At 36.3% G+C, this 60948-nt stretch overlaps 2 protein-coding genes across 3 annotated transcripts; one reads left to right on the top strand and one right to left on the bottom strand.

Moving 5' to 3' along the window:
- Positions 1 to 482: 482 nt before the first annotated feature.
- On the bottom strand, positions 483 to 17207 carry LOC122276234 (importin subunit alpha-9). Of its 2 annotated transcripts, XM_043085804.1 has the most exons (11): positions 16824 to 17206; positions 16086 to 16305; positions 14935 to 15088; positions 14594 to 14696; positions 6433 to 6617; positions 6024 to 6103; positions 2862 to 3012; positions 1960 to 2041; positions 1803 to 1861; positions 1416 to 1721; positions 483 to 940 (listed from the first exon to the last, which is right to left on the bottom strand). In XM_043085804.1, the coding sequence occupies exons 1-11, from the start codon at positions 16873 to 16875 to the stop codon at positions 776 to 778; spliced, it is 1557 nt and encodes a 518-aa protein (XP_042941738.1). In that variant the 5' UTR covers positions 16876 to 17206; the 3' UTR covers positions 483 to 775. The 2 variants fall into 2 exon arrangements, with proteins under 2 accessions (XP_042941738.1, XP_042941739.1); XM_043085805.1 differs by lacking the exons at positions 1803 to 1861; positions 1960 to 2041 and having other exon boundaries at positions 16824 to 17207.
- Positions 17208 to 50379: 33172 nt separating this feature from the next.
- LOC122277296 (lipid phosphate phosphatase gamma) lies at positions 50380 to 53955 on the top strand. Its single transcript, XM_043087248.1, has 2 exons — positions 50380 to 51336; positions 53671 to 53955. The coding sequence occupies exon 1, from the start codon at positions 50656 to 50658 to the stop codon at positions 51316 to 51318; it is 663 nt and encodes a 220-aa protein (XP_042943182.1). The 5' UTR covers positions 50380 to 50655; the 3' UTR covers positions 51319 to 51336; positions 53671 to 53955.
- The last annotated feature ends 6993 nt before the right edge of the window (positions 53956 to 60948 follow it).

Raw genomic sequence — 60948 nt, 5'->3', positions numbered from 1 at the left:
ACTCATTATTATAGATAGCTAAAATAGTAACAATAATAAATTATTGAAACAGTTTAACCCTTTGTGTTTTTGTTTATTTATATTACCATCTTAATATTGATAGGCACAAATTCATGGGCTAGTCAAATTTTACACTTTCTGGGAATGATATTAATTATGACAAATAACAGTGTTCAATTGATGTCACTTGTATCGTATCAATTATCATTATCATGTCATACAATTAAATTTACCTTTTTTCTAAGATAGAAGAGGAGGGCAATCGGATGCAACCACCTCTCTATTTGAGCATGACCATAGTCTGAATCCTATCTACTGAAAATTGAATAGGAGGGACCTAAATGGCTGGAAGCCATAGGCACTCACTCAAGTTGGATTTGAGTGTTAATCATGCTTATTGGCATGATTAGTCACATGACCTTCAACGACTTTCTCTTTAACAAACATAAACCTATTTTGGAGAGATGACACTTGCACCCGGGTTGAACAATAATTAGCTTTACTCTGCCTATCCACAATACTTTTCCTACACAAGTAAAACAGAAAAACACTTCGAAAAAAAATAATAAAAAACTTACAACAGTGCTCAACTGAGGCCATACAGCTGACACCCCATATGTTATATGTTCAAACCAAACCTGCTCAGATCTTACTCCATTCACCACGGACGGTGAATTATTGTTGTACAGAGGATTGGCAAAGGAAATGCAAAGGAGATGTCTCATGCAAGGATGGAGATAGTGGGGAATCACTAGAGATGCTTGCATTACTTGCCCTAGTCATCAAGCCCATAGTCTTCCCCAAAGTATGTGTCAACTAGACCATTTGCCATATTTCTCAAGTCTTCATTTTCATGAAACTGAAACCTTTCCATAGCATCAATTCCATCCTCACGTTCAACGAGCTTTGGACCTTCACCATGCGGCATGCCCCTTAAAACCTGCTTGCAAGATAAATAAAAACCACAACTATTTAGCTGTCAAAGAACTTGTATAATTCATGGAAGTGTCAAATATATCATAAAACACTCCACAATTCATATCCAAGGACACGGCCAAATAAATGTTATAGAACAATAATCCAATACATCCAACGAGAAATTAGTAAGATCAACCAAAACAACATAGCAGGGAAGATTGTGGGACATGTGGCTAAACATGCCAATAAGCATCCCTATTAACTCAAATCACTCATCTTGGAACTCCGAAAAGGAATTTCCCATAGATTTAACATTCAAGTTGTTCGAGGAAAATGGAGAAACTTCCTCATGTCAAGCCACTTATCTTGGAGCTCCAAATTAAGTCCCAGGAGCATCATTGTATGTGACTCAGACCTAAGTCCTAAAAACTCTATGCCAGACCCACGCTAATAACGATCATGTTGACTTACAATCTTGCACCATCAGAATTGCTTACCAGCTCCATAAACTGAAGTCCTACTCTTGCAGCCTCAGTATCAGCAGATCTAACCAAATCAATAAATCCAGGCAGGCATCCTCTACCAACAAGCGAAACCAAGTGCTCACAGATCAGATTTGGTTTTCCATCACCTTCTGTGGGGGCGACACAGAGGTTTCCCAGTACATATGCTACCTCCTTTCTTAAGTCAAATGGTGCCGTAGAAAGAAGGCGCAATAGCAATGGCACCGCCTCGCTAGAGTATATCAACTGCTTGTGTTCCACAGAACCAGCAGCTATGTTAGATAGCACCCATGCTGCTTCCTACAAAAAATTAGAAGACTTATAATGAGAACTGGTGATTTAAGGTAAAACCACACAGACCACTAATGGAGATTGTCATACCTTCTTCAAAACCCGGTTTTCACTATTCAAACATTTCACAAGGACTTCTATGACATGATCTGTAGATATGGTAAATAGATTTTAAACACAAGCATTTTACATAAAACGTGTTTATTGCCATTTTTATCTTAGCAAGCAGGCGACATGATTTGCCCACCTGTAATTTCACGTCCAGGAACAAGAACAGCATGAGTTGTGTTGGGATCACCAGCCACAAGATTACCTAAACTTCGCAACACCTAAATGGAAAACCATTTTCAATTTGAATCCATAGACAAGACACTCACAAAAATCTAGAAAAAAAAATGTTTCAATTCAATTTAGCAGCCTCTAATAACTAAAGCAGCTTTCCTATCAATACACAAAATGTAGAAATTGTAGATGGGAATTGGTGCATCATTATTTAACAGCAACTTCTGACTAATTTACCTTTTTTCTCTAAAAGAGTAAAAGTAACTTCTGACTAATTTACGTTGAAGTAGCATGAACTGTTTTTCTTATTTTGTAATTACAAGTCCTTGAAGTATAAAGATGGGAGAAATAGTTGGAAAATTTTTTTACAGAGTTCAATAATGGAACCATGCCATCGGTCTTAACATGCTCTGGGGGATTCCAGATCATGAAAATTGAATAACATAGTGACGTTAGAAGATTCTCGCTTTCATTTTGAGAACTCAAGTTGCCAAATATTAGTCAAGTGAAAAATATTACAGCATCAATAGAAGTTGAGAACAGAACAAATAGAACCTGAATTCAGGTGAACACTTTTCATGGGCAACTAGCACAAGAAACATTTTATTCCCGAGTAACTAGCACAAAAAACTAAAAGATCGTATACCAGTACTAATAATGCACTAATGCTTGTAAACTCACAATATGTACCATACTGAAAAGACACAAGAAAAGTCAGCATAAGAAAATATGGATGTAAAATGCCAAGTAAAATGCTAACCATCTTAACCTTCATGAAGTGAACATTTATAATCCGCTCCACAAAGACATTTGATCACATTTTCACAAAAGGAAACAATCAAGCAAAAAGGCCAACTATATTACTACCGGAATGAGCAACTGTAAGCTATTTGATGTTGCCAGTCTTTCCACGAGAAGTTGAAGGACATCAGTCTTCACCAGCATACCAGTAGCAACATTTGAAAGGGCTGAGAGATAAACTACTACCCATGCTACTTCAGTTGTCAACTCATCGTCTCTGGATTTCAGAAAGTGGATAATACTTAGATATCTGTCCTTGTCAACATAAACCTATCAAACATTACTTCTCAATGAGTTGACAAATTAGTGCATTATAAATCTTTTAACGTGGTATAATGACACATTATAAATCTTTTATATAAAAGTTGGCAGGATAGTTACTATGGTAATATCATGAAGATGAATGGAACCTTAAAGTTAACTCTTTTCTCCATAAAAATTTTCCCTACAGTTATTTCCCAAAAATAATAAGAATAATAATGTCTTACAGTTATAACATTGCTGTGCATTATAACTGCATCTAAATTCTAAATGGAAAGAAACAACACCAGCAAGCAGGTAGCGGCAATCTGAAGTCAAATTTTAAAGTTAAAAATAGTCAATGAACATAATCTAATGCTAAGAAGTTTTTATTGTATGGCTTTCCCAACTACATACGTGAATTGAAAGGAAGGAAGGGAAAAAGATTAAAAAAAGGTGAAATACATGAGCAATCATTGAATATACTGGAGCAAGAAGCAGAAGATATTTATACACTTCTCTTCAATTATTAGTGCAACTACATATACCAACAAGCAAGAAGAAGGCTATTAAGAACAGATATGAAATTAATCGTATATGGCCAGCAACCAGAACAATTTGCATATAGTATAAGGTATAATACTGAAATGAACCAATTGAGCTCATCTAGAGCCTTGGTGGCATTTTAAATCATCTTTGAGGTAAACAATATGTGATGACCCGCTTTTAAGTGTATTTTCGCTTAAATGGTTGTTTTTATTTTAATTAATATATTAGTTTATTATTTTAATTTATTTGCGTTTTAAAATTGATTTTTAATTTAATTTAATTTATTTGATGTTGTGTTTTATTTCTTTTAGTTGTTTTGTGGTTTTTAATCTCTTTTTGGCGGTTTAGTTTTGTTTTCCGGATGAGGATTAGATCTCCTCTTTTCCCTACATCTCTTTTCTTTTTTTTTCCTTTCTTTTTCTTTTTCCTCTTTCTTTTTCCTTCTTCTTTTCTTTTTCCTTTCTTTTTCTTTTTTTTCTTTTTCTTTTTTCTCTCTTCTCTCTCCCCGATCGGTCCCCCCCCCGAGCTCTCTCTCTCTCCTCCCTCTCCCTCACGCCGAACCCCTTCTCTCTACCGGCCCACCGCCGTCCGGCCACCACTCGGCCCCCCACCGGTCCCATTCTCTTCCCCTCCCTCCGGCGCACCACCCCTCCAAAGCCCACCCCCAACCGGCCGGCCGTTTGGCCGGAAAAGCTCCAAGAAGGGCGCACGGATTTTGCTCCGATCCGCCGCTGTCGATCCGCCGCCGTCGCTCCACCACTTCTTCACCACTTCATCACCGACTCCTTGCCGTCCTAACCCACCCATTTCCGGCCTCCAACGACCACCGGAACAGCTCCTATGAGCTTAGTTTCCGATTTGCACTTTCCGGCCATTTCCGGCGATTCCGCCGCCACCCACGGCCATTCATCACTTCCAATAGCTTCACAACCATCCCTAGACCATTCCCTATCAATCTCATGTCCTAGTTTGTCCCCGTTCAAAAGTGAGTTTTTCAAACCCACGGCCACAGTGAATTTTCACTGTGACGTTGCTGTTTTTCCGCCGTTTGCAACGCTGCTTGTTTTCTAAAATTGCTATATAGCGCTGTAAGTATTTTCCAAACCCTATTTTCAGATTTAAATATATATCGCTCATTCAATTTATTTATTGTTGTTGGTTGTTGATTCCGGACTGAGTCCGAGGAGTTTCGGGGTCGGATGGATGGAGGACGGAGTTACCTGTTTATTTGATTTATGATTGTTGGATTATTTTGTTATGCATTGTTATGGCATTACATGGTGCATGCACGTGTGTTTGTGGATTTATGTGAAAAGCCTGTGTATTGGCGTAAGTGTATTGCGGGTGCGTGTGTATCACGAGCCCAAGCCGGGATGGGTTATTATCTCGGTGGAGCTCCTCTGGTCACTTGGGAGCGGAATAAACTGAGTGATGTCCCCTGAGTTGTCGAGAGCGATGACGGGAGCGGGGCTAGGGGTTGCTTGGCTACGAACGCGCCGGGCGCGGAACCGGGCATCGCCCTACGCACTGACTCCGTGGCCCTTCGCTGGTGAGGGCCAGAGGATGCTTGGCTACGCACGCGCGGGGCGCGGAACTGGGCATCGCTTGTTAGGTGTCACACGCGCGGTGGTACTCTGCGGTGTGGCACTGGAGCCAGGGTGTGCGGATGATCCCTATGGGAGGTCATGGTGCACGCGGTTAATTGGATAATGGTTTGAGAGGCCAAATGGGACTTTTGGCGTGGTATTGGGCCAAATGGACTTTTGGCGAGATATTGGGCCAAATGTGACTTTTGGCGTGTTAGTTAGAAAGGTTGTGTGTTTTTGGGCCAAATGGGTTTTTGGCGTGTGTGGAAAACTTGTGTTTTATGGGCTTTGTGCATTGGGCATGTTTCATGCATCTTGCTTGAGTTTTATGTGTTTTTATCTGGTAGTGTTTGGGTTTTACTTACCTGCGGTACCATTTTTGGTTCCGTAGCTTTTGGTGCAGAGTTAGAGGACGAAGAGGAGGAGGCTGAGCCCGAGGATGCGGCTCCGCCGGGCTGCTGATGCTGTGTTTTATATTTGTTTAAAACTGTATTTGTGTTTTGTAATATTTTATCTATATACGTTTTAAACAGCTTGTATTACGTTAAGAAAAATTCTGGTACTTAGTTATGACTTTCGTTATCCGCTGCGTGTTCTTTCGTGCACATTTGCTGCCTTTGCACACACTTGGCACCCGTCGATGGGATGGTGACCCGGGTTGTCACCATCCGGACGTCTCGATTTCCCCGTATTCGGGCGTGGGGATTTGGGGGCGTCACACAATACACTCTTACAACACTTATCTAGAAATTAGTCTTTGGTATGCAACAACGTTCTAGTAAAGGACAAATTGAGATTTCATTACATCATGCCCTGAAGACAAAATTGACCAAAGGGATAAAACTCCTCTTACGCTTTTTTCAAGTGCCGAACAATTGCATCCAATAACCCGTCAACTCTGATGAGTTCTGTGGCAGCTTTAGGATCTGGTCCCTACACCCAAAGCAAACTGAAGTCATGCTATAAATGAAATTTGAGGAAAAAAAACGTAAATGTCTGGCACTTACCCCCCCCCCCCCCCCCCCCAAAAAAAAAAACCCCACATCTGAGTGACAGATTCAATACAAAAACAAAAACATAATACCAAAGCTACTGTCAAACTTTTAATAAGGATGATCAAGAAGAGGCATTGTTTTTAAGAAAGCCAATTACTTTGGTACGTCTTTACCAGTTTGTGTAAAAATTGGTTCTCTAGAGAATGATTTAAAACCTAATATTACTAGTGTGTGTAAAAATTGGCTCTCTAGAGAATGATTTAAAACCTTTATTAGATTTGACAATGCCCAAGCAGCTGTTCTCACAGTTGAACCCTTGTTTGGCAGCATCATTCTTGCAAGAGGTAGTAAGGCCCCTTGGGATAACAAAACATTTCTTAGCTTCTCCCCTTCACCAGCAACATTTCCTAATGCCCATGCACACTGCTCGGAAACAGACAAGGAACTCCTTTCTGCATCATAATTGCATTATAAATGCAAAGCCAAATGCAACATTACAATATAAAACGATTTCAATTTTCAAGCACATACATATACCTAACTTGATAAACAATACTTACACATGTATATTGTAAATAACCAAGAGACTACTGTTGTATTTTACTGATAAAAAAAAATAACCAAGAGAAGCATGTGTTTTAATAATATGGGTCCCTATTTGGAACAAGGATTGGCTACCAACAATGTCAATTAATTTGATTGCTCAATTAGTAATGGATTCAATTAAAATAAGCATTAACAAGAAACAAAGACGCATACTTCTTTTTTTTGATAAGTAAGAAACTTTATTGAATTGAATGAAACTAGGCAAAGCCCATGTACACATGAAGTATAGAAAATGAAACAAAGACGCATACTTATAGTCCTAAATTCCATAACATCAAAACTTGGGATGAAACGGTTGTGATTCATTTAGCATCATTGTTCTTTAAAACAACATAGATCATATTTTTCAGGGTGGTGTTGTTTTCCTGTGCTCCAAGGGTCATTAGCTAGTTTCGTGGCTCTGATAAGGCAATATCAACAACATGAGATTACTCATATTTCAACATTTTCAATCTTCAACAAAAAGAGAATCATCATCCCTATAAGTTAACAGCACCAACCAATACTGAGTGCTGCTAATTTTTTTATATGTAATGAAGGATTTTATTGTTGAAGAATAATAGGTATGGCCCAAGTACAAAAGGACACATACAAGAGATACACCTATGCTAGATGAATAACCATTACATGAATCTTATGGACACTTAGTCCAACAAAATCTATCACTATTGACCACTGAAACAAAATGCTGAAAAAGAAAGCTCTAATTTCATCTGTTCTCCACTTGTGGTCTTCAAAACTCCTGTAATTTCTTTCCCTCCAAAGGCACCACAATAAACAAGGAAAAATGAACAACTTACAAGTGTTCTACAACTATTTTACAACTCTTTCAAATGTAAGGTAGTTTATGTAAATTTGAAATTTATTTATAGTAGCGTAGCATGATTGCATTGATTGGTTGTAAAATGAATAGTAAAATAGTTATGAAAGAGTTGTAGATGTATCATTACTCTTCCCCACTCCTTTTGCATGTATAGCACCAATCCATTACAATAAACCAACACTTCCTTAGATGATCAATTATGAATATATTCCCTAAAGAAGCTATCCATACAAAAGAAAGTTTCGTTTAGAGGTGCCTTAGTCTTCCAGATACTCCTCCAAGAAAAATAATTCATATCTTGAATAGTAAGAGCCTGATAGTATGAACTGAGGTGAATTTCCATTCCTTGACGATGTCCAAAAAACCTAGTCTACTGCTAACAGTTATTAATAGGGGTGCTGGGCGGGGCCTCGTATCTGGTCTGCCCAGCACCACTAGGGGATGGCTTTGGGTGTGGGGGTGGGCGGGGTTGAGGTGCTTTTAAAACATACAAGCAGGTGGATTGCCTGCTACACTATATAAACATATAAAATAAAAAAATAAAAACAAATGGCATTTGAGCCATTCCTTATCTAGAAGTGTGTGACAAAAACCAAACTGATATTCCTGTTTTACCTCTATGATTTTCTCTCCGTACAACTAAGAGAAATCCATGGTTTCTTTTCGCTGGTTTCACATTCATGTCATTGATGATGGTGGTGATTAGTGGTGCTTAGTCCAGTTTGTTTTTTTCTAGAAGTAGTTAAGTTGGGATGGGGATATCGAGAAATGTTTTGGTTGAACAGAAGTGTTTTGAGTTTGAAAAGTTAAATGAGAAATGGTGGAGATGCACGGAGAGTAGTTGTCGTACAGTGAATCACATCTTCATAGCTCAAGCTTCCATGGGTTGGCTGGCTGCCTCAGTGCAGGAAGTTTTAGGCTATGGGGGTTCTTCTGAGTTCATCAGATCTAGACGCAATGGTTCTCAGGTATTGGTCTTACAGCGGCAGCGTAACTCTCATGGGAGGTTCTTATCTTTATCAGAGTTTGGTCAAGGGAAGAGAAGTGGTATGCTAGTGATGCCAGAAGGGAGAAGGGGGGTAGGGTAGAGGAACTTTGGAGATTTATTGAAGGAAATTGCTGCATCATCCTCTATCGTGGAAGGGAAAAACAGAGGAAAATCACAGTGGTGGTCTTCATTGTCCCAGCCCTTCCCTCCGTCGTACGGTCCCTCTCCTTCGTACAGAGAGGTGTTGTCTCGAGCCCCAAAACATGTAGAGAGGACAGGTGAGCCATCCCCTACAGTGATAGCTCAGACTTGTGGAAAAATGGACAGGAGGGTGTCGGGGCTTAATATGGCAAGCGTACTGCATGCACTGGCTGAAATGGAGAAACAAATGGGGACTTTGCATATGAATATGGGAGTGCTATAACGCTATGTTGAGGAGATAAGTATCCTTGCTGAGCTGGGCCATGAACAAGAGTCTCATTTGGTTACTAAAAATCCAGTAGATGTTGGGTTTCACACTAAGGGGAAGGGCTTGGTGACAGTTGGGCCACAAGGGCCAAAGGAAGGACCTTATGTAGGCCATCTTTTTTACAGTCACTCTACTCAGGGTGAGGGCCCTTCTATTCGACCAAATATTGATAGGCCATAGGCCCAAACAAGTCACCCTGCCCAGGCCCAGGTCCAGCCTCGATTTATAACTTGGACCCAGCCGTTACAGTCACCGATTCCAGCCCAGGCCCAGTTGCAATCCTTCACTCGGATCCAGCCGATATAGACCTAGGCCCAGGCCCAGGTCCAACACGTAGCCCATCACGTAATCCAACCTGGTATGACGTCGTCGAGTACCGTAACTCCTTCGACAACCCAACCATTGGTGATGGGTCAGGGGTCAACGCCAGAGGTGGGGGGTTTGCCGACGAGGTCAGAGGGGTCGGAAGGTTTGCCGGAGAGGCCAGAGGTGCCGGAGGGTGCGCCGGCAAGGACAGAGACTAGATTTGTCGTTGTGCGAAGTGACGAGAGGCTAGCGAGTGGACCTTGGGTGGCCAATCTGGCACCGAAAAGTGCACAAACTAGGTCGACTGAGATGGAGGGAGGCCTCGCCGTCCCTTTGACGTCGGCCGGAAAACGAGTGAGTCTCTTGGGGCCTCCGACAGATGTTTTTTCTCGTGAAATAGAGGGGAATGATGGTATTAGGCTGGAGGAGAGCAATACTCTTGATGTAGTGAAGCCTTCTTAAGTCGTTGAGGAAGCCAGGGATGAGTTTATTTGAAGCTGTGATGCAGATTCAGAATCAGGGTCCCTACAATTGACACTAGTTGATAAAGACTGCTCTGGTGGGGAAGGGGCTGTGTTAACCCCTTTATGCACAATCCCACCTAGTTTTAAATCTGATAAATGTCCTTCTAACTGGGTGGAGGAGATACAAGCTATTATTGGGATTACGTATGAAGGAGATGAAGATAAATTTATGGCCCTTCTTATGGCAATTGAAGAGAGGCGGTCGAAGTCAGAGACTAAGCAGAACAGGGAACTTAAAAGGCTAACTTGTTCCATTAATTATGATGTGAAGGAGGGAAGCGGTGGTAGGGATAGAGTGAAAGGGAGGGGCAATCTCGGTTTACATGCGGCCTAAGATCATTTCTTGGAACGTGCGGGGGCTTAATGATCACAATAAACGCCTCCGTATCAAATCTTTATTGCGGATGTGGAAGGGGGATGTGGTGTGTTTTCAAGAAACTAAACTTAGTTTTATTGATAGAAAAATTGTGCGGAGTTTATAGGGATGCTCGTATGTGGGATGGGCCCACCTGGCCTCATTGGGAGCTTCAGGCGGAGTATTATTAATGTGGGATAGAAGAGTGGTTGAGGCGATTGAGGAGTGTATCGGGAAGTACTCGGTAGCGACACATTTCAAAAATGTGGTTGAAGGGTGGGTATGGGCTTTTGCAGGGTCTTATGGGCCGAATGTGCACAGGGAAAGGAGGAGGCTTTGGGAAGAGTTGGCAGGTCTGCACTCTATGTGGGATGTACCGTGGTGCAGGGGGGGATTTCAACATTACTCGCTTCCCTAGTGAGAGATCAGGGCATTACAGGAATTCTACGGCCATGGAGGAGAATCTCCCCCTACAGGGGGCGAGTTCACTTGGTCAAACAGTCGGGTTTGGTCAAAACTAGATAGATTCCTTGTTTCTCCTGCGTGGGAAGCACACTATCCGAAGGTTTGTCAGAAACGGCTAGCCAGAATAAGTTCAGACCACTTTGCTATTCTATTAGATTGTGGGGGTATTCATAGTGGTTGTCGGTACTTCAAGTTTGAAAACATGTGACTTGTAACGGATGGGTTTTTAGAGATGGTTCGTACTTGGTGGGCCTCGTATCAGTTCATTGGCACCCCAAGCTTTATTCTTGTAGGTAAGTTGAAGGCATTGAAACAAGATCTGAAGAAGTGGAACTTGGAAGTATTTGGCCACATTGACAATCAGAAGTATACACTCCTGGAGAAATTGCAGGAACTAGAGAGGAGGGAGCTTTTGGGAGAGACCTCAGAGGAGGTGCTTATGAGGAAGGGCACGGTTTTGGCAAATCTGGAGAGGGTCTTGTTGTTAGAGGAGATTTCCCGACGCCAAAAATCTAGAACTTTTTGGTTGAAAGAATGTGACAAGTGCACAAAGTACTTTCACAAAGTGGCCAATTCACACCGGCGCAGTAACTCCATTGAGTCATACACTCGGATAACCAGGTGCTATCTTCTACTTCTGATCTAGAAAACCATATTGGGAATTATTATGAGTGCCTTCTTTCAGAATCGGCTAGTTGGAGGCCAAAGCTGGATGCTCTGTCCTTTAAAACAATCAATCCTCAGAGAGTGATTGTCTTGGAGAGACCGTTTGAGGAAGATGAGATTTACAATGTCATCTCTAGTATGGCCAAGGAAAAAGCACCGAGGCCGGATGGTTTCTCAATGGGGTTCTTTCAAACTTGTTGGGACATCGTTAAAGGTGATGTTTTGCAAGTCTTTAGTGAATTTCATTTGTTTCAAAAGTTTGAAAAAATCTCTTAATGCGATGTTCATTGCTCTCATCCCTAAGAGACACGGGGCTTCGGTTGTTGAGGATTTCCGCCCTATAAGTTTGATTAGTGGTGTATACAAGATTATCTCGAAGGTCCTTGCCAACCGTTTAAGTCCGGTGTTGGAACAGATTATTTCCAAGCCCCAGAACGCTTTTATTTGTGGAAGACAAATTCTTGACCGGGTGCTCATTGCAAATGAGTGCTTGGATCATAGACTGAGGGAGGGTGAACAGGTATTTTATGCAAGTTTGACATGGAGAAGGCTTATGATCATGTGAATTGGGAGTTCCTTTTGTATATGATTAGGAGGAGTGGTTTTGGCATAGATGGATTGCTTGGATGCGTCACTGCATTTCAACATCTTGGTTTTCAGTTTTAGTTAATGGTACACCGGCTGGTTTCTTTGATAGTTCTTGTGGTTTAAGGCAAGGATACCCTTTATCTCCCCTCTTGTTTGTTATAGGTATGGAGGCTCTTAACCAAATGGTTCAGGCAGCTGCTAGCGGAGGTTTCTTATCTAGCTTCAAGGTGGGTAACGGCATGGTTATGATCTCTTATCTATTATTTGTAGACGATACCCTACTCTTTTGTGAAGCAAATAAGAACCAGATCCAAACTCTACGAGCATTGTTACTTTGCTTTGAAGCAGTGTCGAGACTCAAGGTGAATCTTGGCAAGTCTGAGATGGTTCCAGTGGGTGCGGCTTCAAATATACGCAGCTCAGCAAGTTTTTTGGACTGCCAGGTGTCTTTGTTGCCTTTGAAATACCTCGGCCTTCCTCTGGGAGCTACTTTTAAGGCTAGAGCAATTTGGGCTGGGGTAGTGGAGAAGATAGAGAAAAAGCTGGCTGGCTGGAAACGGATGTACTTATCGAAAGGGGGGTCGACTCACTCTTATTAAGAGCACCCTTAGGAACCTTCCCACTTATTTTCTATCTTTATTCCCTTTTCCAGCAGGGGTGGGAAATAGAATTGAGAAACTCTTTAGGGCGTTCCTATGGGGGGGCATGGGGGAGGAGAAGAAATTCCATCTGGTTAGATGGAAGATAGTTTGTGCTCCAATCGTACAGGGGGGTGGGAGTGTGTAACTTGAGAACTTTTAATAAAACTCTATTGGGGAAATGGTTATGGAGATACCAATCGGAGGGGGATGCATTGTGGAAGGAAATCATTGTCGCTCGCTATGGAGCTACCTGGGGCGGCTGGTGTTCCAACGAAGGGAGAGAGGGGTATGGTGTGGGTTTATGGAAGTTTATAAGAACGGGGTGGTCTTGTTTCGAGAAACATATTCAATTCGTTGTGGGAGAAGGCAATAGAATCAATTTTTGGCAGGACGTGTAGTGTGGAGATCATGCATTGGAAAAAGCTTTTCCGAATCTTTATCGTATTGCTGCTAATAGAGAGGCTTCAGTTGCGGATATGCGGTCCCTCTATCATGGCACTATTAAGTGGGATGTTATTTTCAACAGGGACTTTCATGATTGAGAATTATCTTCTGTATCAGATCTTTTCAGCCTTCTATACTCCATGGGGACTCCTATGGCACAGTGTGACCGTGTGAAGTGGACGTCTAATAATCATAAGAAATTTCCAGTAAAGGCGTATTACAAAATTTTGACCACACAAAATCATCCTCCGTTCCCTTGGAAGAATATTTGGCGGTCGCGTGTGCCCTCCAAAGTAGCCTTCTTTGTTTGGAACGTGGCACTTGGGAAGATCTTGACCACGGATAATTTGAGGAAGAGGGGGTGTGTAGTGATGGATTGGTGCTATATGTGCAAAAAGAATGGAGAATCTATAGATCACCTTCTATTACATTGTGAGATTACAAGGGAGATATGGGATGAGATTTTCCAAAGGGTGTTGCTTGCGTTATGCCTTTAAGGGTAGTAGACCTGCTGGGGTGTTGGAGGAAGATACAAGGTTGCCAGCAAGTGGCAGCAGTATGGAAGATAATCCCGCTATGTATCATGTGGTGTATCTGGTCGGAAAGAAATGCGCGTTGCTTTAAAGACAAGGAACGCACAATAGAGGAGCTAAAGAACTTTTTTTTCAAACTTTATTGCTTTGGTTTTCTGCTATTGTACTAAATGGGGACAATGTCCATGATTTCTTGTCTTTGATTCCTTGCTCATAGAATGTATTTAGGTGCCTGATGTATACTTCCTATATACAGGGGCCATGCCTGTTATTTTCTGATCAATAATATTTATCTTTTACTTATAAAAAAAATAAATAAAAAAACATAAAAAAACCCCTAGATTCTATCTCATCTCTCATATTCTCATTTCCGCCACATAGACCTCTCCTCCTTCCCTTCTCCTCCTCCTCTCTCTCTCTCTCTCTCTCTCTCTCTCTCTCTCTCTCTCTCTCAAAGTCTAGAGATCGAGAGACCATGCTGTGGGTTCCAAGGCCAACCCTGGGGGTCTCGAATTGGGTCCCTCTGATGCTTATTTGGGATGATTTTGTTTATTATTTGGGCTAGTTTTTTTATAAGTGATTCCTTATTTGTTTGATTTTGAGTTGTTTTGGTTTGGATGGGTAGGATCTGGGCAATGGGCAGGGTAATCCCTCTGATCCTTATGAGTGGGATACGGGTGGATAGAAGCTAAGGACAAAGACGGGGTAAGAGTTGAAATTTGTCAAACTAGGAGGGGTGTGGGGAAGGTGGCTACCCGCCCTAAAGCAGCCTTGGTTATCAATCATCAACCTAAAGAATCAACTATCAGCATTCTTAGAAGCAATGTGGATGAGGGTGACAAAGTTTTTCATAATTTAAAACCATGGTTTAAATATTCAAAGTTGTAATGGTACTTTGTAATCACTTTGAGACCACCTTACAATCTTGCAAACTATGGACTCAAAAAGTTACTTTCGTTTATCAAGAAAAGAGAATATTTTCGGCATTTAAAACAAAAGAATGCATGGGTACTCGCCAACCTCCAAGATGAGCAATAAGCAATGGTAATGCAGGCAATAAAGCTTCTGTTTCTTCAGGTTTTCCTGCAGCAATGTTTGTGAGGCACCAAGCTGCCTCAAGCAACTGAAATATAACAAACACAAAAAAAAAAAAATTCAGTATCTAGGCAAGCATCATGCCTACTTTTTTTTCTTATATCATGTCTACTCGAAACCACAAATCACCATTGCAATGCATATCGTAATTTAAAAGGGTCCATTAATGGGTAATTAGAACTTAATGGAAAGCGAGATGGGAGGTTCCCCCCCCCCCCCCCCCCCCCCCCCCCCCTTTTTTCCTATGAACTGAGTAAAATGAGTACCTGTTCATCTGGAGAGCCAAATGAAAGACATTGTACAAGTATGGGTATTGCCCCAGCTTTAAGAGAAGCTTCAACGGGAGGGAATTCAGATCTTGATAACAAACGCCTTAGTTCACGAAGTGCATTCACTCTCTTCTGCATTGCACCTTTTCCCCTAATAGTAATACAGGAAATTGTCATTTGCTAAAATAAGTTGGACCTTGCCATAATCTTGAACTTCGGCATCCTTGTAGACAAAGAAACTAAGTTCTAGTAAAAAACTTGTGAAGATATGTAATGACTTAACGAAGGCCCAAACCACATCGAAGCCCATACTCCAAAAGGATTAGTCAAGGTTACAATTGGAGGTCATTATATTTTTTAACCGGTAAACAACAATTGGAGTTCATTATAAAGGTTAAGAACTTCTCTCTCTACAGTAATGTACCAATATGGGTTCTCATTCACCACCTTTCCTTCCTGTACAAAATCTAGGGGTATTACAATCTGCCCCCTTAAATTCCTGAGATCTTCGTCAGGCCATTCTACCATAGGTGGCACAATTCAGATCCCCCACTTCTGGTTGGTTTTGGCTTTAATACCCTTTGTAACAACCCAAGGAAGGCCCAAGCCACATTTAGTTCTAAAGGATAGTCAAGGTTATAATTGGAGTCCCTTGAATTTATTGTAAAGGGCAAGAACTTCTCCTTATAAAACAATATGAAATCTCATTTACCATCACAATTCGAAGATTTTTCATACCCCTAATTGAGTATGAGAATGTTGCAAATGGGATCTTACATTACTTGGGAGGGGAAAATTCTTACCCTATATAATGAATTTCAAGGGCTTCAATTGACTAGTCTTTTAGGAGTATAGGCCTAGATGTGATTTCAGCCCTCCTTGACTCGTTACAAGATAGATCTAGGGTATGAGAAGAAATGAAGTAGAGTGGAGAAATTATAAAGAACGCCCATACTTTATAGAGTTCAAATCACCTTTATAATATCAGGAAACAGAATATCATTGATGTCCAAAAATCTCCAAGACTATTCCTACCCGCACAAAAGTCATTTCTCATTAAGGAATTAGCTCATAAGTAAGCCAAAACTTAGCTCTACCTGTATAATCAAACTATGAAATACTAAGAGAAAAAGGTAAAATTGACATACTGATATGCCACAGTGGATTTCAACCCTTCAACTGCAGAAGAAGTTTGAGCTTCCAAAATTGATTGCTCTTCATCAATCATCATGTCATTTTCAAGAAAAACATCAGTATCACCACTAATACCCACCCTACACAGGCGCTTTGCCCGCACCAATGATTCTCTCCTTTCTTTTCCCACAGTAGCTGCATTTTTCCGTCTACGATGTGCCGCAACATTTGAAACTAATCACAAGATGCATAATTAGAATTTTTCACACGCACAGCACCAAAATAGATGCTTTAAGGTTAGAGGAAACAGATAAAGCACGCACGAGAGTAAGTATTAGACAAATATTACATTTATACAAATCAATCAAAGCCAGTTCGTAACACTTTGTCCTCAATAAATATTTTCAAGCAAAAGTCTTTTGTAAAATTATGGAACTAAATGAATCTACTTTGTTTTCCTATTTTCTCCGAGGATAAAATTGATTAATACGCAGTTCAAATACAAGACAGAATATTGTAAGTACGAAAACTAAAATACCGGAGGTACAATTTCGTTGTTGCTAACCCCGAGAATGCAAAAACGTCAATCGACTTAATTGAGGCAAGTCCTTCAGCCTCCCGGATTCTTTTTATTTTCAATCTTTTGCTTTTCTCTTGGTTTCATTTCCCCAGATTTCTCGGCGAACCAGACATAGATAGAATACTGAATTTAACTAGAACATAACTATACCTGAAGTTGAAAAGTCACGCACCTGAAGACTTAATAGGTTCTCTTCTATGAGCAGCCAAACCTTCATCGGCCATTGGTGAGAAAGCTCCGAGAGTGAGTACCTTCGAGCAGAGAAAACGTAGTATTGGGAAGTTGGGAATGCGACTAAACTTGGGTTAGGAGCGTAACGATCAGTGTCTGACGCGACCGAGGGCTAAAAGAAAAAATAAAAGAGAAAACTGATCCAAATAGGGTATAATCGCAATCACTAAAGGGAGATTGAAATCTCACGGGAAGTAATTCACTCTCTCAGGGCGCTTGTAGCCTGCTACGCTTTCGTTCAAAAAACACAAAAAACCCAAAACAAGAAGGTCCGAACCAGCGGCGGAACCAGGATATGCACTGTTGGGGGTCAAAATTATAAAAGGTATTACTTTAGGGGGGGCAGAATTGATTTTTATCGAGTTTTTTCGGTAGAAACTATGTGTGTATATATATATATAAATTGCATATTTTGAAAAGAGTAATACTAGTATAAATTGTGTAAACATTGTACATTCTTTTTGAAAAATAGTAATATATTATTAAAAAATTAATTTTTTCATGTAGGGATTGTTTAGATAGTAAGATGAGATGAGATGAGATGATTTTATATTAAAGTTGAAAATTGAATAAAATATTATTAAAATATTATTTTTATTTTGAGATTTGAAAATGTTGAATTGTTTATTATATTTTGTGTGAAAATTTTAAAAAGTTATAATAATGAGATAAAATGAGATAAAATGGTTTCTGAATCTAAATAGCCTTGTAGGTCTTATATTCACTTACTTTTTCAAAAAGAATATGCAGTGCTTACATACTATATGACTACAAATATCATTTTTCTATTAAAAATTTTGGAAAACTTCAACGTGGAACCTTCCATGGTGGTGTCGCAAAGTTGGTGCACCGTGCACGGTTTTTTTTGAGCTTTTTGAGTGAGTGAAAATACGATACATAATAGTCCAGTGCATTTCATACTAGGGATGGTGGGACCGTCCACAGAAGCATGCTGCTGGTGCTCTTTCTCTAGTTTTGGCATATGTGCTACAAAATTAGCATATTTAATATTGTGGAGGGTCTTGTGTACGGTGGCGATGGTCTCGAGTCATCTGAGTTAGCATCGTGTTTTTGGTTGGTGGTGCAGCGGAGGTGCCTAGTCGTGTTGTAGTGTGGTGGTCCTATGCACTGCAGCATCAAGTTACAGCCTAGGGATACAGGTGGGCAACGGGGCATTTTCCCCCACCACCCAGCTTCCACTAACCCAGTCCTACCTAGGCAGCATGGGCAACCCCACGTGTAGGCAAAACACCATGTGGGGCAGAGGGCAGTATGGGCACCAAACCCCCTCCCCCAACAACAAGACCTAGAAATATATAATTATATATACACATAAACAAAGCATTACAAAATGACATTGTTTTGATAACAAATATTTTTTCAAAAGGAACGACGAAATGGCGTCATTCTGTGAAGTGTTAAGTTAAACCTAACCCCCTCCCCCCACCCTTCCAACAGGCTCTCCTAGCCCTCTCTCTCTCTCTCTTCCCTCTCTCATAGTTCTTCTCTCACTCTAAGAGCCTCTCTCCCTCTTGCCTCCTCTTCTCCTCAACTTCTTCTCATCCTCCTTCTTGGTGTCTCCTCCTCCTCTTCTTCTAGGACCTCTCTCTCTCTCTCTCTCTCTCTCTCTCTCTCTCTCCGATGGACCAACTTGTTCTTTGCGAAGGATTTTTTTTGTTTATGGATTTGTTGTGAATTACTATTTTTTTTTCTGGTTGTGTCACATCCATGGATGGAGGTAGACAGACTAATGGTTGGTTATTGCCCCGACACTAGGACGAGGGTGTCAAACCCACTGCCCAGGACCACACCTCGACATAGCTCTTTGAGGGTTAGGACAGTCACATGGCTAGCTTGCTAGCATGCCTTAGCTCATGCCCTGACAGCAGGCGGCCATGGAGGCTACTGGCCGCACGCAGACCATGCATGCAAGCTTGCGCATTTCCTTGAGCGTGCACCTGCGCGCATGCATGCATGCCTTAGCACCACTCAACAAGGTTAGTGGCGTACCCTCATAGGCACGCCATCTAGCACACAGGTCCAGCCAGTACCTTGCAGGCAAGGCCAGTGGCATGCCCACCAGGCATGCAATCCAGCACACGGCTCCAACTTGTGCCTTGTAGCTCCAGTGCCCAGACCATCAGCTTGGGCCATGCATGCTCATCACCCAGGCCACCAGCCAAGGCCATGCAGGACCAACCCCCAAGCCACTTGACTGGGCCTCACAGCAACAGCAACACGGCACCATCCTGTGCCCACCATCAGACCTAGGCTTGGCACCATGTCATGCCCACCATCAGTAGGCAACACACAGCGCTATGTCGTGCCCACCACCAGACCAACACATGGCACCATGCATACCATGCAGCCAGCCACCAGACTGGACCAGGACTTGCCCAGCTATGTGTGTGTGTATTACTTTAGGGGGACAGAATTGATTTTCATCAAGTTTTTTCCATAGAAACTATGTGTGTGTGTGTGTGTATATATAAAAGGTATTACTTTAGGGGGGCAGAATTGATTTTCATCAAGTTTTTTCCATGGAAACTATGTGTGTGTGTGTGTGTATATATATAAATTGCATATTTTGAAAAGAGTAATACTGGTATAAATTGTGAAAACATTGCACACTCTTTTTGAAAAATAGTAATATATTATTAAAAAATTAATTTTTTCATATAGGGATTGTTTGGATAGTAAGATAAGATGAGATGATTTTAGATTAAAGTTGAAAATTGAATAAAATATTGTTAAAATATTATTTTTATTTTGAGATTTGAAAATGTTGAATTGTTTATTATATTTTGTGTGAAAATTTAAAAAAGTTGTAACAATGAGATGAGATAAAATGGTTTCTGAATCCAAACAGCCTTGTAGGTCTCATATCCACTCACTTTTTCAAAAAGAATATGCGGCGCTTACATACTATATGACTATAAATATCATTTTTCTATTAAAAATTTTGGGAAACTTCAACGTTGAACCTTCCATGGTGGTGCCGCAAAGTTGGTGCACCATGCACGATCGTTTTTTGAGCTTTTGAGTGAGTGAAAATACGATACATACTAGTCCAGTACATTTCATGTTGGGGATGGGGTGACCGTCCACAGAAGCATGCTGCTAGTGCTCTTTCTCTAATTTTGGCATATGTACTGCAAAATTAGCATATTAACTATTGTGGAGAGTCTTGCATATGGGGGCGATGGTCTCAAGCCATGTGAGTTAGCACCGTGTTTTTGGTTGGTGATGCAGCAAAGGTGCCTAGTCATGCTGTAGTGTGGTGGTCCTATGCACTGCAGCATCAAGTTACGGCCTAGGGATAGGGGTGGGCAACGGGGCATTTTCCCCCACCACCCAACTTCCACTAACCCAGCCCTACCTAGACAGTGTGGGCAACCCCACGCGTAGGCAAAACACCATGTAGGGCAGAGGGCAGTATGGGCACCAAACCCCCTCCCCCAACAACAAGACCTAGAAATATATAATTATATATACACATAAACAAAGCATTACAAAATGACGTTGTTTTGATAACAAATATTTTTTAAAAAGCAACGACAAATGACGTCATTATGTGAAGTGTTAAGTTAAACCTAACCCCCCCTCGCCCCCACCCTTCCAACAGGCTCTCCTAGCCCTCTCTCTCTCTCTCTCTGTCTCTTCCCTCTCTCATAGTTCTTCTCTCACCCTAAGAGCCTCTCTCCCTCTTGCCTCCTCTTCTTCTCATCCTCCTCCTTGGTGTCTCCTCCTCTTCTTATTCTAAGACCTCTCTCTCTCTCTCTCTCTCTCTCTCTCTCTCTCTCTCTCTCTCTCTCTCTCTCTCTCCGATGGACCAACTTGTTCTTTGTGAAGGATTTTTTTTGTTTATGGATTTGTTGTGAATTTATATTTTTTTTTTCCGGTTGTGTCACATCCATGGATGGGGGCAAACAAACTAATGGTTGGTTTCTGCCCCAACACTAGGACGGGGGTGTCAAAACCCACTGCCCAGGACCACACCTCGACACAGCTCTTTGAGGGTTAGGACAGTCACATGGCTAGCTTGCTAGCATGCCTTGGCTCATGCCCTGACAGCAGGCGGCCATGGAGGCTACTGGCCGCGCGCAGACCATGCATGCAAACTTGCGCATTTCCTTGAGCGTGCACCTGCGTGCATGCATGCATGTCTCAACACCACTCAGCAAGGTTAGTGGCGTACCCTCACAGGCACGCCATCTAACACACAGCTCCAACTCGTACCTTGCAGGCAAGGCTAGTGGCATGCCCAATAGGCATGCCATCCAACACACGGCTCCAACTCGTGCTTTGTAGCTCCAATGCCCAGACCATCAGCTTGGGCCATGCATGCTCATCATCCAGGCCACCAACCAGGGCCATGCAGGACCAACGCCTAAGCCACCTGACTGGGCCTCACAGCAACAGCAACACGGCACCATCCTGTGCCCACTATCAGGCCCAGGCTTGGCACCATGCCATGCCCACCATTAATAGGCCACACACAGCGCCATGCTATGCCCACCACCAGACCAACGCATGCCACCATGCCATGCCATGCAGCCAGCCACCAGACCGGATCAGGACTAGCCCAGCCGTGGGCCATGCACCATCCAAACCCACCATGGACCTTGTATGCCATGGCCACCATGGGATCATTTATCCATTTTATTATTTTTATTTATTTGCTTTGTTTATTTATTTATTTATTTTAATTTGTTAGGGACCTTTTGGGAGTTTCTAATTTATAAGCTTTATAAATAGGATCCTTAGTCATTTCATAAGGGATTTTTTGACATTTTTGACAATTGTGTGGCCGGCCATAGTGCTTGGAGATTATCATTCAGTGCTTTTGCACTTGGGCTTCTTGGGGTGCAATTCGTGAATCTCCAATAAGAAGAATCACATCTTGCAATTCGTGCATAAGTGTGATTCTAATTATCTTTTAATATCATTTGAGGTTAACTTTCAATCTTTATGCAATTCGTGAATCAAAGTTGATTGAATTATCTTTTGTTCTTTAGAGTTTCTCATTGTGATTGTTGTTGGAGTGTAGATGTGAAGAGCCGAATCCTTCATTGGAATTTTCGGCCTTGTGCTCTAGATCTCAAGATCTCTTATGTTCATATGTTTTCTCACATGTTCACAAGTTTTCCTTGAGATTTTTTGAAAATTTTCACTTGCCAAACAAGCCATTTGGCCAGCCCTAGCCCCACTTGCCTTACATGCCACTTTCATTGCCCATACCCAAACAACCCTAACCACACCAATTGCCCTACACGCCAACCCCTATTCCCACAACCAAACAAGACCATAAAACCCCAATACATCCTAGATCTATTCGACCATAGCCTCATTGGCTTGGCCGAACTCCTCCTTCCAAAATTATCTCACTAAATATTTCCATAAATTGTTTGATTGGTCAATATCCTTTAATTGACTCAATCAAATCCCTTTCCCAACCAAAACAAAGCAATCCCTTATCCTTTCCACCCATTTTTGGCCAACCCCTTCTCCAAATTGGATCTCAAATCTCAATTCCTAAAAAGTATGAGATCTCCATGCCACCTAAGCCCTAGTCATATTCCTCACTATCCTTGGCCGAAATTCACACTCAAACCTAGCCACTTTTACACATCTTCCAACCCTAGATCTCAAGTGGCGCCTTGCACCTAGAGATCCATTTCCGTGCTCCATTGTCACCCAACTCGAGATCACCATAGCCCATACACCACCCATACTTCCCACCACTAAACCCTAGCCTCAATTCACCCAAGCTCCCTTTTGGGCTACACATGATCAAGACCAAACAAAGGAATCCTATCAATCAATTGAGAAGCAACAAGGAGAGGATAGAACCTTTAGTGTGTGAGGGCTTGACCAAGGTCCCCAACACTAAACTAGTGCTTTCATTGAGAGCCATGGATGGGCGGACTAATGGTTGATTTCTGCCTTTGACACAGGGATGAGGGGTCCCGCCTTTGGTGTGCTAGGGTCGATCCCGAGGGGAGGAAACTCCAACCTCCACCCAAGCAAGGAAGGGGTGCCAGAAGGGCCACCCCTCCCCTACATGGGCAAGTAGCACCCATACCTAGGAAAATATAAATTTGGGTTAAAAAATGGATTATTTAGTTCCACAACTAAGCCATTTCACCATCCAAGTTTGACGAAATTCCCAATGCAGTTTAAGAACTGAAATTGTTCTTGTTCAATTTTAATTGAGAATTTATTATTTTTATTTCTTTCATCGTAAAATAGCTTTTGTGAATAGTTGTTCTTCATATCTTGAGATCTTTAGGTACATATGTTTAACTTGGTTAACAAGAACAACACATCTGGTAGGAGGATATAGTTTAAAACCTAAGGGTATATTTGGGTATTACGAGAATTCTCAAAATTTTCAAACTTCTCATCGTTTTATTCTCAATCATCATTCAAATGCAAAACATAAAAATTAATACAACTTTTATAAATCTCAAAACAAAAATAATATCAAATAATTTTTTAACTTTATAGTAATTTTATTTTAAGTTTTTTTCCTCTCATATTCCAAAGAGTGTTACATGTACTTACAATTTTAGGTACAACATTATATGTATTGAGTAAAAGATCTATTTTATCGTTTTTTTTTTCTTTTTTAATTCAAATTTCATAATATTCAGTATAGCAATAGTTGACATGTCAGCAAGTATTGTTATGTGAATATAAATAGTATTTTCCTTTCTTAAAACTCAATAAAATATTTTTACTCATAATTTTACTACTATTTACAAAATTCTGATTTACTTCAAGTGTCCAACCATGCCCTTAATTTTACGGCCTTTAAGACACATAGTGTCATTTAATAATTACATAAATTTTAAAATCATTGTAAAACACTATATAGTATTCAAATTACTTTTACACCCTCTAACAAAAAGGAATGTGCTAATTTCATGATAAGTAAAATAGATCTATCCACACACACAACTAAGCAAAATGAGTACCTCTTCATCTGAGAGCCAAATGATAGAAAATTTAAAAATAGGGGCATTGCTCCAGCTTAAGGGTAGCTTCAACAAGAGGGAATTTAGCATATCACCTAACAATGGTCCTAATTTCTCAAAAAGAACCCTCAATCCTCATTACTCTAGACATATTGTTGTTGGTCAGTGCTGGTGGTGGTGCGTCGATATTCATCGGCATGACATGCTGGAGTAAGTAGTAGAATGTGTCGTTATTCGAATCATACACCACGTTATGTCCTTGGCCATAGTGCTTCTTGACCTCTTCGTCCTCACTATCTCGTACTTGACCCACTTCTAGCAAACGTCTGTTATGAGTCAATGACGTAGATGATCATACACCACACTGTAACGCGCTCCTCTATTGCTCTGCTAGACCTAGCTTGGTCCCGTGCCATGAAACTATCCCAACCCATCCACGTGATCAAGTGAAAGAGGTGGATAACGGTCTTTATGATGCAAAGCCTTCTTTTCATAGCCTACACCATTGTTTTCTATAACCAACACATGGGTAAACAAAAGAGCAAGTACCCTATGAAAGCAGAATATAACACTCACAAGGTTACTGTCTAAACTTGACAAGTTCTAGGCTAACCTTCTAGGATACTAAATCATTACCTAAGCGAAGTCACTATTTTCCTTGCTGCTCAAAGAGTTATTCGCGACAATTATTTCTACCATTGAGATCCTAACATTCTTTTCCTATCTTCCTTCCTAATCAACAGTTTATACTAAAATTCCTTCTGCGAAGGTAGATTGAGTTGTACCAGTATACTCTCCGAATTTAAAATGTTAGTGGCTAATCTCCCAAAACTCTTCCTTAGAAAAAATCTATGTGATATACTTCAAATGTCCTTGTAATTCAGTTGGAAAAAGTTTTTAATCCATACACAACTGAATTCACTTTCTCTATTTCCTCAAGGAATTATATTTGTCTTGGACTAGTTTATTCCTTCATAACCAAAATGAATCGTTCCTTCTCCTAGGTGGTATCTCGATAATCAATCAAATATTAACCTAAACTCAAGGCCTTCTCTCTCTTATGATTGGTAAAACTCTTTTATCCATTATGAGCTACCTTTTATTCTGACTCTAATCGAAAGAATTTATTCCTATCATTCACGTAAATCCTTAAGATCAAGATTTTACTCCCCATATAATTGTCTCCAATATAAGGGTGATCATGTATCCACAAACACAATGTTTCACCAAAAACCATTTACTAGTGGCTGGATAAAACTACTATCATAAATGAAACATACTACGGCCAAAGCTTTTCCCAAATCATTTTACTCTTCCGAATACAAACTCCATTGCATCCTCAAAATAAAAACAACCTCAAATATGTTAAATACTAATTAGTCGACCTTCAATATCCTTTCTCATACTACTAAAGGGTATTCTATCACAATCACTAAAAATAGGGACTTGCTTGAATTAAACAACGTACTTGCTACAAACCTTAATGGCTTGACATTACTCCAAAATAACAATAATGCAATAATACCATCAATTGCAATCCAATCAACCTTAACTAAACTTAACAATACATAGGTTTTAGAAAAATACCAGAAATGACGTCTGCTCTATATGTTCTTAGGGCGTCAACATTTGCCTCTCCAGTAGTGACTTCATACACTCGAGCTTGTACTGGAGGCCGTGACTTTGGTTTGGAATATCCGTTGGGAACAATCCTATTTCTCCAAGCTCTCTTAGGACAATTTTTTATTAGGTGGTCAAGTTGGCCACAATAGAAACAAAGTTCTAAAGTAAGTTTGCACTTGACTCCATGGTTCTTTCCACACATCCCACATATTGGGTATGTGGTCGGCATTGAGCTTCCAGTTTTGATGCATTTTCTTTTATCTAGTCTAGTAGACATATTCTTCCTTTCCGGACTTTCTTCAATAACATACAATGAAGTCATCTTTCTTTTTGAAATGAACTAGGTGGTCAAACCCTTCTGTTTTGCCCCTAATCTGGCAGCAACGTTTACCAACTTTTGGCAGGTTTCTATTTTGTAACAAGCCACTTGGCTACAAACCCTAGGCTAAAGTCCTCCTTGAAATTTCTATTTTTGCATCTACTCTGAATAGATCAGGTGAGGTGCAAACCTCCCCAATGCCAATACGTTGCACCATCGGATAGACTTTTCTTTTAATTTTAGAGATACTCTTTTCAAGTGTATTCCACGTACTATTAATCTCTATTCTTTTTTCATCATGTCGTTGACATATATTCTATTTATTATAAATAGTTTTTTAAATTATAAAATCTTATGGGAAGAGAATGCGAAAATTAAACAAAGAGCTATAAGATAATCAGTAAATGAAAATTTATTTAGATTAAAAAGGAAGATAGATTAAAGAGGGGCTCTATCATGATTTAGTCTACATCCTTCTAAATTATAATATTTAGAAGAATCTGATTCTAGTTAGTAACAAAATTATATTTTTGTTTTTCTTGGCTACTAGAAGGGAATTAAAGGAAAATCGTCTTGTTTTCACAAGAAAAAAGTCGCCATTCACTTAGTGGATTTAATTGGAAGACTTTCAAAATCAAGAAAAAAATTATTCTTTTTGTAATTGTCTATGGAAGTAACACATTTATTATGCGGCGATGACTAACTTTCAAATACATTACGATACGCTTTTATTTTGATTTTAAGGATTCTTTTTCCAAGTGTATTCTACGTACCATTAATTTCTATTCTTTTTCCATCATGTCATTAACATATATTCTATTTATTATAAATATTTTTTAAATTAAAAATTTTATGGAAAGAGAATGCGAGAATTAAAGAAAAAGTCGTAAGATAATCAGTAAATGAAAATTTATTTAGATTAAAAAGGAAGACGGATTACAGAGAGACTCTTTCATGATTTGGTCTACTTCCTTCTAAATTATAATATTTAGAAGAATCTGATGCTAGATAGTAACAAAATTATATTTTTGTTTTTCTTAGCTACTAGAATGAAATCAAAGGAGAATCATTTTATTTTAACAAGAAAAAAGTCATCATTCAATTGGTGGCTTTAATTGGAAGACTATCAAAGTCAAGCAGAAAATTATTCTTTTCATAATTGTTTTTGGAAATAACACATCTATTATGCGATGGGAACTAACTTTTCAAATATATTGCACCTTTTTTTAAAAAAGAGGACGGTACCCCAATTTTATTGATTGCCCTCACTTGTAGTAGAGAAAAACTGTGGTTACAACAAGATTCCTGGTGGATACAAAATAAGCAATAAAACCAAAACCTAGGCATCAAAACACTAAACTAAACAGAAGTAAAATTACATTAACAAGCCAGTACATGGAAAAAAACATAAACCAAAATTAGACAAGAGAACCTGCAAAAATGACAAACAAAACAGGATAAAAATGACAAAAAAAAAAAAAAACACACACACACAAAAACAACTTACCAGAGAAACCATTAAAAGGTTCTCAAATAAGGAATACTAAGTCTGTCCATATGGATAAGACCTCTTAATTTACTAGGCAACTCACCAGACCAGTCTGAATTTAAACCACCAGCTCCCCCTCTTAGCTAGGTAATTAGCCACAATATTACCTTCACGGAATACATGATTCACTCAATAGTACATACATTGTACTATTGGATATGTTTTTCTTTTGATTTTAGAGATTCTCTTTTTAAGTGTATTTCACTTACCATTAATTTCTATTCTTTTTCTATCATAATATTGACATATATTCTTTTTATTATAAATATTTTTTAAACTAGAAATTTTATGGGAGGAGAATGCGAGAATTAAACAGAGAGTTATAAGATAATCAGGAAATAAAAATTTATTTGGATTAAAAATGAAGAAGGATTACATTGGGACTCTATCATGATTTGGTCTACTTCCCTCTAAATTATAATATTTAGAAAAATCTGATACTATCTAGTAATAAAATTATGTTTTTATTTTTCTTGGTCATTAGAAGGGAATAAAAAGACAATTTTCTTCTTTTTACAAGAAAAATTTGTCATTCACTTGGTGGATTTAATTGAAAAATTTTCAAAGTCAAGTAGAAAATTATTCTTTTTGTAATTATTTCTTAAAATAACACATTTATTATGCGATGAGAACTAACTTTTTGAATACATTGCACCATCGGATACATTTTTCTTTCGATTTTAGAGATTCTTTTTTCCAAATAATGTATTCCACGTACCATTAATCTCTATTATTTTTCCATCATGCTATTGACATATATTCTATTTATTATTAATTTTTTAAAATTAAAAAACTTATGGGAAGAGAATGTGAGAATTAAATAGAGAGATATAAGATAATCAGTAAATTAAAATTTATTTAGATCAGAAAATGAAGATGGATTGCAAAGTGACTATATCATGATTTGGTCTATTTCTCTCTAAATTATAGTATTTAGAAAAATCTGATGCTAGCTAGAAATAAAATTATGTTTTTGTTTTTCTTGGCTACTAGAAGGGAATCAAAGGAGAATCGTCTTGATTTCACAAGAAAAAAATCGCCATTCACTTGGTGGATTTAATTGGAAGACTTTCAAAATCAAGTAGAAAATTATTATTTTTGTAATTGTCTTTGCAAATAGCACATTTATTATGCGACAAAAACTAATTTTTCGAATACATTGTACCATTGGATATGTTTTTCTTTTGATTTTAGAGATTCTCTTTTCAAGTGTATTTCATTTACCATTAATCTTTATTCTTTTTCCATCATTATATTGACATATATTCTTTTCATTATAAATATTTTTTAAATTAGAAATTTTATGGAAAGAGAATGCGAAAATTGAAAAGAGAGTTATAAGATAATAAGTAAGTGAAAATTTATTTGGATTAAAATGGAAGAAGGATTACAGAGGAACTCTATAATGATTTGATCTACTTCCCTCTAAATTATAATATTTAGAATAATCTTATACTAGCTAGTAACAAAATTATGTTTTTATTTTTCTAGGTCATTAGAAGGGAATAAAAGGAGAATCATCTTGTTTTCACAAGAAAAAAATCGTCATTCACTTGGTAGATTTAATGGGAAGATTTTCAAAGTCAAGTAGAAAATTATTCTTTTTGTAATTGTCTCTTGAAATAATACATTTATTATATGATGAGAACTAACTTTTCGAATACGTTGTACCCTCATATACACTTTTCTTTTGATTTAAGATATTCTTTTTCCAAGTCAGGTATTCTACGTACTATTAATCTCTATTATTTTTCTATCAAGTCATTGACATATATTTTATTTATTATTAATTTGTTTTTAAATTAAAAATCTTATGGGAAGAGAATGTGAGAATTAAACAGAGAGCAATAAAATAATTAGTAAATGAAAATTTATTCAGATTAAAAAGGAAGATGGATTACAAAGTGACTTTATCATAATTTGGTCTATCTCCCTCTAAATTATAGTATTTAGAAAAATATGATGCTAGCTAGTAAAAAATTTATGTTTTGATTTTATTTTTGGCTAGTAGAAAGGAATCAAAGGAGAATTGTCTAGTTTTTTCAAGAAAAAAGTCGTCATTCACTTGGTAGATTTAATTAGAAGACTTTCAAATTCAAGTAGAAAATCTTTCTTTTTGTAATTGTCACTTGAAATAACACATTTATTATGTGACGAGGACTAACTTTTCGAATACATTGCACCATTAGATACGTTTTTCTTTTGATTTTAGGGATTCTCTTTCTAAGTGAATGTCACATACCATTAATCTCTATTCTTTTTCCATCATGTCGTTGACATATATTCTATTTATTATAAATATTTTTCTAAATTAAAAATCTAATGAGAAGAGAATACAAGAATTAAAAAAAGAGATGTAAGATAATTAGTAAACAAAAATTTATTTAGATTAAAAATGAAGATGGATTATAGAGGGACTCTATCATGATTTGGTCTACTACCCTTTAAATTATAGTGTTTACAAGAATCTGATGCTAGCTAGTAACAAAATTACATTTTTATTTTTCTTGGCTACTAGAAGGGAATCAAATTAGAATTTTCTAGTTTTTTCAAGAAAAAAGTCGTCATTCACTTGGTGGATTTAATTGGAAGACTTTCAAAGTTAAGAAGAAAATCATTCTTTTTGTAATTGTCATTGGAAATAACATATTTATTATGCGACGAGTACTAACTTTTTGAATACATTGCACCATTGGATATGTTTTTCTTTTTATTTTAGGGATTCTCTTTCCAAGTGAATGACACGTACCATTAATCTCTATTCTTTTTCCATCATGTCGTTGACATATATTCTTTTTATTATAAATATTTTTCAAAATTAAAAATTTTATGGGAAGAGAATGCAAGAATTAAAAAAAGAGCTGTAAGATAATTAGTAAATAAAAATTTATTTAAATTAAAAAGGAAGATGTATTATATAGGGACTCTATCATGATTTGGTCTACTACCCTTTAAATTATAGTGTTTACAAGAATCTGATGCTAGCTAGTAACAAAATTACATTTTTATTTTTCTTGGCTACTCGAAGGGAATCAAATGAGAATTTTCTAGTTTTTCCAAGAAAAAAGTCGTCATTCACTTGGTAGATTTAATTGGAAGACTTTCAAAGTCAAGCAGAAAATCCTTCTTTTTGTAATTGTCATTGGAAATAACACATTTATTATGCGGCAAGTATTAACTTTTCAAATACATTGCACCATGGGATACGTTTTTCTTTTGATTTTAGGGATTCTCTTTCCAAGTGAATGCCATGTACCATTAATCTCTATTCGTTTTCCATCATGTCGATGACATATATTCTATTTATTATAAATATTTTTTTAAATTAAAAATCTTATGGGAAGAGAATGCAAGAATTAAAAAAAGAACTGTAAGATAATTAGTAAATAAAAATTTATTTATATTAAAAAGGAAGATAGATTATAGAGGGACTCTATCATGATTTGGTTTACTACCCTCTAAATTATAGTATTTACAAGAATTTGATACTAGCTATTAACAAAATTATATTTTTATTTTTCTCGGCTACTAGAAGGGAATCAAATGAGAATTTTCTTATTTTCAAAAGAAGAAAGTCGTCATTCACTTGGGGGATTTAATTCGAAGACTTTCAAAGTCAAGTAGAAAATTCTTTTTTTTTTTGTAATTGTCTTTGTAAATAACACATTTATTATGCGACGAGGACTAAGTTTTTGAATACATTGCACCATTGGATATGTTTTTCTTTAAATTTTAGAGATTTTCTTTTCAAGTGTATTTCACGTACCATTAATCTCTATTATTTTTTATCATTATATTGACATATATTTTTTTTATTATAAATATTTTTTAAATTAGAAATTTTATAGGAAGAGAATGCAAGAATTAAACACAGAGTTGTAAGTTAATCAGTAAATGAAAATTTATTTGGATTAAAAAGGAAGAAAGATTATAGATGGACTCTAATATGATTTGGTCTATTTCCATCTAAATTATAGTATTTAGAAGAATCTGATTCTAGCTAGTAACAAAATTATGTTTTTATTTTTCTTGGCCACTAGAAGAGAATAAAAGGAGAATCTTTTTGTTTCCACAAGAAAAAAGATGTCATTCACTTGATGGATTTAATTGAAAGATTTTCAAAGTTAAGCAGAGTTTTTTTTTTTATAATTATTTTTTGAAATAACACATTTCTTTTGATTTTAGAGATTATTTTTCCAAGTCATGTATTCTACGTACCATTAATCTCTATTATTTTTTCATGACATATATTTTATTTATTATTAATTTTTTTAGAAGTAAAACTCTTATGCGAAGAGAATGTGAGAATCAAACAGAGAGCTGTAAAATAATGAGTAAATGCAAATTTATTTAGATTAAAAAGGAAGATAGATTACAGAGGAACTCTAGCATGATTTGGTCTACCTCCCTCTAAATTATAGTATTTAAAAAATCTGATGCTAGCTAAAAGCAAAATTATGTTTTTATTTTTCTTGGCTATTAGAAAGGAATCAAATGAGAAACGTCTTGTTTTCATAAGAAAAAAGTCATCATTCACTTACTGAATTTAATTGGAAGACTTTCAAATTCAAGCAGAAAATTATTTTTTTTGTAATTGTTTTTGAAAATAACATATTTATTATGTGACGATGACTAACTTTTTGAATACATTGCACCATGAGATAAGCTTTTCTTTTGATTTTAGCGATTCTCTTTTCAAATGTATTTTACGTACTAATAATTTCTATTATTTTTTTCATCATGATATTGACATATATTCTGTTTATTATAAATATTTTTTAAATTAGAAATTTTATGGAAGAGAATGCGAGAATTAAACACAGAGTTGTAAGATAATCAGTATATAAAAATTTATTTGGATTAAAAAGGAAGAAAGATTATAGAGGGACTCTATCATGGTTTGGTCTACTTTCCTCTAAATTATAGTATTTAGAAAAATCTGATGCTAGTTAATAACAAAATTATGGTTTTATTTTTCTTGGCTATTAGAAGGGAATAAAAGGAGAATCGTCTTGTTTTCACAAGAAAAAAGTCGGCATTCACTTGGTGGATTTAATTGAAAGTTTTTTGAAGTCAAGAAGAAAATTATTCTTTTTTTAATTATGTCTTGAAATAACACATTTATTATGCAATGAGGACTAATTTGTCTAATACATTGCACCCTTGGAAAATGCTTTTCTTTCGATTTTACAGATTCTTTTGCCAAGTAATGTATTTCATGTAACATTAATCTCTATTATTTTTTTTTATCATATTATTGACATATATTCTATTTATTATTAATTTTTTTAAAATTAAAAATCTTATGGGAAGAGAATGTGAGAATTTTTTTTGTAATTATCTTTCGAAATAACACGTTTATTATGTGATGAGAACTAACTTTTTGAATGCATTGCGCCATTGGATATGCTTTTCTTTTTATTTTAGAGATTCTTTTTTCAAGTGTATTTCATGTACTATTTATCTCTATTATTTGTTCATCATTATATTGACATATATTCTTTTTATTGTAAATATTTTTTAAATTATAAATTTTATGGGAAGAGAATGCGAGAATTAAACAAAGAGTTGTAAAATAATCAGTAAATAAAAATTTATTTGAAATAAAAGGGAAGAAGGATTACATAGGGACTCTATATTGATTTGGTCTACTTCTCTCTAAATAATGGTATTTTGAAGAATCTAATACTAGATATTAAAAAAATTATATTTTTATTTTTTTTGGTCAATAGAAGGGAATAAAAAGAGAATCTTCTTGTTTTCACAAGAAAAAAGTCGGCATTCACTTGGTAGATTTAATATGAAAATTTTCAAAGTCAAGCAGAAAATAATTTTCTTTGTAATTGTCTCTTAAAATAATACATTTATTATGCGATTAGAACTAACTTTTCGAATATGTTGTACCCTCAAATACGTTTTTCTTTTGATTTTAGATATTCTTTTTCCAAGTCTTGAATTACGCGTACCATTAATCTCTATTATTTTTCCATTAAGTCATTGTCATATATTTTATTTATTATTATTATTTTTAAATTAAAAATCTTATAGGAATAGAATGTGAGAATTAAATAGAGAGCTGTAAGATAATGCGTAAATGAAAATTTATTTAGATTAAAAAGGAAAATTGATTACAGATGAACTCTATCATGATTTGATCTACTTCCCTCTAAATTATAGTATTTAGAAAAATCTGATGCTAGTAAGTAACAAAATTATGTTTTTGTTTTTCTTTGCTACTAGAAAGAAATCAAAAGAGAATCGTCTTGTTTTCATAAGAAGAAAGTCGTCATTCACCTGCTAGATTCAATTGGAAGACTTTCAAATTTAATCAAAAAATTATTCTTTTTGTAATTGTCTTTGGAAATAACACATTTATTATGCGACGAGGACTAAATTTTTGTGTACATTGCATCATTAAATATGCTTTTCTTTTGATTTTAGGAATCTCCTTCCAAGTGGATACCACATACCATTAATGTCTATTTTTTTTCATCATGTCGTTGACATATATTGTATTTACTATAAATATTTTTTTAAATTAAAAATCTTATGGGAAGAGAATGCAAGAATTAAACAAAGAGCTGTAAGATAATCAGTAAATGAAAATTTATTTAGATTAAAATGGAAGATGGATAATAGAGGGACTCTATTTTGATTTGGTCTGCTTTCTGCAAAATTATAGTATGTAAAGGAATCTGATGCTAGTTAGTAACAAAATTCTATTTTTATTTTTCTGGGCTACTAGAAGGGAATTGAAGGAGAATTGTCTTATTTTCCCAAAAAAAAGTTGTCATTCACTTGGTGGATTTAATTTGAAAATTTTCAAAGTCAAGCAGAAAATTATGCTTTTTGTAATTGTCTCTTGAAATAGCAAATTAATTATGCCATAAGAACTAACTATTCGAATAAGTTGCACCTTTAGATATGTTTTTCTTTTGATTTTAGATATTCTTTTTCCAAGTCCTGTATTCCACATATCATATATCTCTATTATTTTTTCATCATGTCATTGACATATATTCTATTTATTATTATTTTTTTAAAATTAAAAATCTTATGGGAATAAAATGTGAGAATTAAATAGAGAGTTGTAAGATCATGATTAAATGAAAATTTATTTAGATTAAAAATGAAGATGGATTACAGAGAGACTTTATCATGATTTGGTCTACTTCTGTTTAACTTATAGTATTTAGAAAAATCTTATGCTAGTTAGTAGCAAAATTATGTTTTTGTCTTTCTTGGCTACTAGAAGGTGTTATATTTTCAGCCATCTCACAACAAATACTCAAATAACCAAATTAATGTAACTGGTTGTAATATGCAATTAATTTGACAAAGAGACAACCAAAACTCCATGAAAATTATATGATTAACGTGATTAGTTTTGTTTTCTATTTTAAAACTTAAAAAATCTAAAATCACAATATATACTCATGCAAGATAAAAAATAAAAGCAAGAATAATAAAAGAAATATAAAATCAACACAAGAAATTACGTGGTTCGATCCTAATAGTCTACATCCATGGCAGGAACAGTCTAAGAGTCTTTATTATTGAAAAATTCTTCAAAATAGAGTTTTACAATCACTTACAACCATTTCTCACTGCACAAAATAGGGAGTGGCTTCCTCGTATTATCCTTTAACAAAACCACACATTCCTTGTACTTGATCTTCACCTAAAGTGCTGATTTAATCTTGATGAAATTAGGGTTTGAAAAACTCTCCGTTTCTCTCTAGGCAAAGGCGGCTCCAATAAAGAAAGAAGTGAAAAATTCGGACTGATTCCTTCACAAAAGGCACACTTGCCTTTATATATAAAACCAAATAATTACAAGTTTGTCACTTAACCAATATTACAAAATTGCCATTAATGAAATACAAATACATAGACAAACGGCAAGTCGTTGAGGTGAAAAGCTTGGCATATCTTCAACAGAAGGGAATCAAAGGAGAATCACCTTGTTTTCACAAGAAGAAAGTCGTCACTCACTTGCTGGATTCAATTGGAAGATTTTCAAATTCAAACAGAAAATTATTTTTTTTGTAATTGTCTTTGGAAATAACACATTTATTATGCGACGAGGACTAACTTTCCAAATACATTGCACCCTTAGATATACTTTTCTTTTGATTTTAGGGATTGTCCTTCCAAGTGGATACCACGTACCATTAATCTCTATTCGTTTTCCATCATGTCGTTGACATATATTCTATTTACTATAAATATTTTTTTTTTTAAATTAAAAATCTTATGGGAAGAGAATGCAAAAATTAAACAAAAAGCTGTAAGATAATCAGTAAATGAAAATTTATTTAGATTAAAATGGAAGATTGATTATAGAGGAACTCTATCTTGATTTGGTCTACTTTCCTCAAAATTATATTATTTAGAGGAATTTGATGCTAGTGATTGAGCTGCATTATTGCATATTTTATACATTTAAAAATCAATATATTTTTAATTATTTTATTATTTTATTATTGATTTTAGATGAAAAAATAGTTAATAGGCATAAATTTGAGTTGTGATTTAAATTGATGAATATCATAATTTATTCTTAATTTTATAACCTATGATTTAATTAGGCAATAATTCTTGATATGCACAATATATTTTTAATATTCTAATCTCACTTTTTATTTTTGTTTATTTATTTTTATTTGTTTTGCTTTTAAATAAAGATTTTTCCAGTAAATTCCTACTCTTTCACACTGATAATTTACATATCTAATTGCAGGGCATTGCTGATTGCACAAGCCATTGCACATGCACATGGACATCAAATATCCACCTTCCGCATCTTTTCAAAATAAGGTAATTTGCTAATAGATACAATGAATTATCTGGAACCATGAAAAGAACAAAGAATTCAAATCAAGCACATAAGTGAAGGAACCATACGATTTTGGCATGCCTTGACTATTCAATGGGATCACACAAAGTACATGGAAAAGCAAATTAGAGTAAAGTGTCATGCGTCCTCACACCTTGCTCTAGATGGGAGTGGACCCCACGGAATATTTTACAAGCGGATGGATTTTCAATGGATTTAATTCCACACGGAAAAGTTACAACCTCACATGGCACGGTTTGTCTTCAACTGCACATGCGCATTCATCACCATACCTTGCTCTTCATGTTATATCAAAGTAGACCCCACGAAAAAAGCTGTACTTACTCTACAAGATGATGACAATTTAATAAGTCACACAGAATTAGACTGGAGGAGGAGCCAAAACTACATGCATGTTTATTCTCAAAATGGACCCACCTTGACCTTTCTATCCAAAAGCACAACACGTAAATCTATCTTCAAGTGGTCTTCAAGCACCTGCGTCAAACGAAAAGCAATACTTTTTCCCTTATGGATCCGTCTCTCTTAAAGGCACTGCAGAGTAAATCACGGAAAAGAGATGCACTGCAAGACGACTTTTGATTTCAGCTTTTGGAGGTATTACAGAAGTATGAAAATAAGCAACCTATTCTATGGACCAATTTTCGGACGCATACTGTAACACATTTCATTTTCATTTGGTTTACTAGGCAAGATGCCTATAAAAGGGATTGAAGGAGAAGTGAGAAAGGGCGCTGGATCATTTGGTCGAGAGAGCCATAGTGTAGTTTTTCCTAAACTTTTCTTTAGGTTTTTTAGAGAACTCAAGTGAGGAGAGGGAGACGGCAGTGCAATTGTAAAGCCTCTTGGCCACACTGTTGCTGTCCATCCTTCCTCCTCCACTTGCTACCCATCCTTCCTCCTCTAGTTCATGACCAGTATATTTTTCATTCCTCTTTCACTCTTCCATTCATTATATATATCACTATTTTTATTTTTTCTTTATGAATGTTGTCACCATTTTACATGGGTTTGATTTTAAGCAAGCTTTCCTTGTGGAGACGATTTAGAAATTTTATTCCTAATTATTACGCAACATCCTCCTACACTTGGGAGAGCCTTTGTGCTACTCGATTTTGAGCGAGTCAGCTAGCTAGTAATAAAATTATATTTTTATTTTTCTGGACTACTAGAAGGGAATTAAAGGAGAATCGTCTTGTATTTACAAAAAAAAAAAAAAAAGTCATCATTCACTTGGAGGATTTAATTGGAAGATTTTCAAAGTCAAACAGAAAATTATTCTTTATGTAATTGTCTATTGAAATAGCATATTTATTATGCCATGAGAACTAACTCTTCGAATAAGTTGTACCTTTAGATACGTTTTTCTTTTCATTTTAGAATTCTTTTTCCAAATCATGTATTTCACATACCATATATCTCTATTATTTTTCTATTATATAATTGACATATATTTTATTTATTATTAATTTTTTTAAAATTAAAAATCTTATGGGAAGAGAATGTGAGAATTAAAAAGAGATCTGTAAGATAATGAGTAAATGAAAATTTATTTAGATTAAAAAGGAAGATGGATTATAGAGAGACTCTATCATGATTTGGTCTACTTCCTTCTAAATTATAGTATTTAGAAGAATCTGATCCTATCTAGTAATAAAATTCTGTTTTTGTTTTCTTAGTTATTCGAAAGGAATTAAAGGTAAATTGTCTTATTTTCACAAGAAAAAAGTCGTCATTCATTTGGTGAATTTAATTGGAAGACTTTCAAAGTCAAGCATAAAATATTTCTTTTTGTAATTGTCTTTCGAAACAACATATTTATTATGCGAATGGCACTAACTTTTAGAATACATTGCACCATTGGATATGTTTTTCCTTTTATTTTAGAAATTCTCTTTTCAAGTATATTTCATGTACCATTAATCTCTATTCTTTTTTCTATCATTATATTAACATATATTCTTTTTATTATAAATATTTTTAAATTAGAAATTTTGTTGGAAGAGAATGAAAGAATTAAATAGAGAATTGTAAGATAATTGACTCACTAAAAAATGAGTAGCACAAAGGCTATCCTAAGTGCAGGAGAATGTTGTGTAATAATTAGGAATAGAATTGTAAGATCGTCTCTTCGGAAAAATTTGTTTAAATCTAAACTCATATAAAATGGTGAAAATTTTTACAAATAAAAATGGTGGTATGTACAATGAATGGAATGGTACAATGCAAATAAAAGAGCAATAGTCATAAATTAGATTCATACTTTTAGATTTTTTTTAATGTTGAAATGGAACGTAAAAGACTAATAAATTGAAATTAACAATTAAAGATTCAATTACATTAAACAATTTTAATTAATCTGAAAATTAAATAATAAACTAAAATTAATTTAAAATATAATTGTAATGCAAATTTAATTGAAGCTTGAAAAAAAAAAATAATTAGCATAAAATAAAATAAACAGCAAATAAAATGCCCAACTTTTAATCCAAAAATATCAAGAATACACCATAAATTTTAAATTGAAATTAAATAAAAAGATCAAGCCAAATGAACGGAGATGAAGATTAAAAGCAGTGGAGAATGCTAGATTGTAGCAGCAATTGGACCCTTCAAGGAGCTCTTCAACATGCTGCAGTGTGAGTGAGTGCTCCAGGAGAATTTATGTGTTGCGGTGTGAATGAACCTCCAAAAGAAAAATCTTTCGTGCTGCTTGAAATGCCCAAGTCAATAAAAATAAATATGTGCGGCGTTCCAAGTCTAGAATTACGTACGGTATTCAATGAAAAATAAAAATGAAAAGAATGTGTTCTCCGTAGGTCAAAGTCTCCTTTGTATCATAGTTGCTGTAGAAGTCTTCAAGTCCTATAATGCCAAATAAAGAAATCCCTTCCATGCCCCTTTTGCAGTCCAAAAAGTAACAATTTTTAGATTAATTCGTATGCCTTTTTTACTTTTTGACTTTTTTGACTTTTCTCTTCTTTAATTTTTATATTTCTTGGACCTAAAAAGAAAAGGAAATAAGAAAAATAAAATAAAATAAAATAAAAAGAAAGAATAGAATATCAAAATTGTGTTATGCATGTAAAAAAATATTACCCAATTAAATCACAGGTTATAAAAATTAAGCATAAAATCATGCTATTAACCAATTTAAATCACAACTTAGATTTATGCATCTTAATAATTTTTTCATCTAAAACCAATAATAATATAATAAAATAAATAAAGTATATTAGTTCTAAAGGTATAAAATATGCAATATTTCAACTCAATCAATAATCAGTAAATGAAAATTTATTTGGATTAAAAGAGAAGAAGGATTACAGAGGGACTATATAATGATTTGGTCTACTTCCCTCTAAATTAAAGTATTTAGAAGAATTTGATACTAGCTAGTAACAAAATTATATTTTTATTTTCTTGGTCATTAGAAGGGAATGAAAGGAGAATCGTATTGTTTTCATAAGAAAAAAGTCATCATTCACTTGGTAGATTTAATTGAAAGATTTTCAAAGTTAAGAAGAAAATTATTCTTTTTGTAATTGTCTCTTGAAATAATACATTTATTATGTGATGAGGACTAACTTTTTAAATATGTTTCACCCTCATATACGCCTTTCTTTTGATTTTAGAGATTCTTTTTCCAAGTCATGTATTCCACGAACCATTAATTTATATTATTTTTCCATCATATCATTGACATATATTCTATTTATTATTAATTCTTTTAAAATTAAAAATCTTATGGGAAGAGAATGTGAGAATTAAACGGAGAGCTGTAAAATAATCAGTAAATGAAAATTTATTTGGATTAAAAAGGAAAATGGATTACTGAGGGACTCTATCATTATTTGGTTTACTTCCTTTAAATTATAGTATTTAGAAGAATTTGATGCTAGCTAGTAACAAAATTATGTTTTTTTTTCTTGACTACTATAAGAGAATCAAATGAGAATTGTCTTGTTTTTACAAGAAGAAAGTTGTCATTCACTTGGTGGATTTAATTGAAAGATTTTCAAAGTCAAGTAAAAAATTATTCTTTTTGTAATTGTCTCTGGAAATAACATATATATTATTCGACGAGAACTAACTTTTCGAACATATTGCATCCTTGGATTCGCTTTTCTTTTGATTTTAGGAATTCTCTTTCCAAGTGGATGCCACGTACCATTAATCTCTATTCTTTTTTCATCATATCATTGACATATATTCTATTTACTATAAATATTTTTTAAAATTAAAAATCTTATGGGAAGAGAATGCAAGAATTAAAAAAAAAGTTGTAAGATAATCAGTAAATGAAAATTTATTTAGATTAAAAAGGAATATGGATTATAGAGGGACTATATGATAATTTGGTCTATTTCCTTCTAAATTATAGTATTTAGAAGAATCTGATACTAGCTAGTAACAAAATTATGTTTTTGTTTTTCTTGACTACTAGAAGAGAATCAAAGAATTTTTAGTGTAAAATACGTTTATCATTTTCATTTGAGTAGGAAAAAAAGGATCAATGGAGAGTCATCATTGGGATTTGCAGGAAGCGAGGGTTGGAAGAAGTTATGGAATCTAAATGTTCAAGGTGTGACAAAGATGTTTATCTAGAAGACACTTAACAATTGTTTACCTACAAAAGAGAACTTATTCAAGGGAAGGGTGGTGGAGGATCCGCTATGTCCTATTTGTGAGAAAAAGATTAAAACAAATTGCTATGCTGTTTGAAGCTATCTCGCTGTAGTTGATGTATGGGCTGAGGAGGGTAGATCGGTTAAAAAATGGGCAACAGGTGAAAAGGGACATAGGGATGATATAGAAGAAAATGGTGGAGATGCTTGTTAAGGACGTGTTTCACCACCACCTACCACACGGATCACCTGCAACAAATGAAGGGGCGGCACTGGTTGCCCTATGGAATCTCCAATGCCAAAGTCAGAAATATAATATGAAAGTAAAAGTGTATAGTAAATCAAGTTGAGTTTTGAATTTGTCCCCTCTTGTAGGCTATTTATAGAGGTTATTTCCTTGGAGTAATAGGAGTCTGATTAGCTTTGTGAATCATTTTCCTTTTAGGAGTGTGAGTCCATATCCTGTTAGAAGTTGGAGTCTATTTCTTGTTAGGAATCTGAGTCTGTTTCCTCTTAAGAAAGTGAGTCGATCTGTCTTATCTCTTCTTGATTTTATCTCTTAGTTAAAGTTGTGGGGACTCAAATATCCCCTATAGTTACCCTGCTAATTTTCTTTGTGTCATCACGTGGGAAATTAAATAATTTGCATTCGTTGTACCTGTCTTTTACCCCGCTAGCTCATGGGCGTATGCTTGCTTTCATTTTTCCCTACCCCACTGAAGATCCATGCTAGTTAGTGTGTGTGGGTGTCTTCACTTCTTTTTGGTTAGCTATCAGTTGGCTGCACCGTGCCTGAGGCTCGACCTTTGGTAGCTCGGCCTTTTTGTTGTCTTGAGAGTCTTCAAGTCAACCGTAATTGAGGTAACTTGCAGAAAAAGCAGTTCTGGTAGCTGTGAAGCCTTAGAAGGCCCTTGAGAATCTTCAAGTCAATAATCTGCAAAATAAATTTAGAAACTTGGTCACTGGTATCCTATTCGATCCCTAGTTTGTTGTCCAATCCCTGGTTTTTTGTTTGTTTCGTGCTAAGCGGTGAGAAGCTCAGTTTGGAGAGATAGGCGGGAGATGTACTCGACCGCATTGAGTGTGAGCATGGAGCTTAGTTTTGAATCTGTGGATGTTTGCCCAGAGTTGTGGGTCGTATTGCTCGCCTCGAAGCATTTGTCCTTTTGCTTGCCTAGAGGCGTTTGTATAGTTGCTCGCTTGGAGGCGTTTGTATAGTTGACCGCCTGGAGGTGTTTGTATAGTTGACCGCCCAGGCGTCTATATTCTTGCTCGCCTATAGGCATTTGTGCTTTTGCTCGCCTAGAGGCATTTGTTTGCCAAAAATAAAATTGGTTAGTATAATAAAAATGTACAAAGTTGAAATTTAAATACCCGAGCCTTGCTCTAGTGGCGATGGGCTTCTTGGTGAGTAGATTAACTTGGGTGTCGAGGAGTTTCCTTTGTACATGGCACTACGAGGCTGATAGCTTGCCATTGGTATTTAATGGTCGGGCGAACCCTGACCTTTCCTGCCTTTTTTTCATGACACCACAAGCTGCTAAGGCTTGCATTTCGTGTTTAGGGTCGGTGTGGTCTGAGAACCTACGCGCCCTTTTTTTTTTCATGACACCACAAGGTTGATAGCTCGCCTTTGATGTTTAGGGTCGACATGGTCTGAGCACCTACGTGCCTTTTTTTTCATGGCACTGCGAGGTTGATAGCTCACCTTTAGTGTTTAGGGTTGGCATGGTCTAAGGACCTACACGCCCTTTTTTTCATGGCACCGCGAGGTTGATAGCTCGCCTTTGGTTTTTAGGGTCGGCGTGGTCTAAGGACCTATGCACCCTTTTTTCATGGTACCGCGAGGTTGATAGCTCGCCTTTGGTGTTTAAGGTCGGCGGGGTCTGAGGACCTACCCTTTTTTTCATGGCACTGCGAGGTTGATAGCTTGCCTTTGGAGTTTAGGGTCGGTATGGTCTGAGTACCTACGCTCCCTTTTTTTTCATGGCTCTGCGAGGTTGATAGCTCGCCTTTGGCGTTTAGGGTCGGCGTGGTTTGAGGACCTATGCACCCTTTTTTTCATGGCACTGCGAGGTTGATAGCTCACCTTTGGTGTTTAGGGTCGGCGTGGTTTGAGGACTTACATGCCCTTTTTTCATGGCACCACGAGGTTGATAGCTTGCCTTTGGTATTTAGGGTCGGAGTGGTCTAAGGACCTACGCGCCATTTTTTCATGGCACCGCGAGGTTGATAGCTCGCCTTTGGTGTTTAGGGTCGACGTGGTCTAAGGACTTACACGCCCTTTTTTCATGGCACCGCGAGGTTGATAGCTCGCATTTGGTATTTAGGGTAGGCATGGTCTGAGGACCTATGCGCCCTTTTTTCATGGTACCACGAGGTTGATAGCTCGCCTTTGATGTTTAGGGTCGGTGTGGTCTGAGGACCTACCCTTTTTTTCATGGCACCGCGAGGTTAATAGCTTGCCTTTGGCATTTAGGGTTGGTATGGTCTGAGTACCTACACTCCCTTTTTTTTCATGGCATCGCGAGGTTGATAGCTCGCCTTTGGCGTTTAGGGTCGGCGTGGTCTGAGGACCTACGCACCCTTTTTTTCATGGCACCGCGAGGTTGATAGCTCGCCTTTGGTGTTTAGGGTCGGCGTGGTCTGAGGACTTACACGCCCTTTTTTTATGGCACCGCGAGGTTGATAGCTTGCCTTTGGTAATTAGGGTCGGCGTGGTCTGAGGACCTACACGCCCTTTTTTCATGGTACCGCGAGGTTGATAGCTCGTTTTTGGTGTTTGGGGTCGGCGTGGTCTGAGGACCTATGCGCCCTTTTTTTCATGGCACCGCGAGGTTGATTGCTCGTCATTGGTGTTTAATGATTGGGCAGTCCCTGACCTTTCCCTTTTGCAATGTCGTGAAGACTTGACCACCATCCACTTCTATGGGTAAAGCGAGACTGATTTGTAAGGGGCACTTTATTCAGCACACAAATAAAATTGTTAATTTTAATATTTGCCAAATGTTCTAGAAATATGCAAAAAGAGTCTCATCAATAAAACAATAAATCAAATAGAAAATAAAAACTTTGTTATCATGGGTAAGGTTTCTCCAAGTGCTCTGCATTCTTAGGGCAGGAAAGCTGCTCGCCATATGTTTCTCCTGTCCCGCCGTCAGTCGAGAAACTTCTTATGATTTCACCTTGGGGCACCTTGTCCCTATCATCATTTGAGAGCACTATGTCTCCATTGCTGCCACGAGTATCTTGCCGCCTAACTGGGTTGTCCTCTCTTTGCTTGCTGTGTTCTCGTTCATACCATCTCTTAGACTTTGAGTGTTCTGTGACCATTCACTCTAACTCTCCCATGCCCGCCAGTTCAGTGACCCTTTTCTTCATGGTCTGCAGTCTTCTGTCCAATGCGAACCCGTCTGGTGGTATTTACAATAACGATTGCCTGGTCTAGACTAGCGATACTCTCTATTCGGCTCCTCCATTTCTTGCACATATAGATTGTTGTACATCAATCTATTATTGTGCTCTGGTCGCCTTTCTTGTCTTCTATCCCGATGACCTGACGTAAGCTTCTTGTCGCCTAGGTTGGTCTTACGTTCTGCCCTCTGCTCATCTCTTCTCTGGTCTACAAGGGCTTGCAGTGTATTTTCAGCATTTACGAAGTCATTTGCCATGTCCATGAACTCCCTCAGAGTATATGGGGTCTTCCTGGCTAACTCGGCCATAAAAGGGTTGCGCGGCCAGATCCCCCCCAAGAGGGCGGCCAAAGTATCTTCTCGTCTTGATCTTCAATTGTCAACCTCTCTATATTAAAACGGGTGATGTATGTTTTCAGATTCTCTTCTTTTCTCTGCTTAACTATTAAAAGGTATGCCGATGGGCTCCGTCGCCTTCTACTCAGCATAAATTGTATTAAGAACTGCTCGGCCAATTCCTCGAAGCTGTTGATTGATCCTGGTCGGAGAGTTCTAAACCACCCTCTTGACGTTCTTTTTAGGGTCAAGGGAACAGCTCGGCATGCGATTTCTCCAAGGAAGCCGTAGAGTGTGATATGCGTCTTAAAGTTTTCCAAGTGTTCCACTGGGTCTTTGGACCCATCGTACATGTCAGTCTGGGGAACCTTGAATTTAGGTGAAAGGGGCACTACCATAACTTCGTCACTGTAGGGGAGGTTTGTACGATTCAGCAGCTGTTCTACCGAGGAAGATGGGAGGATCTTCCTCGCCAACTCTTCATATTTGTCAACAAGACTTTTTAGCTCGTTGTGCAGTTTCTTCTTTTCCAGTTCTTCAGGACCCTGCCTGCACTATGGGCATCTTCTTCCGTTTGTCCATCAACTGGCGGCGTAGCAACATGCTGTCACCTTAACTCCTCATTTTCTTTCTACAGTTGCTCTACTAGATTTGTCACCTTCTTCAGTTTTTCTTTCATATCTGCCCACCTCACCTCCATCTTTGTTGCGTTTGCTTCTCGGTCTCTGGTTGCTTGTTATCGCGTAGTAGTAAGCATGTGAAAAGCACGCTGGTTGCAGGAAATATATATCCCACAGACGGCGCCACTGTTAAGGACGTGTTTCACCGCCACCTACCATACGGATCACCTGCAACAAATGAAGGGGCGACACTGGTTGCCCTGTGGAATCTCTGATGTCAAAGCCAGAAATATAATATGAGAGTAAAAGTGTATAGTAAATCAAGTTGAGTTTTGAATTTGTCACCTCTTGTAGGCTATTTATAGATGTTATTTCTTTGGAGTAATAGGAATCTAATTAGCCTTGTGAATCATTTTCCTTTTAGGAGTGTGAGTCCATATCCTGTTAGAAGAAGTGGGAGTCTATCTCCTGTTAGGAATCTGAGTCTGTTTCCTTTTAGAAGAGTGAGTCGATCTGTCTTATCTCTTCTTAATTTTATCTATTAGTTAAAGTTGTGGGGACTCAAATATCCCCTACAATGCTGAATGAAGAAGAACTGGAGTTAAGTTCTATTGTGATGAGACTTGTTTGGTTGAGGAGGAACAAATATGTGTTTGAAAAGGGGTTCACTAGCCTAAAAGATATTTTCATATAGGCCAGGTATAGCACTACAGAATACTAGCATGCTCAAACTTGTAAACCAGAGAATTAATACACGAGTAGGGGTGTAATCGGTTCGGTTCGGTCCGGTTTTGGAAAAAATCTAGGACCGAACTGGTAGGCACCGGTTTTATATTGTTCAAAACCAATTCCGTACCGGTTAACCTCCTAAACCGGTACTCCAATTTTACCCGTTTCCGGTCTGATTTTCTGGTTTTAATAAAATACATATTTATCATAAAAAATCTGTTTATAAAAATTTGAAAAAAAAACTGCTATGTCAAAAACTTCTACTATAAAAAAAACTGCTATGTAAAAAAAAAATTTGCTATGTAAAAAAATTATGCTATTAGTATAGCTTTATATAAATTATATGCTAATATATATAATTTATATTTATCTACTAATATCTTATGTACTTATAAGAAAAAATATAAAGAGTTTTAAGTGTATTAGGCCATCAAAATTTAGTAATAATATTTGAGTGATTTTTATTTCTTTTTTGGTTCTTACTTCTTATGAATCTATGATAAAATGTTATTAATAAATAATATATATTTATAATATTATATATTTAAAGCATATGATCAATTAAATTTTCATGTTTAAGATTAAACTTTTATTTTATAAATTATAATAACATTATCTTATATATAATTATAATTTATATTATTATGTATTATATATAAATTATATATAATATAAAATATATAATATATAATATTAAATAAATAAATAATATATTAAATAGTACTGGTCCGGTCGAAAAATGATTGGAACCGAAATCAGACCTGTTCCGACCGGTTTTCTATTTTATGAAACCGGTTCCGAACCGGACTGGTCCAAAACCGGCACAACCGGTCCGGTTCAGACTGGTCTGGGCCAGTTTTTCGGTTTATCGGTTGAAATTTACACCCCTATACACGAGTGAGCAGAGACATGGTAAGATGAAATGCTCCTAAGGGTGTAGTTGTAAAAGTAAATTGAGATGCAACTTTTGACAAAAGATCTTTACAGATGAGGGCAAGGTTAGTAATTCATGATGAGGAGGGGGAAATTTTGGTGTCCCTTTGTATGTCAAAGTCATATGTTGGTTCCCCAGCTATAGCAGAGACAGAAGCATTGTGGAGAGCATTGATTTTTTGTACACAATTAAACATTTTTGAAGCAGTCTTCGAAGGTGATGCATTGGGGATTATTAAGGTTGTAAATAGCAAGGAGGAGATTTGGGAGTAGAATGGCCAGCTGATTGAAAACAACAGAGGTTTGTTAGTAAATAGACCTTTTTGGAAAGTTCAACATACGTATAGACAAGGTAACAAGTTAGCACATTTTTTAGCAAATTTTGCTTATAATGTAAAGGAGGAGCAAGTTTGGATAGAAGATGGCCTAGAAGGCTAAGTTAGTTTATTTTTACAAGATAAAGCTTGTATTGATAATAGATGATGAATGAAAGAGGTTATGTTTTGGATTGAAAAAAAAAAAGTAAAAAAAAAAAAAAAGCTGATTGTGCTAAAGCCAATGAGGGATATGGATAAGTCTTCCATGGTGAATGAGTATAAATTCTCTTCTACTAGGACCCATGTATGCATGCGATTATAGCATCTCCCACTCAAGACTACCATGGTTTAACATTTTCATGAAACTCACTTGAGATGAAATGGAGAAGCAAATTAGGGAGTAAAAAGTAAAAACCTAGTTTGTTTGTATTTCTCATTAAAAGAAAAATGCCATGTTAACCAACCATAAGATGATAAAGATGTTGAAGGAGAATCCATTTACCTTTTTCTCTAATTGATAGACTTATTTTTTCTTGTATTAATTCTCAAAGTTTGTCAATATATAAAAGGAGCAGAGCTTGTTGGTGCCAACCAAAGAACATTCCCAATGGATCATGCATGTTACATCTATATGTAAAATAGTAGTGCTATTCGAAAGTCTTTATACCACATACCATCCACATGATATAATTTGTTTGGTAATATTTAAATTTTAAAATTTATCTTTTAAATTAAACTATATCACATTCATTTGTGGTGTAAATGTTTTCAAATATAATTATTTAATGTAAAATAGGCTAGGAATCTTGAAAAACACAACTCCTACCGATTATGAAATGTAAAATAATTGATTTTTTTTTTCTAATAGTCAAGCCAAATGTAGTTTTTTTTCTCTCTCTCTCTCTCCTTTCATCTATCTATTTTTTTTATTATTTTTTTCTCTAGTTTTATTTACTTATAAATGGAATAGATAAGAAATTTGGATAAGTTGTTGGATGGAACTCTTGAAAAAGTGGTTAGTTTAAATAAAGAAGTAGAATTTTGGTAGATAAAAATATTGATGAATCGTTTAGAATGCTCTAAGCTACCAAAACTATAAGTAATTAGCTGAATGTGAGAGATCAACTAATATACAGTTATCTTTACATATTTTTTATACATTTTACTGATATAATTATTTGTATCATTTTTTCAAATATAATTAGTTTTATATAATACGTTAGATTTATTTTATAATAAAAATAACTTTATAATCTAACTCATCGTATCAAATTATGTCAATTTATAAATTTATATTTACGAGATTTATTCGTGATAAAAGCATTTGAATTCATTCCAAATACCAACTTTGAATAGGACCCAACGGCTTTTTGACCAGAAGTCAAAGCGAACTTCACAATTGAATGAATTCAATGGAATAAAAGGCTCTAAGAAAGATAGCTAAACTTTTTTTGTAATGCCTTGTGGAAAATGCTGAGAGTCTTCCACTTATACTTATAAACGACAAGGCAAGTCTTCACGAACGCTAAAGTATAGAGGAAACGACAAGGTAATATAATGTATAATATGTCAAAATGTAGGTCCCATGTTTTACAATGGATGATGCCGCCACTAAGCAACTTAATCGACTTGTACAATTTTTTCTTTCTTGCAAGCAGCTCTTAGAAAGTAGCCTTTAGTATTGCATCCTACCGTATATATGGTTGGTAGGCAAATCAATGGCTGGTGAATAGGGTACATATATGCATTATAAAGGAGGTTATGAATCTTGTTTGGGATATCTTTGTTAAAGACATTTGATGAAACCCTTTCTTGAATAAAACAGCCTCACTCTTTTGAATATTATCATAAATGGATTTAGATCATCTAAAGTTTAGGTTTTTGTCCGAACTTTAGGTTTAGAGTGAGAGATGAATAGACACATAACATAAATAAGTCCTACAATATTAATTATGACTCGAGTGAATTTTTTAAACAGTATTAAATGTTTAATAAATATTACGAGACCCACGAGACATTGATGAGAACGTGGTAGGTGGACAGATATCAGAATTTGCCGATAGGACTCAAATGCTCCAATCCCCAACTATGCAATAAGTGATTGTGCTAGAGCCAATGAGGGATATGGATAAATTCAATGGGGAATGAGCATAAATTCTCTTCTTCTATGGTTTAACATTTTCATGAAACTCACTTGAGATGAAATGGAGAAGCAAATTAGGGAGTAAAAAGTAAAAACCAAGCTTGTTTGTATTTCTCATTAAAAAATGCCATGTTAACCAACCATATGATGATAAAAATTTTGAAGGGAAAATCCATTAACATTTTTCTCTAATTGATAGACTTATTTTATCTCATATTAATTCTCAAGGTTTGTCAATATATAAAAGGAGCATAGCATGTTGGTGGCAACCAAAGAACATTCCCAATGGATCATGCATTTTACATCTATATGTAAAAGAGTAATACTATTCGAAAGCCTTTATATCATATATCATCCACATGATATAATTTGTTGGGTAAGATTTAAATTTTAAAATTTATTTTCTAAATTAAACTATATCACATTCATTTGTGGTTTAAATATTTTCAAATATAATTATTTAATGTAAAATAGGCTAGGAATCTTGAAAAACACAACTCTTACCGATCATGAAATGTAAAATACATGATATTTTTGTTTTTTAATAGTCAAGCCAAATGTAGTTTGTTCTCTCTCTCTCTCTCTCTCTCTCTCTCTCCTTTCATCTATCTATTTTTTTATTATTATTTTCTCCAATTTTATTTACTTATAAATGGAATAGATAAGAAATTTGGATAAGTTGTTGGATGGAACTCTTGAAAAAGTGGTTAGTTAAAATAAAGAAGTAGAATTTTGGTAGATAAAAATATAGATGAATCGTTTGTAATGCACTGAGCTACCAAAACTATAAATAATTAGTTGAATGTGAGAGATCAATTAATATTGAGTTATTTTTATATATATTTTTTTATATATTTTACTGATATAATTATCTGTATTATTTTTTGAATATAAAATAACTGTTTCCATCTTAAAAAAATATACAAAATAACTTTGCCTATCCGAACTCGAAAAAGAAAGCCCCTACGCGTTGTGACCTCGGTGTGAAAGAAGGGAGCATTGGCGTGAGTGCCCCGCGTGTTGCCAAGTTTATGGCCACATCTTTCGACGACTTTACTTTTTAAAGACCGACCATCATCCTCCCTTTGTCGACGCGTCAACGGTTTTCCGAGAAACAACACCCAAACAATAATGTAACAAGACCTATAAGCCTATTATTCCTTAATCCCCCACTCCCCCACTCCGTTCGCAACTTCGCCCTCTCTCTCGCTCGCAGATCCGATCAAACAGCACGGACGGTCTGACCACACATCAATTTCCAATTGATAATCCGTACCCAGAAAATCTTTAGCTTCCTTGAACGTTCTTTCTAGTTTCTACAGTATGGCGCCGCTGAAGGCTGTGACACTGACCCACGTGAGATACCATAAGGGGGACCAACTGGGTCACTTCCTAGCCTGGGTCTCGCTCGTTCCGGTCTTCATCAGCCTCGGCGGCTTCATCTCCCACTTCATTTTCCGCCGTGAGCTCCAGGGTATGTTCTTCGCTCTCGGCCTCATAATTTCCCAATTCATCAATGAGTTCATCAAGACATCGGTCCAGCAAGCTCGACCCGAGACCTGCCTTCTGCTCGAGACGTGCGATTCTCACGGCTGGCCCTCGAGCCACTCCCAGTATATGTTCTTCTTTGCCATGTACTTTACTCTGTTGACGTCTAAAGGGATTGGTCTTTGGGACTCGAGGAACAATTGGATTGTGAATTTCTGGTCTTGGTCTCTGGCATTCCTCACTATGTATTCTAGGGTGTATTTGGGGTACCATACAATTGCTCAGGTCTGTGCTGGGGCCATTTTGGGTATCGTTCTTGGATCGCTGTGGTTCTGGGTGGTGTATTCTGTGCTTTCCCCTTACTTTCCCGCAATCGAGGAAAGCGCATTTGGAAGGATGCTCTATGTTAAGGATACGTCTCATATACCCAATGTGTTGAAATTTGAGTACGACAATGCGAGAGCTGAGAGGAAAAAGGTGTCTTCCAAGAGCAATTGACTACTAGCATTCATCTGGGTACGTAGAAATTCAATCCGTCTTTACTTTTTCTTCCGTTTTCCTGAATTAAATTTTGTACGTTTTCATAAGTGATTGATCCAAGATTTTGTGTTACGCTGATTACCATTCTGTGTGTAGATTTCGTTTATTAGCTGATTTCATTGACACCGACCTAGTTTCGAATATGAGGTGGTAGTATGTGGGAAAAAAAGATTCAACTTTAATTTAGAACTTTTTTTGTTGGGTTCACTGCTAACTCTCCTACTGTATGCCATACTTTATTTTAGATTAATCCTCTCTATTTGATAAATTATCCTGTTATAGTTTTTTGCATTGTTTCATGACTATAGTGGATTAGGGAAGGAAACTTCACACATAATCAATTAGAGAAAAAAAGGTTTGATAGAGTATCACATTGGGTCGAAATTGTTTCTCAAGGGATATCTTTATGCATGGAAATTAACCTAACAAATTACTTTGATTATCCTCTTCTCTCTTTGATTGTCAAATCTTTCTTGAATACTGTACATGATCCTTTGTTGGCATTTACTTAGCTGACCAAGCTATCCTTTTTGTGGTTGTCTCATACTATTCATTTTTTTTTCCAAGTTAAAATACAAAACAGAGAGAAACAAGTTCAGATTTGTAAATAAAAATGTTGCTTGTTTAAAATAGATGGGAAAATCCTAGCGGTGGTGCTTGATCATTTCTTGTGAAATTTTATTGAATAAGTTATACCGCCTTCCTACTGTGATGCTTCTGGGGCCATATGCCCCATTGGCTTATTTTGTTTATCTTGCTGGTAAGTCCTTAATTTGAATCTAAAATTTCCTCATCTTAGTATCTTGATTTGGTTCTTTGTATTATCAAGACTGTGTCATGCTTTTACCCTTTCTGTGAGGTGGATGCCTCACTGCCATGAACCTGGGGATTGTTAGATGAGAAACGGATGGAAAGATATCTTGTATATGGGTTATCTTGTGACACATGTCTGTTTTTAATTATGCCCTTGACGTACTTCTAAAATGACCAGTTTTTGAAGAAAACACCAAAAAGGGTGAAATTTTAGATCTTCAATGTTGTTTTTGTGTTTCTCCACCATTTTTGTCCCCAGGCCAACTGGTGGTACATGATTGTAGGTTAAGATCCCGATTTCTCATTAGCAGTTACAATGCTTTCTTATATGATTTATTTGACTTCTAAGTTGTACCCACAACTTACAACTTAAAACTGAGGAATTAATTTCTTATTTCTAACGATGCTCTGTGTATGGGTGTTGGCTCAGAGTAGCTCTTGCCCTCATTATTTTTTTCCTCCTTTCACTTGTAAAAAAAAAAGAGTATTTTTTTCCTCCTTTCTAATCGGGTGCTTCTTTCATATATGCCCTGTGTGCCTGAGATGCGCCCTTTTCCGCTATTAATAAAATTTGAATTGCTTTATTAAAAAAAAGAGTAATGCTACATATAGTCATTTTTGCGCACTCCCTGCGCACTCCACTGATATGATTGGCTGGATTAATTTTTTTTTAATACACAACCAATCATATCACTGGAGTGCACAAAGGAGTCCGCAAAAATGACTGCACATAGAATTTTTCTAAAAAAAAACTATGGAACTTAGGTGATGCAGTGATCATCAATTTTTTATTGCCTTCTAATAGTTGTCACATGGAGTTCCATTATGTGAAGCGAGTCGTCTCATTTGGCAGTAAAAGTTACATTCACTTATGGCTACAAGTCTTCTTGTCATACTGTATGATATGTGAAACGATCTCACATTCTAAGTGATACAGAATTAAGTTATTGATATGCTTGCACCATTGATGGTCAATATAGGTTTTAGCTGAAAATGAGTCTATTTTACTCTCCCTTCCCTCAATCTTTGCTGTCAGTTCTTGTTGGTCCTTTCCCATTTATGTTTCACCTAAATGCCAAAAAGTCAAATGTCTAAAGAATGGCTTAATAATGTAATATTTACATCTATGGGAACTAGGGAAGGAACAACTATAATGCTTTAGAACTAAACAGAGGATCTAAGGTAAGAAGAAAGTGAAGAAAAATGGTCTTTGTAATGTCTTCACATGATTGAGGCCATATTTTTGTCTATTTTAGTTGATTTTGAAGTGAACTTCTAGCCTTCAAATGGTAGGGATAATCAAATTGAATTGCTCTTATTACTGCGGTAGCCCTCAAGAAAATCTCTTTCCCATTTCTTGATTTTCCATCATATAAAGTGTGTATAATATAAAAGTAATTATTAAGCTTGACAGTTTGAGGTTGAGAATCCTTTTGTTCTTGATATAATAAGTTTATATTTACACCAGTCTTTCTTGAATTCTTGTTATATTGCCAGGTAAATTGAAGGACAGTTAACCGGATGTTTGGTTGGATGACTTCATTTGGCTAGCATTATGAGTCAAGGTGGCTTCTGAAGTTAGTGATTAGCACTGGAGTTTTGATTGTTTTATGTTAGATGACGACTACATGTAGATACTCAACATATATCATTTGGATAATTAAAAAATTGTTGGGGCACATGGAAAGGTTAATGATGCTTGGGTAATTATGTTCTTCAGAACACTTTTGACTCACTTCCTCGTTGATCTGTGGGTGTAATAATATGTTTCTTTTAAGCTCAGTTTTTTATATGCCAGTAAATATAGATAGTAACATAAACTTCTTAAAATCAGTGTTCATTTTGTGCCAAATTGGTGTTCCTTGTAGCAAAATGGGGTGTTTTGCAACTCATCTAATTTGAAACGACTACAGTTTCTACTTAAATATGAGCTTTGTCCCTGTTTACGACATTTTCAAATACAAAATCCAAATGTTTCTCAAAACAAAAGCATTTCAATTCAGCACCCATTTCTTTAGTCATAGCACTACAATTCAAGTAACTGCATGAGCAATGACTCTAGGACAATTTCTTTGAACTCATAGCCAAACTGCATCTAGAAATCAAGACTCGAGCATTGGAATTTGGTACCAACTCCAATAAAGATCAGTTCTAAAAGTCTCTGGCTGCAAAGCAAGAGTATACACATCCTTTGAAAGAAAAGAGTGAGTTACAAACGATCACATAAATTGACATCAATACACCATGAAGGATAGGATATCATCAGTTGTCACAAAGATATTAAATTAAATGATCACACAGACCTTAGATGCCAGAAGAGTATCCAGACAATGTCATGAAGATATCATTCGTATCACAAAAACGTTTACAATATTATAGGGTTAGAGGTTGGTTTTAACTTTTATGTGACTTTCTCACGTACGGAACAAGTTACGCTAATTCAATAGTTTGCAAGAATATTTAAACATGTGTCAACATATCACTTCTATGAAATTTCTTCGCTCCCTATAAATATTACCAAAATAGTATCGAGAAGGTGTACACAAAGAAATATTAAAAATAAAAATAAAAATCACATCACGCATGTTGTTGCACGAGTAAACCATACAAACTGCTTGCACACTAACTCATACATTTCATACTCAAGTGATATATATAAGCTTTGCAAAAATTCGATTAAAAGGCTACCTACCTTTACGCTATTTAGACGACAACAAATTCCCCTCAAAATTAGTGTAAAAGTTACTTGAAACCATGTGCTTGAATCAGCATCACAATGGTGTTTTTGGCTGGTCAAATTTGAAGCACTCTTGTTTCTTAGGGTATTAGAACAAACTGGGTAGAATGGGGCCATGAACTATGACCCTCCAACTACGAGTGTGAGATGAAGAGAGAGAGCAGAGAGAGAGAGAGAGAGCACATGGCAGGCACACCTATAAGAGAGAAACTGCGATTATACATGCTACAATATGAAATGAAAATGGCTGTCCAAAGATGCTTGGGGGAACACTATATCAAATCTCTTCAAGAGAAGATCAATATAGCAACATTTTGAAAGAGTGTCTGGCTATGCCCTAACTCATTTGGTCAGATCAGACCAAGCATTCCTAATCTCTCTTGAGTCTAAATAACTTAGGACAATGTTAAGTCTCTACAAAACATGATGTAGAGAACTAACAAAAGGTGTCTAGTAAATATTGAGATTTGAAGGTCTTCATGAAACATGAGGACATAGAGTTTTGAGTTAGCTTTGCAATGCCAACAAGTGTGCCAACATCAAATCTCGTAATTTAAGTTATGACTGCTTTATTTCAAATAATTCTTGCTATTTTTGTAATATTTGTTCAAACTTCAAACTTGGTTATACCCAACATATTTGTATTGGGTGGTTTTGTGCCTCTCTCAATCTCAAAAGCTAGCTTAAGAGGAGAGTTTTTCCTCACACTTATAAAATACTGATTACTAGCCATTTCCACAACCAATGTGGGATAATCTCAACAATTTTCTCCTCACACATCAGATCCCGAGTTTCCAAATTCTGTACTAACTCAAGAGGTGAGACTTTCCCTCACACTTATAAACTGACCACTAGCCCCTTTCACAACCGATATATGACAATCTAAACAATCTCCTCTTCACACATTGGGTCCTGAGTTGAAGCAGCGACAATCATTTTCTCCTGTGGACAATTTGATCAAGGCTGTCGGTAAACTTGGATTTTGATACTAGTATTGGATGGTCTTGAACCTCTCTCAATGCCAAAATCTAACTCAAAAGATGAAACTTTTTCTCACACTTATAAGCTAACTATTAGCCTCTTTTCACAATTGATGTGGAATAACCCCCAACAGTAACTCATTTAGATTTATAAGCTTTGTCATTATGTTAACACATGATTATTTCCCCTTTAAGCAATTCTATAACAAAAGCTCTAACGAACACAAACTGCTAGCTTACACTAATTTTTAACGTAAATTCAAAACATGACCAAACCAATTACACGGGACACAAAATATAAAATTATTTTAATGCTTTAACTTCACGCGAAAAGTGAAGAAGTGAGCACGAGCAAGGAGCATTGCATCTGCATTGTGCTTTTCCCACATGCACAAAGTGTGTGCTTATATTTTAGTGGACCGTTGTGTTTTGTATAGCGAGGAAAAAAACTAAGAGGTACAACACCAACCTTGGCATGCATGACACACGAGTAATATACAATGAACCTCTAGTGTAAGTAGTGTACAAAGATTATATAAAGGTATGGAAGAGCGTTTTTGTAACACCCGCTTCCTATAGGTTTAGAATAACGATAGTCTTGCCACTCTTCTATACTCTTTTTTTATTTTTAATTTTTTTTTACTTAATAATTAATGAAGTAACTATTAGTAACATTGTATATTTTTTGATTTTTTTCTTAATGATTAAGGATTTAAAAAAAATACTTAAAATAAAATTAAAAAAAAACAAATATACTAAGAGTAGTAAAGAGGTGGTAAAAGGGTTGTAAGCCTATCATTACCTTTTCTTTTTTTTTTAAAAAAAAAAAAAAAACTTGTTAGTTGTTCCTGGTATCTATAGTAAATTATAAAAATACTCTATTATTGAAAATAAACTCCCAAAAGCATAACATGAAAATAGTCTCATGCATACAAAGAAAATTTAAAATGGGATTTTTTATTTTTTAATGATTAAAAACAACACTTATTAACTAAGTCTAAAAATCTCTTGACAGATGATCATACAATAAACATAATAAATGAAACCTGTATTGTTAATACTTATATTCACCAAAATAATATTCTACATGCATGCGCTATGCATGTCTTATTAAACGTGTTTTTCGCTTTCCTTATTGCAATTTCTTTTTTCATTTATATAATTTTTTTTTTTTTTTTTTGCATTTTCAATAAAAGAGGTAATTGGAAAGAAACAAATAATATTATAGAATCTTTCTTACCTTCCTTCAAACTAGAGTGTGTGATACTCTCGCTGGTCGAGCTTACCATCTCCGCGAAGAAGACAAATGGAAGGCACGATCTGTTTCTAACTGGCGATTTGCCATCGCCAAAAAAAAAAAATAATAATAATAAATAAAAGAAAAGAAAAGAAAAGAAAAGAATAATAATAATAATAATAATAATAATAATAATAATAATAATAAAGAAAAAGTGCAGCAGAAGAGGGTATTTGTTGCAGTTGTATTCCCTCTCAAAAACATTTCAGCAAGTTTAATTTGTACGGTACAATACACTTTGAATGAGCCACGTTGGAGTGACTATATATAGAGTACTGCTAGCTTAAACGCCCGTGAAAAGTGTTTAGAGTTGGATATATATAATAGACGCACTTTTATATATATATATATATATATACAGAGAGAGAGAACGAGAGAGAGAGAGGGATGCACTCCATGTTTTTCTTTTTAGTGGGATCATGAGTTATGATTGCAGCTTAATTATTATGGGGAGAGAATAATATGTATATAATATAACTTAAATCCAATGGAAATATTGTATATATATTTGATAAGAGTAAAATATGTAGAATTTATCTATTAATTAATTATATTCTGACTAGGCCTGTGCATATGACTCGACAAACCGAGTGACCCAAATCAAATCGACCCGATAGATGACGGGTTATAAATCATCGGTTCACCGATCCAACAAAAAAGACGGGTTAGATTTTATTGTTCAACCGACTGGCAACCTTCAATTTTCTCAAACCTGAGCCTCCAAGACTCTAAGTATGTGAAGCTCAACCAGTCTTGGGATGCGATTTCCTTTACCTAAGACTCAACCGAATCAGGAAATGGGTTTGCTTGAAAACCAGTCAAAACTAAAAAGGGTGAACAAAAACCAAACCAAAGCTTGCCTGAACTATCCGGCGGAATGTCCTATCTCCGACTTGCCTTGAAATCTTGTTGTTGTTGATATTATTGTCCCATTCTATCAAAGTCTTTGCAGCGAAATGGCAATCAATTCAGGACAAGATCGAGAAGCTCACCTCTGGTTTAATCGCCACAAAGAACGGTGAGTACTCCGGCCAAAATACAACGATCTCAGCCCCAGAAGAACCACGAACAGACCAAGCTTCAACAGAGAACAAAATCTATAATTCTGATCTGCTGCAAAACCAGAGAAACCAGCCCCCATGAACAAAAACATGAAAAACTTCAAGAAAAATTCAGATCGATCAAAGCCCATTAAATAAAGGGGTTTGAAGATAGCCTGTTCTGATGAGTCTGTATACGATGTTGATCCCTTTCTTGTGCCAAAAGGGGACTTCGTTTTTTATCAGAAGAAAGATAGCCTGTGGTCTTGAATCCCTCTCGGTCCCTTGGAGCCCCATGCCCGGTCTCCTCACTCTCTCTCTCTCTCTAGCATGCTTTGGTTTTCTAGCCTAGAGGCTTACAGATCTAGAGGTTTTAAAGAGTGTTTTGGGGAGACTCGGTTGCTGCCGCCGCTACTACTGGGTTTTGTAGTGTGTCGTCTTCTTATTGACGAATTGGTGCTCGGCAGGTTGAGGCTAGGGGGTGCCTCACCTTCTTAGCTCGGGATCTTCTATTTCACCAAGACCACTTTTCTCCCTTCCTCTCTCTGTGAATAAGTTTTCATTGCTGTCATCTATTTGTTAATAAGTTTTCGTTTATGACAGCAAGGTAAACAAAGTTGTTTTTAAAGTTGGGTCATACAGGTTCGACCTGGTTTGGTTTTGTTCGGATCAAGTCGGTTTGGGTTAATGCCTAAAATGAGGTCTTGCGGGTTGGGTCGGGCACAAAACCGGCTTTACAAGGCTGGGTTGCAGGCCTAATTCCGACATTAATAATTTGATGGTTGGTGGCAAATTATTTATTTGCAAATTGTTGAGCTGAATCAAAGCTCAACAACTTGATGAAATTCCCCTTTAATCGGTTCATTTAAATATCATGATAGCTAAAGATAAAACTACAAGAGAAAAAACTAGAACCAAGGATCAAAAGCAGCTCATTTCCTCCCTACAAACTGCGCGTTATAATAATTTCCACGAAGAAAAAGAGACTCAAGTGCCACTACGCACATTATCATGTGTGTCCATTGTCAGATAATCTTAAACACTTTCTATAGAGCTCAAACACTCCATGATACTCTAAAGTGGTCTGTCGAAATTAAAGGGCACTAAACCAATGCAAGGCTTGTTGAGACGTACGTTGTTTAGAGTGAATGCAAGCTGATCACTCTTTACCTGATCTCCATCACTTTGCTCCTTTATTCCTCACTAAACATCTCTCATCATGGCAGACATGACTATAATATATTAAGATCAATACCAATCTCTAAAAACATTCATCGAGACGTTTAACAAAAGAGAGAAAGATAAGGAAAAAGTGAGCCAACTACATATGAGCTTACATAATAGAAAAAACTTTCTTTTCTAGTGCTCTCGGCCATCACTTACTGTGGTGTGATTGCTCTGATCATTCTTTATAAGCGTCCAATAAGAGCGCTAGCTAGCTAGCTATAACAATCAGTTTCTTGCTCAGATCATGAACAAACAACGAAAGCATGCATTTTCTTGCTCTCTCAATAATATATATAAAGAATTGCAATGGAACCAATAATATAGAATGTTTCCAACATTCTTAATCGGAGTCATGTGAAACTACTCCAACTGGTCAAGCGTACTGAGCTTATATTAACTCCCAAAAAAAAATTTCAAAAAACTTTGCACTTTCGATGATCCATTTTGGAGCGATTGATCTTGAGTACTGTTTGAACTCCGTGAAAAGAATTTATATTTTGACAATAGATCATGCACTTGTACGTAGCTGCACTCCATATTTCATGAAAATTATGATTGTAGCTTATAATGGGGAGAGAAGAAGCTTTTGCTCCCTGGTTATGTTGTTGATTTTCTTGTATTTTTCCTTTCTAAGTATTATGGCATGCATTTACCTGAACTGATCACTAAAAGACTTTTCTATGAATTTATAGAGCTTTGATTCAGCTAGCTTTGTAACGCCAACAAGCTTATCACAATCAACTATCTTATAAATTTGATGAGTGTTTTTTTTTTTCAGCATGCACGTACTTATCTCATTTAATTAAGGGGGAAATAGTACTTTATGTGAAAATAATGTGTTTGCATATAATATTCTTAGTATAAAAAATTGAGTTGGATTATACATGGTAGAGAATGTTGAAGTTGGAACAAATATTTGCAAAAATGGTCGGATATATACTTGTCAATTGTCGTTACAAAGTTGAATCAAAGCTCTATAATTTCATGAAAAATGCCTTTAGTTTGCTCATTTAAGTATCATGATAGTTGAAACAAAAATACAAGAAGAGCAAAAACTATAACCAAGAATCAAAAGTTTCTTCTCTACCTACCTACAGAGTAATGCTAGATACAGTCATAAATTGTGTAAGTACCATGCACTCCTTTTGAAAAAGAGTAGGGTTGTGTAACCAAGGTATTTTTGCGCCTCCTATTGTCGTCGCTGCCGCTCTCATCTCCTTCCCCACCGGCTAGTGACCTCACACCTCCGTTTTCAACCCCTCCTGCGCCGCCAATCTCCACCACACATAGCTAGAAGCCTCTGCTTCCTTGAGCTTGCGCGCCGCCATGCCGCTACCATTGGCTGCTATTTTCTCACCACCTTACCGACAGCCTCCCGGCTACTTAACCCCACCCTTCCTCAACCCCGATCTGCCACCCTCGAAGCCCTACCATCTCCATTTTCGATTTGAACTTTTTGGCCTCCAACTGCCACCCACGCCGCCACCCACGACC

This window comes from Carya illinoinensis, chromosome 9 (genome assembly GCF_018687715.1).
Source record: "Carya illinoinensis cultivar Pawnee chromosome 9, C.illinoinensisPawnee_v1, whole genome shotgun sequence".
In the NCBI taxonomy this organism is placed as follows: domain Eukaryota; kingdom Viridiplantae; phylum Streptophyta; class Magnoliopsida; order Fagales; family Juglandaceae; genus Carya; species Carya illinoinensis.
This window is presented reverse-complemented; position numbering and strand designations above follow the sequence as displayed.

What these genes read in the sequence shown, in the direction of transcription:
- LOC122276234 (XM_043085804.1), bottom strand. Translation starts at nt 16,875, where the DNA reads ATGGCCGATGAAGGTTTGGCTGCTCATAGAAGAGAACCTATTAAGTCT. An exon ending in AGAACCTATTAAGTCTTCAG is followed by an intron (nt 16,306 to 16,823) that starts GTGCGTGACTTT and finishes TCTTGTGATTAG; the next exon opens with TTTCAAATGTTGCGGCACAT. An exon ending in AAAACCGGGTTTTGAAGAAG is followed by an intron (nt 1,722 to 1,802) that starts GTATGACAATCT and finishes AATTTTTTGTAG; the next exon opens with GAAGCAGCATGGGTGCTATC.
- LOC122277296 (XM_043087248.1), top strand. Translation starts at nt 50,656, where the DNA reads ATGGCGCCGCTGAAGGCTGTGACACTGACCCACGTGAGATACCATAAG.